The sequence below is a fragment of the Lolium perenne genome, chromosome 7, assembly GCF_019359855.2.
Source record: "Lolium perenne isolate Kyuss_39 chromosome 7, Kyuss_2.0, whole genome shotgun sequence".
Lineage (NCBI taxonomy): Eukaryota > Viridiplantae > Streptophyta > Magnoliopsida > Poales > Poaceae > Lolium > Lolium perenne.
Genome location: NC_067250.2, coordinates 12,792,711 through 12,864,799, shown reverse-complemented (window position 1 = coordinate 12,864,799; position 72,089 = coordinate 12,792,711). Strand labels below are relative to the sequence as shown.

The 72,089-nt window shown below is 45.8% G+C and overlaps 3 protein-coding genes across 3 annotated transcripts; 2 read left to right on the top strand and 1 right to left on the bottom strand.

Annotated features, from left to right (window-relative positions):
• Positions 1-16,616: 16,616 nt before the first annotated feature.
• LOC127311402 (ATP-dependent Clp protease proteolytic subunit-related protein 2, chloroplastic) lies at positions 16,617-20,082 on the bottom strand. Its single transcript, XM_051341826.2, has 9 exons — positions 19,924-20,082; positions 19,764-19,810; positions 19,591-19,663; positions 18,750-18,870; positions 18,537-18,674; positions 17,715-17,831; positions 17,555-17,623; positions 17,356-17,451; positions 16,617-17,066 (listed from the first exon to the last, which is right to left on the bottom strand). Exons 1-9 carry the CDS (start codon positions 20,001-20,003, stop codon positions 16,911-16,913), a joined length of 897 nt encoding a protein of 298 aa, XP_051197786.1. The 5' UTR covers positions 20,004-20,082; the 3' UTR covers positions 16,617-16,910.
• Positions 20,083-43,802: 23,720 nt separating this feature from the next.
• On the top strand, positions 43,803-45,050 carry LOC127316244 (protein FAR1-RELATED SEQUENCE 5-like). The gene has a single exon (XM_051346651.2). The coding sequence runs from the start codon at positions 43,803-43,805 to the stop codon at positions 45,048-45,050; it is 1,248 nt and encodes a 415-aa protein (XP_051202611.2).
• A 7,723-nt stretch (positions 45,051-52,773) lies between these two features.
• Positions 52,774-54,611, top strand: LOC127313762 (uncharacterized). Its single transcript, XM_051344231.2, has 2 exons — positions 52,774-54,108; positions 54,222-54,611. Exons 1-2 carry the CDS (start codon positions 52,960-52,962, stop codon positions 54,399-54,401), a joined length of 1,329 nt encoding a protein of 442 aa, XP_051200191.1. The 5' UTR covers positions 52,774-52,959; the 3' UTR covers positions 54,402-54,611.
• The last annotated feature ends 17,478 nt before the right edge of the window (positions 54,612-72,089 follow it).

The following is a 72,089-nucleotide window of genomic DNA, read 5'->3' as shown; positions in this document are numbered from 1 at the left end:
CTTTTGATTCATCGGGATCCAACCCTTGTTAAACATTGTAATACAGTTTTTATACTGACATAGAGTAGTACTCTACTCAGTATAATACGTATTTGTATATGCCACGTGTGGGGCTGTTCCACACTATATCAACACGTAGCCCGGCACAGGGAGAGGGTACGGTTCCAACCCTAGCAATTTGACATGGTATCAGAGCTACCTCCTCCCACCTCGTGAGAGCAGCCGCCGCATCCACAACCCACCCGCCGGTGACCTGTCGCCGGTGAAGGACTCAAGAAAATCAACACAACCAGAAAAACCTGCTCCAATCGCCTCCTGCCGTCGAGAGCTCCAGAAAAACTCGCTCCGGTCGCCGTCTGCTGTCGTGAGCCTCAAAACCCTAGATCAAACCCAAAACCACACAACTTAGCCCGGCCGCTTTCTGTCGTCGTGCTCGATCAAACATCTTGTCTTCCTCGACCTCTTCACCATCGGTGGCCGCTGCTGGAACGAGTCTGATCGCCTCCCTTGGCTCGCCCCCATCGGAGAAACTGTCGCGGGACAACCACCTCTTTTGGAAGACTCAGGTTCTTCCGGCGTTCCATTGTGCGCAGGCTATGGGGCTCCTGGATGGCTCCGATCCTGCACCACCCACAACAGAGGAGATTGAAGATACAGACAAGAAGAAGATTCAAGTTCCGATCCGGGCCTATGTCGTCTGGTTTGCTCGGGATCAAGCACTGCTGAGTTACCTGGTAAAATCCCTAAATCAAGACCTCTTGGCTCAGATGATCGGACTAGATCATGCTCATCAGATCTGGTCGACAATTCAGAGCCTCTTTGCATCACAGTCTCGAGCCCGTGTGAACTTCCTGCGCGGTGCACTGATCAATACCAAGAAACAAGACATGTTAGCTCGGCAGTACATTGCCACGATGTAGGGGTTTGTTCAAGAACTTGCTGCCGCCGGGAAAACTGTGGACCAGGATGAGCTGAAGGGTTACATTCTTGGCGGTCTGGATTATGATCGCTATACACCTTTTGTCACATCGATTAATGCAAACCCTTCTACTACTTGTGTTGATATGTGCTTGCAGCTTCAGGCCTTTGATGATCGCCAAACCTCCCTCTGGCCAAAGCAGCGCTGTTTTTCAGAGCAGTGCCAATGCAGCTGCGTGTGGTGGTGGCGGTGCACTTCAGCGCCGAGATGATAGTGCTCCTCCTCGGTGTGATGACTACCCTCACCGTGATGATTGTGGTTACCGATATGATGAAAGTGATGGCTATAATCGGCGAGATGACAGGTATGGCGGTGGTGGTGGCTACCGCCGAGATGACAGAGATGGCTATAACAGGCGAGATGACAAGCAATATCATGATCGCCGTGATGATCGGGGGTACAATCGGCGTGATGACAGAGTTATGTAGCGCTGTGATGGAGGTGGCCGTGGTGGTGGCCATGGCCGTGGCCGTGGACACACACCTACTCGCTTCATTGATACTACCTGTCAGATTTGCTCAAAGTATGGGCACCCTGCACGTGATTGTTGGTGGCGCTATTCTGACCGTGATGATGATGAGGAGGACCACCCTCGTAATGAGAAGGTTGCATATGGAGTGGACACCAACTGGTATATGGATACTGGTGCCACGGATCACATCATAGGACAACTAAACAAGCTGCATACTCATGACAACTATAAGGGTCGTGATCAAGTCCACAATGCCAGTGATACAGGTATGGCAATACAGCATATTGGTCATTCAACATTACATACCCCTCATGGTTCCTTGCATCTGAATAATATTCTCCATGTTCCTTGTGCCACTAAAAACTTGTTATCAGCTGATAGAATTACCCTAGACAATAATGCTTTTGTTGAAATTCACCCATTTTTATTTTTGATAAAGGATCATGCCACCAAGAAAATTCTCTTTAAGGGTCTCTGTCATGACGGCCTCTACCGTCTTGTTCCCATCTCCAATGTTGCCGAACCCCACAAGCACGCCTTCATCACCATCAAGCCATCTTCATCCACATGGCATCGTCTTCTAGGGCAGCCATCATCTTTTATCGTTCAACAAGTGCTTAGGAAAAATAATCTACCTTACACTCCTGAAATAAATCCATATGTGAGTGATCCTTGCCAGCAAGCAAAGAGTCATCAATTACCATATCATGTTTCCACTAGTGTGTCTACTGTTTCTTTGGAACAAGTGTTTTCTGATGTATGATGTCCTGCTCCAGCCTCTGTTGGGAAACATCAGTATTATGTAAGCTTTATTGATGACTACAGTAAGTTTACATGGATATATTTGCTGAAAAAGAGAAGTGATGTGTATCAAGTTTTTCTTAACTTTCAGCAGCTTGTTAACGAAAATTTAATAGAAAAATTGTCACTATGCAGACTAACTAGGGTGGTGAATATGAAAAGCTCCACGGTTTCTTTCAAAAAGCAGGCATTACTCATCATGTTTCTTTCCCACATGCTCACCAACAAAATATTTCTGTTGAACGCAAGCACATACATATTGTTGAGGTTGGTCTTGCTCTTCTAGCAAATGCTTCTATGCCCCTTAAGTTCTGGGATGAAGCTTTTCTTACTGCTACCTTCCTCATCAATTTACTACCTACTGAAGTCCTTGATCTCGTGTCTCTAGCTGAAAAATTACTTGATGTCAAGCCAAACTATGATGCTCTCCGTGTTTTTGGTTGTGCCTGCTGGCCCAATCTTCGTCCATACAATAGACACAAGCTTTCTTTCCGGTCAAAACAGTGTGTTTTTCTTGGCTATAGTCCTCTCCACAAGGGTGTTAAGTGTCTTGATGTCTCCACTGGTCGTATTTATATATCTCGTGATGTAGTGTTTGATGAGAATATTTTTCCTTTCAAGTCTCTTCATCCAAATGCCGGTGCACAACTTAGAGCCCAAACTCTTTTACTATCTGACACTTTGTCATCATCACATGCAAATGAGGGTGTAACTGTTGATGATCATATGCATAGTGTTCCTGTTACTGATGCTCTACAAGTTTTTGGTGCTAGTACAACAAATGCAGATTCAAATTCTGAAGATTCTGGTGAAAATTTGGCTCAAAATGATGCACAAACAAGAAATATGCATGCCAGACAAAACATCACACACTTCCAAGCTGATTCCCCCGCCAGGCCATCCTTCTTGGATCCGCAGCCTGGATCTCCTTCATCTGCCGCGCCTGGCCCTGGCCGCTCCTCGCCTGCCATGTCTCCGTCGGGTGCCGAAAGCGCGGGGGCCCGCCTACGTACACCTGCGGTGGGAGCGGGAGAACGCGCCGTCTCTTCGCTAGTGTGTGGAGCATCCGCGTCGTCCTCTGCGCGCAATAATGGCCCTGCCGATAGCGCGTGCCCCATGGAATCTTTGCCAGCCTCTCCTGGCTCACCACCTGCACAAGACAACGAAGCAGAGAATGACAATGCAGAAAACGACAACGCACAAAATGACAACGTAGAACACAATGCTGATACTGATTCAGATGCATATGACATATCTCCTGCTGGTTCTGTTGCTTCAAATACAGATTCTGATGGAGATCCCTGACCTAAACCACCGCGACCTCGTACTAGGCTTCAAAGAGGTATCCGTAAACCTTGTCAATATACTGATGGCACTATTCGGTATGGCATGTTTTCTTCTACAGGTGAACCTGATAATCTGGCGGAGGCACTTGGAGATGAAAAATGGCGACATGCAATGAATGAAGAACACACAACACTCATGCAAAAAAAACCTAGCACTTGGTACCTCCAAACTCCACTAAGAATCCCATTGATTGCAAGTGGGTTTATAGAGTCAAGAAACATGCAGATGGTACAGTTGAACGGTACAAGGCTCGCTTGGTTGCAAAATGGTTTAAACAGAGATATGGTCTTGATTATGAAGATATCTTCAGCTCTGTTGTTAAATCAGCTACTGTTCGTCTTGTTCTTTCTGTTGCAGTGTCTATGGGATGGAGCCTTAGGCAGCTAGATGTTAAGAACGCGTTTCTTCATGGCGTTCTGGAGGAGGAAGTATACATGAAGCAACCAACTGGGTATGAATATGCTCGCTTTCCGCATTACATTTGCAAACTAGATAAATCTCTTTATGGTCGAAAACAAGCTCCACGAGCATGGTATTCTCGCTTGACTTCTAAACTACAGGAACTTGGATTCACAACATCCAAAGCAGACACATCATTGTTTCAGTTCAGCAGGTCGGATGTTACTAAGTTTATCCTTGTCTATGTTGATGATATCATTGTTGCAAGTCCATCTGATGCGGCAACTACTGCTCTTTTACGAAAGTTGAATCATGATTTTTGCACTTAAAAATCTTGGTGATTTGCATTTCTTCCTGGGCATTGAGGTAAAAAAGTGTTCAAATGGTATTGTCTTAACACGAGAGAAATATGCAATGGATTTGCTCAAGAAGGTTGGCATGTTACAATGTACCACTTGTACTACACTTTTGTCAATCACATAAAAGTTATCCTTGATAGATGGAGAATCACTTGATGCAGAGGATAGTACAAATTACGAAAGTATAGTTGGAGCATTGCAGTATTTGACACTAACACGACCTGATTTAGCCTTTTCAGTGAACAAAGTATGTCAGTACCTTCATGCTCCTACCACTGTGCATTGGACAGCAGTAAAACACATATTAAGGTATATTCGGGGTACAGTGAAAGTTGGACTTACTTTTCGGAGATCTTGATCCTCTTTTCTTAGTGCTTTCTCAGATGCAGACTGGGCAGGATGTCTTGATGATAGACGATCTACTGGTGTTTTTGCCATATTCTTTGGTGCAAATTTGATATCATGGAGTGCCAGTAAACAAGCTATTGTGTCAAGGTCAAGTACTGAAGCAGAATAGAAAGTTGTGGCAAATGCAACAACTGAACTAATTTGGGTGGAAGCCCTGACTCGTGAGTTAGGGGTCATGCTACACCAGAGACCGATCCTTTGGTGTGAAAACCTTGGTGCTACTTATTTATCCGCAAATCCAATATTTCATGCCAGGACAAAACATATAGAGATCGATTATCATTTTGTTCGTGAGAGAGTCACTAATAAACTTCTTGACATCAAATTCATTTCAACCAAGGATCAAGTAGCTGATGGATTCACTAAAGCTTTAGGTGTTAAGGATCTAGATGAGTTTAAGCGTAATTTTAACCTCTCTAGAGGTTTAGATTAAGGGAGGGTGTTAAACATTGTAATACAGTTTTTATATTAGCACTCTACTCAGTATAATATGTATTTTTATATGCCATGTGTGGGGCTGTTCCACACTATATCAACACATAGCCCGGCAATTTGACAACCCTCACCTTGTCAAGTATAAACTAAACATAGGGGTTGTTTACGATGCCAAGATGTAAAATATTGTAGGATAAGACGTTACATGTACGAGAGAGAGGGGTGGGAAAATGATCCCATAATGCTAGAGTTTTGTATCAGGTAGGCGCTTCGTCCGGTATGCCTCTCCTCCGATGGCCTCTCATGCCTTGTAGGTGTGGCGGTCCCTAGCCTCTCGCTAGCTGGAGTGTTCCCACTTCTCGTTTTAGTTTCTGTTTGTGCCTTCATTGAGAAGATGATGTAGCGTCATCTTGAAGTCAAATAAGCTTCTCCGCACTCTATCCTCATTCCATTGATGAGCTTGGCGCGGCATGAGGGCACGTGGAGTTGTCTGTATTGAAGATAATGATTCTAGGGTTTAACGACATGCCCTCCAGGGCGTCGGTTTCATGTTAATATAGGATGTAAAGCCCATCAAGCATTGTACAGGGAGAGTCCTACACGTATTGGAGTACTACTCCATATACGGTAGACTAAAACAGAAATAAACAGCTAATACAAATATATGTTTAACAGTCTGTACGGTGGATTTTTGGGATCCGCTCGGTTTTCGTGTTCCTTAGTGTGATTTAAGGTTTGGCTCTTCTAATCTGTTTTTGTCACTGGCAATGGATGTTGCTCTGGTGCCCTGGTCCTTCGGGCCTTAGCACGACAACTGTTTGTGTGTTTTTACTATAATTCTACAACAAACTCTACTATGACATTTTTTGTATGATTCCTATGATGAAGGGGTGGGGATGGTGACGCTCATTTGGCTCGCTCTAGTGCTTATAGTCTTGGGTAGGTGGTCCGGAACCTATTTGTAATTTTATTACTTCTATATAGTTTTTTGTATTGATTATTAGCAGATCAGTGAATCTTTTGGCAAAAAAAAAAAACGGGTTTAGGGTTTTTGGCTTCTACCGACTTAGCAGACATCTTCTCTTTAGGGCATGTACAATGGTTATATCTTAGAGATGCCACGTAGGATAATTGTTGATGTGGAGGAGAGAGAAATAGAAAAAAAAAGGTTTGTCTTCTCTTAGCTAAGAGATGATAAAAACAATCTCTCTCACCACATATTTAGGGATGTCTTATTACTAGAGATAAAACTAAAAATGACCCATTGTATATCATGTTTTGTTGTTATATCTAGACTACGTGGCGGAGTTAAGACCACGTAGTCTAGATATAACAACAAAACATGATATACAATGGGTCATTTCTTAGTCTTATCTCTAGTAATGAGACATTCCTAAATATGTGTTGAGAGATATTGTTGCTAAGAGATCATCTCTTAGCTAAGAGAAGACAAACCTCTTTTTTCTATTTCTCTCTCCTGTGAACCGAGGCATAGCCCGGTGGTTGGGATGGGCTGATGCATCCCCGCCCGCCCAGGTTCGAGTCTCCGCACTCGCAATTTGGTGTCGTACACACAATCACTTCTAGTAAAATCACAGCGCTTTGGGTTTCTTCCCCTTAAAGCCAAACATTTCTCTCTCCTCCATGTCATCAATTATCCTACGTGGCATATTCCTAAGATATAACCATTGTACATGCCCTATATATTCCGCACAGGGTTACAAGTACAGGATCCAATAAATAGTAAATACGTTAATCTGATTTGGTTCTTCGCCGTATATATGTACTGAAGATCCTAACTGATTGGAGATAGAGAATATCTTGACATCAGGAAAGCTCACAAGACATGTAGATCGAAAGTTCGCGGAGAGTTCGAAGGCAGAGAAGGACGAGATGGACGGCGGTATCTCCGGTGAGAATCGCCTTCCCACGGCAGGGAAGAAGACCGCAAGGTGCGATCCGTTTTTCGTCCAGCAGCTGATTGCTAAACACAAACTGATTCCTCGTCCGTTCCAAGGCGTCCCCGACGAGGTCCTCAGCCTACTGGATGACCCTGAGCAGCAGAAGCTTCGCAAAATTTTGGCTCGACGTGCTTCCCAGCTTAAGGAGTCTCGCGATTGGGAGAAAGACATCATTCAGCAGTTCCACGCCAAAGGGTACGCGGAGTATGAGATCGTCGATGAGGAGGAAGAGAAATAGTACAGTACTGGAGGGCTAGAGACATACGTACACTCAAGATCGATGTCTTGTATGATGTGCTACTTTAAGGGTTTGTGAATCTATCCTATTTTACCGAGTCTGTCCTGAATCCATCCTAGCTATGGATTCATCTGTTGCTATCAGGTCTTTATGTGAACTCGTTGTCCCCTATCGATCAGGTCGTGTGTATGTAAACTGCCCTATCTCTCTCTGTTCCCATAATATGGCGAAATTATGTGTGAGCAACTAGGGATGCAAAGCGGCACCTGACTTGTACGGTTATGTTAGTTGTAACTTTTTTTATCAAACTAGTCTAGTTTAAATTAGACAATGCTTTGGCTGGCTTATGCAGGATGCCGCTTGCAACCCTATGTGAAATTGATTCATAATACTTGTCGCTGAATCACATGTATGTAGACAAATTTTAGTACGTGCGCTCACTCGTTTCAGCGACAAGCATCATGGGTTATGTGTGTGTATGTGGTGGTGGTGGTGGTTGTGTGGGTCACCCCTAGGTGTGGGGGTGATCTAACCGGGCAAATTGGGTAGCACTACCTATATAGTCATACAATCACCGCAAAGAATTATAGAATAGAGTAATTTTTATAGTGGTTTTAGTTCAAATTGAATTAAAAAAATTATAAGAATCATGAAACCGAGGGAATAGTTCTCAATGAGATTAGGGGAAAGAATTGAGTAGGCCAGCTGGCCGTCCATGGCCTGACCCCACGGTGAGTGATTGATCGACGGGGGAGCATGGATGGATGCATGAAGTGAGGCATTCCATCGGTGGCCCGGACCCCTACCTAGTACGCACGTACCCATGCATGCATGCACGCTAGCTCGTATGCACAGCAGCCGCTGCCGAGAGAGATATACGTGCGGCCATCCGAGTGCAGACAGAGCTCGGCTACAGTTTCAACTTTCGGGCGGGCGCCATAGCCGACGACGACGAAGCTCCATCGATCGCTGCGCGCGCACGCACGTACATATCCGGCCTGCTGGCTGCTGTCCGGTCGGAGCTAGTTCTATAGCTCGCTTTTGCGCTGATCGGTCGTGTCGCTCGCGCGCGCGCGGCAGGGTCGACGTCGTACGTCGTCATCAGACATCAGATATATGCCGGCCGAGACTGATCGATCAGATCAGATCAGATCGACGACGTGCGTGTCTGCGCCGCCGCCGGCTCCAGTCATCCATGCCCTGCCTGCCTCCTGCTCTCTTCGCTGCGGCTAAATAGCGTGCATGCATGCATCGCCGCGAGCCATATGTAGTTTTGTTCGGACATCGTCCATCGCCGCCGCTGACCGGCCATTAATTGTTCAAAGGAAGCTAGGCCTACATATACATTGACCATAAACCGACAGGGCTAGTCATTAATCTTGTGTGGATTGATCAGCGAGTGATCGATCGAGCACAGGGAAATGCAGGTCAAATAGGGATGCCATTCATGCCGCGGTCCGTAGTCTCGATAGATCGATCGATCGCCACTGTTGCGTAGCTACGCGCTTAGAGCATCTCCACTAGTCTCCCCGTCGAGGCCCCCGGCGAGCGTTTTTTCCATCCGGACGGCGTAATTCGGCCCAGTCGCGCCCCCGGTTCCTCGTTTTCGTCCGGATTTGGTCCTTCATCCATCCGGCGAGCCCACGCCACCCCCGCCCCCCCGGGGAGCGCTCGGGGACTCCGGACGAGTGAAAAGCGGGGAAGGGCCCGATCTGTCGGTGACTCGACGCACGAACCCCACCGCCACGTCGCTCAAAATCTCCCCCACCCCTCGTATCTCTCTCGCCGCCGGCACCACCCCGCCGGCTTGTTGCCCAGATTCCGCCGCCCCTCCTTCCCCACCTGCCTATATTCCGCCGTCTTTGGACGACGGCCTATCTGGCTGCTCTTCCGCTGGCCTGTTTTCCGGCCTGCTTGCTCCTCGTCGCTCGCGGCTCGGGTTGCCTCGACCACGCCCGTCAGGTGTTCGTCCATTTGCCTCGCCGGCCATGGACTCGGACGAAGAGGAGGAGCAGATGTTCGTCGAGCTTATGCAAGAAGAGATGGCAGCAGCCGCCCAAGACGACGAGCACACGATGATCCTTGGTTGCTTGGCAAGCATGTACGCCGGACTGGCAACTGGTCGACGTGGTGGGTCGGCACGAGGTCGCCGGAAGTGCAAGCCGAGACAGCGAATGGAGGGCTACTGCATGTTGTACGCCGACTACTTCGCCGACAATCCATTGCACGGTGAGAGTGTTTTCCGGCGTCGTTTCAGGATGAGCAGAAAGCTATTTCTGCAAATTGTGTATGCCATCCGCCACTTTGATCCCTACTTCAGATGCAAGGCGGATTGCACTGGTTTGGTTGGATTTTCGTCACTGCAGAAGTGCACAGTGGCTATGAGGATGCTGGCGTATGGAGCTCCCGGTGATACTGCAGATGACTATCTTCGGATGGCGGAGTCCACCGCCCTTGATTGTTTCTACCGGTTCTGCAGGGCCGTCATAGTAGTGTTCGGGGACTATTTCTTGAGATCACCCATCGTCGAAGACACTCGAGGATCCTTGCAACAAATGAAGCTAGGGGTTTTCCAGGGATGCTTGGAAGCATTGACTGCATGCATTGGCAATGGAAGAACTGTCCGTTTGCGTGGCAGGGAATGTACAAGGGTCACAAAAAAGGCTGCACTGTGATACTTGAAGCAGTGGCTACCCATGATCTTTGGATTTGGCACTCTTTCTTTGGTATGCCTGGATCCAACAATGACATCAACGTCCTAAACTGCTCCCCGGTCTTTTCCAAGCTTGTTGAGGGTCATGCTCCTCCGGTGGACTATGTGATCAATGGTCGGCACTACAACAAAGGATACTACCTTGCAGACGGTATCTATCCAAAGTGGGCAACATTTGTGAAGACTATCTCCAACCCTGGCACCCCCAAACTTTGCGAGTTTGTCAAGAAACAAGAAGCTTGCCGAAAAGACGTCGAGCGAGCATTTGGTGTCCTCCAACAGAGATTTGCTGTCGTCCGGTTCCCCGCTATGACTTGGTCCAAAGATCAGAGGGAGGTGATGAACTGCTGTGTGTGCCTACACAATATGATTATTGAAGATGAGCGAAAGCATCCGGTTCCTCTGGCTGAGCAAGAAGCACCATATGAGAGAGAGGGTCCTCTTGCACAGCCTAATCACCAGGTGCCTCCATCATGGGCCGCCTTCATTGCTATGCGCCAGGAGATTCGAGACTCTACAATGCATCAGGTGCTGCAAGATGATCTGGTGGAGCACATATGGAGGCTCCGAGTCAACGCCAACGTTTGAAAAATTGTGAAATTGTGTGCTTCATTTGTTTCAGCACTTGTTAAACATTGTACTGATTATCGCCGAATTTGTTTCAGTAATTTTCGTACTCTTGTTTGCCGAACTTGTTAAATTTTATGTTGAATTTGTTTGAAATATATCAAATGGTCGAGGTTGGGGGTTTCCTGCCGGGGGGACGGCTGGAACTTCGGCGCTCCCCACGCCAAATCTTCATCCAATCCGGACGAAAATTTCGCCGGATTTGGGCGTGGGGAGCGCCAACGAGTGGGGATGCTCTTAGAGACAACGAGAAGGGCTGGCGGCGATACCGGTGGGACGCCGGGAATTTACAGCACCCGCGCCGCGCCGCGCCCGGTGCCGGTGCCGGCCCCGCTACTATACTGCTGCCCTCCGTGCGGCAACGGAAAGGGATTCGGGATTTTTCTCTTAACAAGAAACAGGAGTGGCATTTCTTTCCACAATTCCACACAACCAAAACCAAGGGTGGTGTTGGGTTGTCAAGATTTCATCTTACTGGTTTGGACCATATACTCTCTCTCCGTATCACAAATTGATACCATGACATGTCTTTAAGTCAAGCATGTAAATTTGAATATAATATTGGTTTAAATAATTACTAAAATTATAACGACTATAAACATGAGAGTTTTACTGACCTTTCAATCTTTAATTGTACGGTCAATGACAGTTTTGGAAAAACAAAACGGTTTTGCTATGTCTCAGTCAACTGAGATTTTCTTAAGTCTAAGTCACTTACAAAAATGTGCCTTCAGTTGCACTTTTCTGTTAAAAAAGTGCAATTACACTTTTCTGACAGAAATGTGCAACTGAATCGAGTTGCACTTTTCTTTAAACTGTAGTTGCACTTTTCTGAGTTGACTGAGACTTAAGAAAATCTCAGTCAACTGAGACGTAGGCACACCCAAAACAAAATGCCACATGGAAGTTGCCATGGTCCACCAACTATTTTTCTCGGTAACTTAATTTCGACTTGAATTGCTACTCTTTGGGCTACTTCTATTGAGAACATGTAAATGATATGTTCTATCAAAAAGTATATTCACAATTTAGTACACTTTTTGTCGTGCTTCTAAGAGCATAGTCTGCCCTCGTAGACACCCGTCTAAGCAATTTGTATTGTATCATGGCCTAAGAGCATCTCCAACGGGACGACGCAAACGAATGTTGCGCGACCGTTTGCGTCCGCGTGGACCGGAAATGCACTTGCACCTTACTCGAGCGGGGTGACGCATAATGTCTGGGCCATCCGCGGAGACGCAAACGCGGCGCAAATATGCAGCACGATTGCGTCTCCACGGACGCTGCGCAGTCACGCCGAGCGTCTGCTCGCTTCTCCCACGGGCCCGCCTGGCAGCGACCCTGGCTCTAGCCAGCGCGAATTAAGCGCAACAACTGCCGGGGAGGGCAACCGCCGGAGTGGCAACCGCGTCGATCGACGCGTGAACCGCCGGAATAGAGCGCCGAACCGCCGCGGAAGAGCAACCGCATCCCTCTTTGTTATGCGCGCCGCCATTAATCCCCGCTCAATAAGTGCGCTAATTCATCTCCAAACGGCCTGCCATTCATCTTCATCTCCAACCGGCGTGCCATGAGCATCCTATCGTTTCCATCGGACACCGATAGCGAGGGGAAGCCACCAGGATGGCGGCATTGGTGGGATAGAGCTGCCATGCCGAGCAGCTCTAGCTCCCCACCGACGGACGGCGAGGAGGAGGGGGATGTCGTTGCGGACGACGAGCGGGATGGAGAGGGGGAGACCGTCATCGAGGAGGAGGCCGACATTGGCCACGATGGCCAGGACGAGGAGGAGGAGAAGGAAGAAGATGAAGATGCAAGGTGGGCACGGCTGGAGGCGGAGGAGGCGGCCGAGGAGGCAGCGGCAAGGAAGGAGGCAAGGGCTCGGGCGAGGGCGGAGGCTCATCATCCGTTCACGGATGACAGCGAAGACCCCAATGACAACTCGCCAGAGGGGGACTCAAGCTCGTCGGACGCGTCGACCGCCAGTACCTCTTCGCGGGAGGTGACGAGCAGGACGAAGCGCCTCTATGAGGATGACGAGGCGGGGACTTCAAAGAAGAAGTAGGTAGTTTAAAAGTGTGAACTTATTTTTTTTGTAGTCTGTATGTTTAATTTATTTGAACATGTTGCACTAATTTCAAAATAACGATTCTACCTAGAAATGTGAATATCTCAATCGTGTCTACCGCAGGAATCTATGATATCAAGCGGCATTCTAGAGGAATAGAAATCACTTCCTCTTGCTCTTCACATCTAGAGGAATAGAAATCTCTTCATCACATTCCGGCCTCACCGGACGAAATGTGTCGGGCCGCTGGGGTTACCCCGATGCAAATGAATAATCACCATTTTGACGTCTACGGGCCGATGCAAACGAACGCGCGCGAACAATTTGGACGTCCGAAATGCATTGACCCATTGAAGATGCCCTAAGGGCTAAATATTGCTCTTCTGCCTCTAACACATTGCATCATCTAGTCGCACAATACTATTTGTTCCATTACTACCGCCTGCATATGTAGATCCTTGCGTTTTTACGATCGGTCTGAGCAGGGATGGCGCTAGAGAACTGAACACCGGGGTCCACGCTGGTGCCAAAAAGTTAACTTATTTTAGGGGTAGCACACATGGTGAAATATAGCCATCTTATGAAGGATGGTGTCATGTGCACCTCCCATAGGTTTTGTCAACTGCTGTGAGCAAACCCCTTTTTCCTCTCAATTATACATTCTGAAACTTCACTCATTATAGCCTTGGAGGCCCTCTCACGTCGCCCTGCGTGGCAACGGGGAAGGAACCCTAATCCCTTGGAAATCCCTCTCGTCTATCCCGCATGTTATAAACGCGACAAGCAAATAACGAAGAACGATAAAAGAAAATACATCGAAGACATAAAATTTACCGTGCAAAACCCCTTCTAACACAGAAGGGGAAAAACCACGAGCGTCAGCCAACAAAAATTCACTATATCGGGAAGTGTTACGAATACCGGTTGTTATCTTATATTTTGATAAACCTTAGCTGGCAGCTTGTAAGAGGTATATATAGGCGGCGGCATCGATCTGTACTTTAGCCCAAGCCTACCGGCGACGGGTCTTGCTCCGCTCGTTAAAAGTTGGCCTCCCTTAAAATATGGATTTGTATCACAATATAACACCGTGCTGTCTCTATGTGTCGTCGACGGGGAAGGAAATCACTTGGAGGTCCTCTCGCCCCCGTGACATCCATCGAGCCGATTTCAGTCATGGAAGATGGTGGCGGCATCTTGTGCTTGTGGTTGGGAAATTATGTGGCTTTCTGGATTGCTTGGCGTTTGCTGGCTGTGTGACCTCCGGCTGGGTCTGGAATTGTATAGGGAATCATCGTACTCCCTCCGTCTCAGTTTACTAGTCTTTCCCGTATCTCTAGTTCGTTAATTTGATCTATATAATTTAAATTATATAATGTAAAAATTATATCATTAGAAAATAGAACATTTAATAATATAATTTTTTATAATATATAACTAATGCAAACTTGATTAAATTTGCGACTTAGGGCCTTAGGGGCACACGCATACCTAATAAACTGTGAGAGGGAGTATCATACATCAGTCGCTGGGACGGGGACGTCGTGCTGCCGACAACGACCCTGCACGTACATACTCCCTCCAGTCTTTTTTAATTGACTCAAATTTAGTATAAAGTTGTGCTAAATTCGAGTCAATTAAAAGAGACCGGAGTACGTATGAAAGTCTGTGTTAGCTAAGGCCGGGCGGCGGAGCGAGCGAATCTTTGACGTGCGTGCGTGAACAGACGGGGCGCGATCAGGATCAGGGCATGGCAATACTAACCCAGAGACAGAGACAGAAACCTGAGCCGACCCGAGTTCGTGCGTCTCCACACAAGAGTGTTGTCGCTTCGCTTCGCAGTCGATATCCCTTCCCTGCACACCGTGCATGCCTCGCGTGCTACGCGTCGACGACCGCCGATGCTCGCCTCTGGCCAGAGAGCAAGCCTCGAGGGCTTGAGGCTCCATACTCTGATCGAGCTGCGTGTGATCGTGCGTGCGTGCCTGCCCGAATGTATCTATCCACCGGCCATCTCTGCGCACACGCCGCCTCGCCATCCCCTTGCCCTCTCCCTCCGCGTCAGTGACCGGTCGGATCCCTCGCCGCCGTGCCCCGGCCATGCGCTGCCTGCCTTTGCGTACACGCCCGAGTCAGCCAGCCAGCAAGCACTAACTGCACGGTTGTATTCACTGCTGCACCCAGCAAGTGCGTCGGTGCGCGCTCAGCTGCGCTCCAAAGTCCAAACTCAAACTTGCTGCTCCAAGAAACAGCCTTCAGGCATCCATCTAAACTTTCAGGCCCTGGAGCTGCCTCAACCTGAACCTGAACCTGAACCTGAATGTAGGCGCCGTACCATAAGTACACTATACAAAAGGGCAACTAACTTCTTTTTTCTCATAATTCTAATTTTTTTTCGGAATACACGTGTTAGGATTGCTTCACCTCTGTCCTATGACTGTCGCAGTCAAAAATTTCTTTACGTCCATCACATCCTGATGTACGTCTTGATGTTTAGGGAAAGGTTTTTGTTTATGAGAATGTACTACTATTTACAATATCATATTATTCATAAGTATGTGTTGATGCTTATAATTAGCTATTGTTTATAAATTATACTAGTAACGTATTGTTGTTTAAGACTATTTATTGGTCAATTTGATAGTTGTAAACCCAGGTCTTTTTACCCACGGGTATCCAGTAACCAAAAAATTATCTATTGAAGGATATAAGTACGAATAACGGGAAAGATCGAAAAAGATGGGTATGCGTGTGGGGTGGGGTGGTTCCACTTGTACCCATACATTGCGGGTGCCATCCCTAGCCTCACCCTTTCACCCAGCTGGCACCGCCACTGCACCACAGAACTTCAGCTAGACTCTTAAATCAGACACCTGCAAAGATCAAACAGCTCGAACTTAACTTATCGGCGCAGCACTCACCCTTGAAGATTAAGGAGAAGGAAACTAGATGGCTGTTCCCTACAAAGGCATCGTCTTGCACCTGAGAGCTTCCTAGCTCGCCGTCCCGGTGGCAAAGTTGCACGTCTGTTGGGGACTCTGTCAGCGCTCTTCGTGATAACCCACGCATGTCAAGCATGCGTTTTGCAAGTAGCTAATCATGCTCGGCCTACCAACCAGCCAGCATCAATCAGTCAATCATTTCACCGTCAATAATGCACGGTGCGCCTGCGCGTTGCTCAACCACCATCAGTGTTTGCTCCGTTGAAAGCTGCTTGTTGCCCCAATGATAAACCTTCAATCTGTTGTCAAGCATTGACCAAACGTGGGCACCTGACATGATGATTGCTGCGAGATCGTTGCAGCTAAGGGTTTCTCCCCCTTCCTTAATTTGGTCTTTATCAACGCTCACTTGCCGAGCAATATGCCAATATGCATCTGGCGATGCTGTCAGTTGGCACGCAGTTGGCATATTGCAGACAACAGCAGACCCCAATCCTAAAAAAGATTCTGACAGAGCATTGCTGATTGCTCCAACCACATTCGGAAGTGGGTTTGTAAAATGTTCGCGGCGAGTTACTCGGTATGCATGAAAGTACAGACATAAAAAACTAGTACCATCCATAGCAGTTCTGAATGTTGTTTGCTGTCTTAAAGTATAGGGACACTAGAGGAAACAAAGAACAAAATCTCATAGCGCCACATAAACGGAATAATAGAAGCATCAAGATTTCAAACTAGAATCAAACGTGGATAACAGTGGCAGTCTAACAGTAACTTCTGATGCGCTAGCTAACATCTATTATTAGCCAAGCCCCAGGTTTCGCAGATTCCCTCTTTTCACAGGTGGTCTTTCAGACACAGCAAACCTTACTGAAAATATTCATATGGAATATTGCTGATTGCTCCATCCACATTCTCCAAAGTATTTTAAAAATGTATGCAGCGTTTTCTTGCTATGGAAGGAAAAAACAAATGCTGCCACGGATCACTTCTGCCTGATGTTGTTGCCTGAAGTCTAGGGGAACTGCAGACAACAAACAACTAAATCTCATGCCTCCACATGAACTGGTAAAAGGAAGCATCAAGGTTCCAAAGCAAGATCGAACGTGGAAACTAGTGGCAGTCTAACGCTAACTCTGATACACAAGATAACATCTATCTTTAACCAAGCCCCAGGTTTCGCAGATCCTTCTTTTGACCAGTGGTCGAGCCGCCCTCTTTCTTGATCCGAGATGGCCTAACGATACGGTCGATGATTCCATACTCGAGGGCTCCTTCAGCATCGAAGCGCTTCACCCTGGATAGGTCCTCATGAACCTGCCACCAGAATAATTAAAATTTTACACCATAGGAATGCTTAGGAAGTTAGGATTGCAACTGCAGAGACAGACCAACCATAGTTGCACATATAGGGAAGTACAAAGATGGTACTGACATCTTTTTTTGGATTTAATACGATATGTGAAAAAAAAAGAATCAAAGCCATAGGCACAGTGAAAGTAAGCAGGACACACCAAAAGGCTTTTAACTGAAAGCTAAACTAGAGTAGCGGCCTAGCAGATGATGACGGACAAAATAACTAGAACATCCAACACAAAATGCTTACCTGATCAACAGAATGACCTGTGTGCTCTGCTAACTTGCCATAAAGATAGTTTTTGATCCGATTAAGTTCGTTAGCTTCATTTTCTATATCATCAGCCTGTAGGGAAATATAAGCGTACAATAAGCCACTTCAATAATAACTGCACACTTAACAGACTTTTAACACAACAATGATTGGGAAGCTTCTGCTAAGCCCAGACCTGGCCTCGAGCTGCTCCAGCAGGTGATTGAAGTGAAACCCGGCAAAGAGGCATACCAGTACGTGAACCCTAAATTGTATAAAATAATACAAAAAAAATTATAGTGGGCATCAAAAAACAAACAAAGTGCAGAAAGGAGTATGTACTTAACTACCCATACCTTCTGACCAGCTGCAAGAATGAATCCTGCCAAGTTGAATGCAAAGCCCAGGCAATGAGTACCAATAGGACTTTTTAGGCTTAGCATGGTATCATATAATGCCATGCATGGTGTAAGCTGCAATATCGTTAAAGAAAAAATTAGAAAGCCTCACCTAGAAAAAATTATTAATGGCATGAGTTAGCTAGGAGTATGTGTTCGGTGAGACACTTCAATAGCTTTGTTAGCCATTCCGGAGCATCAAAATAAACATATATTAACAAGCTATATGGTACACTGAAACAACAGATTATAAAGTCTTCCTGGTGCATTTAACAGCAGTTCTCATCATCGCAATCAATATAAAGGTGCATTCACATGCCATTTTGTAATGAAGTTTAATTTCCAGTGAGCTTTCCAAACAATTAGAGCTACTACATACGGAATATTGTTATATATCATCATCACTTGATTTTGCCTCCAAGATGATCACACTACAATAAGATGCACTTTTTCCAGAATGAGTATTTTCATTTCATAGCCATACAAGTTTTCGTGCTACTTTTGTCCCATAAGAGAGTAGGACATCAAATATAACTCAGCACAAGATACAGAAGTTCAGACAATTCTGTACTTACTGAACTACCTACCCTTAGATCCAACCAGTTCATCACAATTTTATCTTTTCAAGATAAACTATGGGGACATCACCTTGGATTCCAAATTATTTAGAAGATAGTACAGCTTGCAGGACACAGGAACATGAACCAATATTTACAAAACAAGTGACATAAAAGAAGGACAACCGACAAGAACACAATGGTAGTGTCGTTAAGTTCTTACATCGCCTCCTGGACCATTGATGTATAGAAGAATCTTTTTTGAGTCATCAACACTGTCGAGATACAGCATGCTTGCCAATAGTTGGTTACTGAATTCTTCATCGATAGTGTCCCCAATGAAGATAATACGTTCACGATACTGCATAAAGAAGATGAAAATTACTCCACAGGTGTTATGGAATTAAGCATTGAATTAGGTATTGTGATCTCTTACTAAAGCATTCCATATGTCAAGCCATTGCCACGTTCCTTCACCAGGCGTTCTGTAAGGTACCCGTGGTGTACCAACAGGCATCATTGAAATACGTGCCCTGGTAGCTCTCTTGTTCGATAACCTAATAAGTGTGAATACAGGTAGGATTAGATATTTAAGGGAACAAATGTGTACAGATTTTTTTTATGATATTGGGTAATTTTTTTGAGTAATTAGCTATCACAAATATTGATCTTCATCAAGCTTGTAGGTGATGTGAAAGTTGTCGCTCGTGAGGTGGCTTTCGGTTGATCTTTGTATTTCCTTTGTAAGGCTCTGTTGAATAATCTAAATAAAAAAGGTTGTGTGCATCATTTTGATGCAGAGGCCGGGGGTTTCAGCCTCCATTTCGTAAAAAAAGCAAACTTTGAAAAATATGTGTTCTCTTGATAGAACGATCGCAAATTAAGCAATTCTTTGTTACTTGACTGATAGCTCCCATCTTGGTGTACACGCGAATCAATTGTTTTTACGAACTGGACAACATTTTATCCATATCCTCCATCCATTGCAAATAAGTATAAATGTGGCCAATGTACACAACAACTCGATGCAATCAAAACTTAAAACCATCCTTTGACATTATAAAGAAAGCCTACAAGTATTTCGACACAAACCGTGACCGCCTGATAATTACATGAACTACCTGGGCAAGCACAAGTAGCTAACTAGAACCGAAAATGGAGACTGAAGATAGCACCTGACGAACGTGCAGCGCTACATCACATATAACGACACACCAACTTCCAAATCATCAGCACAATCGTATTGTTATTGATACCAAGGATGAGAGAGCACGTACCCCAGTGAGACCCTCCGGTTGACGGCGGTGTAGAACCGGGCGTTGACATTGGGGCACGACGACTCGGACGAGCCTGCGGCAGCATTTCCAAACCCCCAAACCAAAATGAACCACCAGAAAAAGAAACTCATAGTATAGTAAATTCGAACGGTTCAGTTTGATTTCGTGCTCACCGAGCCTGGTCTGCGCCTTCAGTCCGACGAAGACCTTGGTGCCCACGCTGCGAAATGGGAAACAAAGACAGAGGAGAGAGGATGGGGATCGGGTTAGCTAGGGTTTAGGGGATGAGAGAAGGGTGCGGGTGGAGATGGGGAGGCGAAGGCGCAAGCTGACCTGAGAGAGGAGGCCGGGCTGGCGAGGGCTCGCGGGTGGAAGCAGGAGGAGTTGGCGGGCGCCGTCCGGGACAGCGCCATTGGAGCAGGTCTGCGGAGTTGGCCGTGAGCGCCTGAACGGATAACGGAAGGGGGAAGATGGTGTATTTGCGCCAAGATTGGCGCATCCCTTGATCAGATTTGCCACATTTGGAATTGATGAGATATGTATTCGAGAGCCTTTTCTTTTCTCTATATTTTTCATAGTGGCACTTCTAGAAATTTTCTCTAGGGCAGAGCAACCAAAAAAAAATGGATGTGCTACCACCTCCAATCATGTTTAATTAACGCCGGACATGTATGCATCCCCGACTTAATTAAACATGATAAGAGGGAAAATGTATGAGGTAGCTTTCTTAGTTCTTTTTTTTTTCACTATAAAAAACATACTAGGATGAAATGCTAGGGTGGGGCTAACACTTGCTGGCCCGCCACTGATCTCTCAAGTTTCGCTTGGTTATCAGCACCCTCAAGTTGAATGCTAAACATTGTTCGAAAAAAGGTACAAAGTGATGTCGCACGCGTCTCTTTTCCCTGCAGCGGCGCATCAAGATTCACGAAACGGATCTCGCGTACCACATTATCTCAACGAGCCAGTCCTTGTCGTGTTCCTTATCTCTTATCTTGTGATAATGTCTTCCTCTCCACAAATTATCTTTATCTCTCTCATATCGACACGGGAAGCAGCATCAGATGGGGAGGCTGAGGAGCAATGTGCCACATAGAGGCGCAAGAGGAGGAGGCCATTGTGCACATGGTGAGGAGGCAACCATGACAAGCGTGACGAGGAGGCTCACATCCACGCGCACGGGGATAATACCAAAGACCAAAGGTAGACATTGCTATATCAATCACATCATCTACATAATTCATGCTCGATTTTCTCATCTGTACATGCTAGGCTCGTCAAAATCACCTTAGCGCAAGTGTTGTGTAACATGGTTTACACCCACGGTACATGAACGTCAGTACATCGAGCAACCGATCGTCATAGCCTGCTTTATAATGCACGACCTTAATAATGCACGACACCCAGTTTGTGTGGTACCACCATTAGTACCTCGGGATCGCGTACAAGTCCTCTCGTACCACCATTAGTACCGCATGTGCAACACCTCGTAGTTTCGCACACATATGGTGATCAACGACGCTCCCGGTCTCAGATCCAGCTAAGGTTGTGGAAGAAGATCTTCTGGATCTGAATCCCAGCAGCGCTCCCGCGTAACGGCTGGGGTACTCCCTCCGTGAGCAGCTCTTCGAGGATCCACGGTTGGAGACAGAATGAGAGAGAGAGGATGAGCAGAGGAGGCGCCCAAAGGGGCTCTCTTTTCACCCAAACCCTAAATCTGGTTGTGTGTGTTCCTCTCCTCCAAATCCCTCCACTATATATAGGGGGAAGGGATATAGTGGGAAGGGAAGGGGTGGAGCCTTTGGCTAGGCAATGTGGGACTAAAGGAAGGGCAAGGGAGGATGCTGGCTAGCTAGGGCCCTCAAGGCCCATGCACCCCCACCTCAAACCCTAGACCCCCCTCCCCCATAAAACCCTAGGGGTGGCCGGCCATTTAGTGAACCTCTCTCAGGGAGAGGCCCATTAAGGTGCACCTTTCTTATTAAATAAATATATATAATATTAATTCATTTAATTAATATATATTACATATTATTTAACTCCGGATGATCCAAGACACCTCTCGTATCATTCCAAACATCCTTCAGATTCTCCCAGAACCCTTTCTGGTTCTCTCTTTTCTATTCTCTGGTGTTTCCAATGAATCCAAAACAATCTTATGTTTCGTTGAATCCTTAAGTGCGTTTTCCTACGGTTCAAGAATGACGCAGAATGATATCGAGACATTCTCCGATCAATGATCATCAGGGTGCTCTGGAGAACAGACCACGTGTATTCTACGAAGATGTGATCGTCATTTGAACCATTACGTTGAATACAATTCCCTTTGTTAATTTGATATCAACACTCGTTCGAGACTTGATCATCGGTATCACGATACCTAGTACCGACAAGGCTACTCGTTTCGTTCAATTCTATCCTCATTGCCTAGTCATGTGTTGCAACTTGGATGTAATCTCACCGAATGGGCCCAGAGTATCTTCCGTCATGCGGATGAACAAATCCCGCTCTTGATTCATAAGCCTCAACCCATCTCATTGGAATGCCCAACTACACATTTATGATCACCATGTTACTAAGTGACATTTGATACAGTTAGAGCAGCCTCCGGTGACGGTGATTAGATATGATCTCACGTTCTAAGGATTAGATTACTACGCTTTCATATACATCATAACATTGAACTTGATATGATTTTGATCGCGTTACAATCCTTATATTTGGGAATGTCCATCATATCATTCACTCAATGATATGACTCCATTGTCAATGACATGTGTGCCTATTGGGAAACCTCGATCATCGATTGACCTCAATGAACTAGTTTGCGAGTGCTCACTAGGGACCCTGGTTTGTTTACACTACCACATGTGTGTCAATGTTTCCAATTGATACAGTTATAGCATGACACGAAACTATTAGAACTATTGATATATAATAATAAACACTCTTTATTAATTACCTCTAGGGCACTACATCCAATGGCTCCAAGTCTTGGTCAACCATGCCTCAACTCATGAGGCATTATGAATTCGACACGGAGTAATATCTTGTATTCTTCTTTTGAAATCAAACTCTCAAGATCTTTATAATACATTGCTTAACACATAAAAACATGGCTAAATTGAGTTTCACACAATAACTCCATCTTCGCTTCTTCTTCTTGATTATATCATATTCTTCTCTTAAAATCGATGATCTTGATGTCAATATCGAAGTTATTTGTTTATCTTTATGGCATTCATACTCGAATCCAACACATGGACTACAAGTATTACCTATGGAACATCCCTTCATATAAACTCAATGAAAACATTACTCCACGGGAATTTCCATTAATTAGTTACCAAAACCACATGTATGCCCTTACAACCACAAGCTAACCGAAAATTACAACTTATAATGCATTACAAGTTCATCATTGGAGGGGTTAGTATATACCGTCTCCCAAAATATACAATCCAAAGCATCAGTTTTGATCAACTCATTTTTCGAAATGGGGGCTATACATGGACACTCATGTTGTGAGTCGGTTTTTCATGTACCAAAGGTGATTCGTCATGAAAGTGCCCCTCGCCTGCAAGATAACTCACCTCGGATCTACAATGCGGAACAACGTGTTGTTGAAGTTTTTTTTTTTTTTGCACAAGGGAGGGGTCTAGAAGACCCCAGAGGATTTTCATTCCAAACGTGGCAGGTACAATTTACATTGAGGCCCCTTTACATCACTCGTACTGAGAAACCAAGAATTTGAAGGAATGACCTCAAAATATGCAAATACCACCCTAGAACTAAAGAAATAAAAGCAATCGAGTCCAGGGTAGCCTCCGCCACCGGACGCCGGCGTCCTCAAGATATCTCCATCGAGGAACGGGGCGCAAATGCCCGAACACCCGATTCCGGCGCCAATCCGTCGCCGCCAGACACCTGGAGACCACCGGGGACGAACCACTTGATGGTGACAAGGTGCCGAGCTCCAGCAGCGAGGACGAAGAAGAGCCTCCATCCTGGAGGTTGTTGAAGATTGGCCGCCGCACCGGCCAAGGATAGCAGAGGCATAGATGCCCCTAGCTTGGATGCGCACGTCGATGACGAACCGCCGCCACCGAATCAGGAAACGCCCGGAGAAGAACGAAGCCTCCCTCTTCCGCCTCCCCTCGCCACCACGGCAGGACAGAGGCTGAGAAGATCTGCAGCTCCCCCTTCCCAGACCATCCCCAGCAAGAACACCATCGGCCTTATTAAAGGAGACGATGCTCCTCTTCCCCACGAGCAGCTCCGGCCACTGGAGCAACCACACGGCGAAGAGGAAGCCTACCTGGTGCCAGATCTGGCCGAACAGATCGAGCACCCCGCTCCAAACAACTGGCATCACGCCAAGATCCACTAGGGTAAACCTAAAACTAGAAGAGGAGAGGACCTAAACTAAACCTAGACTACCCGGCGCACCACCTCCACCGTCTCCGGCCGGCTAATCCGGCGGAGAGGCTTCGGATCGGCCCGGAGAAGAGAAGGGCTCGACCAATTACTGTAGAGAGGTGAGAGCTGATGGGGGGGAAATGACGGGTCGCTCATGCAGAGTTGTTGAAGTTGACATTGGATGCCTGCCTGGCCTACCTTTTTTTTTCTCAGCAGCTCCCATCTCATCCTTCTTTTGTTCCATCTTTCTGATGAGATATCTTGTGCCCAGGGGGCTCTCGCGACCATGGCGCACATGGGCTAATCAGCGGCGCCACCGGCCGATCTCCTCCCTCCGGCGCCCTCTCCAGCCGCTGCTACCAGATCTGGCCAGCTCCCAGCGCCTTCTTTCCGCCCATCCCCGCGGTATGTAGCGGCCTGGTCCGCCGAGGCCACGGCGACGCCGCTGCTCTCGGAGCTTCCTTCGGCGTCCCCATGGCGGACGAGCTCCCGGAGCCAGTCAGGCCTTCGCCGTCTCATCCTGCAGGTCAAGATCTGCAGTCGCCGCCGTCGCCCTCCCCGCGCCATGCCGCGTCCAGGCTTGAGGAAGCGGTCCCCAAGCTCGAGCTGCAGCACACTCCCGGTCAGGATCCGGTGAAACTGGCTCCGCCGGCGCTGGTCCATACTGTCGAGGTTGGAGAAGTGCCGGTCTCCCCTGCGCCTGTGTCATCGCTCCCAAGGCCGTTCGCTCCGGCTGCCCCGACCACCTCCGCCGCCACGCTTGCTGCGACTGTCCTAGCCTTCCGCAAGTCCGACCCTGCAGTTGGGGGCCGTTTGGCTCGTCCTCGCCGCCTCCATAGGCCATTGACGGCGACCAGACCTCCTCCCTGCTCCATCGTACAGCTGACCGAGACGGGTGCCTTTGCGGCCTCCAGTCTAGCCTCTGTTTGCTGCGAAGATATCTCCAACCCAGAGGGTCTTGAAGAGGCGCCTTCGATGACGTGCTCTTACCCTCAGTCAGCTGCATCGACGGCCTCCTTCCTCCTGCCAGAGGAAGTCCCCGCGTCACCTGCGCACTCGCCTCGTCCTCGCCACCGCCATCGGTTTGTGAAGGCGGCCGCTCCTCCAACCGGTTCTTGTCCTCCTGACGGACTGCTCTACGACCCTGCCGTGTTGGTCGAGGGGCTCGGATCCTTGTCGCTGTTGTCGGTTGCCTCGGGGGCTCCTACCGAAGTGTCCCTTCATGCCAGTGATGCTTTGTTGGCCCAAGGCTTGCTTTGGGTTGCTTCTGTGGACTCCGACGAGGAAGAGGACGACCAAGAGTTGGCTCCGCAGTCATCGTCGGCATCCTCCAAAGGCGTTGTTACCGGCTCGATTCACGACACCGCTAATGTGCGCCATGATGAGGAGGCGCCAGCGGAGCCTCTCTTTGCTGATGTTGGTACTCTTGGAGACGAGGATGACTGGATTCAAGTGGGTCGAGGCGGTCGCCCCGGCCGCGAGCCATCATCTTGTCTTCGGAAGGAAGGCCATGAGCGTAGTCTAGCCTTCAAGCGTTGGGCTTGTGGGAGATGCTTTCGGTGCCTCGAGCATGACCATCAGGTCAGCACATGCCGTGAGCCCTTCAGATGCATCCGTTGTCGTCGCCCTGGTCACCGGGAGCGATTCTGTCGTGCACGCTTTCCTGCCACTCGTTCTCGTTCTCCGGCTGCTCGTGCTCGTTCTCCAGCCGCACCTACCCCTTGCCAGTGGAGCCGCTCTCCGTCTGCACAGCCTCGTCGTCCCTCGGCGTCCCGGAATTGGGCTGAGGTCGTTCGCTCGTCGTCGCCTCCAACATCGCCGCCAAGGCCCTCTCCAAGGTGTTGCGAGAAGTTCAATGTCAACGCCAGTTTCGACTCTCGCCTTCAATGTGAGTTAGCCTTGATGCGCATGGAGCACGCTCAGTTGGTTGCTATCCGCGTCGAGGAGGTGTCTCGCCCCCTTCGTGAAGAGGTGGCAAGTCTCAAGCTCTTGTTGGCACGCGTTGATGTTTCTTTGGAGCCGACGGAGGCGTGTTCTACTGGTGGGTAGGATGTTGCCACCGTGCAGGCTTCGATTCCGTTTGGATTCGCTGAGCCAAAGTCATCGGTGGTTGAGATCACGCTAGAGCCACATGAGTTGTGTGGGGATTCTTCTGGGGTTCCTGAGCTCCTCGAGCTTAGTGGTGGTGTGGATATGGCTCGCTCTGTCAATGAAGTGAGGTCCAACTCGCACAAGATCTTGATCATGACTTCTTCGCCGTGCCAGACTTGTGGCTTTGAGAAGAGTGATATTGTCGACGCTGCCGTCGCTCCCTCGCCTGAGTCAGATGTGCCAGTTGCCTATGAGTGCGAGGACATCAATGAGATCATAGTTCCGGTGATGAAGATCATGCCCGAGCTACAGAAGTTTGTAGGATAACGTTGCATAGAAAACAAAAAATTTCCTACCGCGAACACGCAATCCAAGCCAAGATGCAATCTAGAAGACGGTAGCAACGAGGGGGTATCGAGTCTCACCCTTGAAGAGATTCCAAAGCCTACAAGATGAGGCTCTTGTTGCTGCGGTAGACGATCACTTGCCGCTTGCAAAAGCGCGTAGAAGATCTTGATCACGATCGGTTCCGGCGCCACGAACGGGCAGCACCTCCGTACTCGGTCACACGTTCGGTTGTTGATGAAGACGACGTCCACCTCCCCGTTCCAGCGGGCAGCGGAAGTAGTAGCTCCTCTTGAATCCGACAGCACGACGGCGTGATGTCGGTGGCGGTGAAGAAGTTCGGCGGAGCTTCGCTAAGCTACGCGGGCAATATGGAGGAGAGGGGGGCGGCTAGGGTTTGGGAGGGGTGGCCGGCCACTCTATGGGGGGCGGCCAGCTTGTGGTCTTGGGGTGGCCGGCCCCCTCCCTTGGCCCCTCATTATATAGGTGGATCCCAAGTGTTGGTGTCCAAGTCTTCGAATAAGACCCGAAACCAAAACCTTCCATAAGAGGGGGAAACCTAGCCCAACTAGGACTCCCACCCAAAAGTGGGATTTCCACCTCCCATGTGGGGGGTGGTCGGCCCCCTATGGTGGAGTCCACTTGGGACTCCACCCCATCTAGGGCTGGCCGGCCATGGAGGTGGAGTCCCATGTGGACTCCACCTTCCTTGGTGGTTTCTTCCTGACTTTTCTAGAACCTTCTAGAACCTTCCATAGAACCTTCCGCGACATTTTATTTCACATAAAATGACATCCTATATATGAATCTTATTCTCCGACCATTCCGGAACTCCTCGTGATGTCCGGATCTCATCCGGGACTCCGAACAAATATTCGAACTCCATTCCATATTCAAGTACTACCATTTCAACATCCAACTTTAAGTGTGTCACCCTACGGTTCGTGAACTATGCGGACATGGTTGAGTACTCACTCCGACCAATAACCAATAGCGGGATCCTGAGATCCATAATGGCTCCCACATATTCAACGATGACTTTAGTGATCGAATGAACCATTCACATATATTACCAATTCCCTTTGTCTCGCGATATTTTACTTGTCCGAGGTTTGATCTTCGGTATCACTCTATACCTTGTTCAACCTCGTCTCCTGACAAGTACTCTTTACTCGTACCGTGGTATGTGGTCTCTTATGAACTCATTCATATGCTTGCAAGACATTTAGACGACATTCCACCGAGAGGGCCCAGAGTATATCTATCCGTCATCGGGATGGACAAATCCCACTGTTGATCCATATGCCTCAACTCATACTTTCCGGATACTTAATCCCACCTTTATAGCCACCCATTTACGCAGTGGTGTTTGGTGTAATCAAAGTACCTTTCCGGTATAAGTGATTTACATGATCTCATGGTCATAAGGACTAGGTAACTATGTATCAAAAGCTTATAGCAAATAACTTAATGACGAGATCTTATGCTACGCTTAATTGGGTGTGTCCATTACATCATTCACACAATGACATAACCTTGTTATTAATAACATCCAATGTTCATGATTATGAAACTAATCATCCATTAATCAACAAGCTAGTTTAAGAGGCATACTAGGGACTTCTTGTTTGTCTACATATCACACATGTACTAATGTTTTGGTTAATACAATTCTAGCATGATATATAAACATTTATCATAAACATTAAGATATAAATAATAACCACTTTATTATTGCCTCTAGGGCATATCTCCTTCAGTCTCCCACTTGCACTAGAGTCAATAATCTAGATCACATTGTAATATACCTAACACCCATGGCATTCTGGTGTTGGTCATGCTTTGCCCTAGGGAGAGCTTTAGTCAACGGATCTGCTACATTCAGATCAGTGTGTACTTTGCAAATCTTTACTTCTCCATCTTCGATGTACTCGCGAATCGAGTGGTAACGCAGCTTGATATGCTTCAGCCTCTTGTGTGACCTAGGCTCTTGTGCATTGGCGATGGCACCCATGTTATCACAGTAAATGATTAATGGGTCCAATGCACTAGGAACCACACCGAGCTCTACAATGAACCTCTTCATCCATACCGCTTCTGATGAAGCCTCTGAAGCCGCTATGTACTCGATTCTGTTGAAGACTTCGCCACCGTGCAATCGCTTCGAGCTTGCCCACCATCGCAGCACCATTCAATATAAACACGTACCCAGATTGTGACTTAGAGTCATCAGGATCAGTGTTCCAACTTGCATCGGTGTAACCGTTTACAACGAGCTCTTGGTCACCTCCATAACAAAGAAACATATCCTTAGTTCTTTTCAAGTACTTCAGGATATTCTTGACCGCTGTCCAGTGTTCCATTCCTGGATCACTTTGATATCTGCTAGTCAAACTAACAGCATGTGCTATATCCGGTCTAGTACATAGCATGGCATACATGATAGATCCTATCGCCGAGGCATAGGGGATGTTACTCATCCTTTCTCTTTCTTCTCGCCGTAGTCCGGTCCTTGAGTCTTACTCAATACCTTGCCTGGTAACATAGGTAAGAACCCTTTCTTACTTTCGTCCATTCTAAACTTCTTTAGAATCTTGTCCAGATATGTACTCTGTGATAGCCCTATTAGGCGTCTTGATCTATCTCTATAAATCTTGATGCCTAATATATATGATGCTTCACCAAGGTCTTTCATTGAAAAACTATTATTCAAATAACCCTTAACATCGCTTAATAGTTCTATATCATTCCCGATCAATAATATGTCATCTACATATAATATCGGGAATGCTACAGAGCTCCCACTCACTTTCTTGTAAATACAGGCCTCTCCATGACATCGTATAAACCCGAAGTCTTTGATCACCTTATCAAAGCGTCGGTTCCAACTTCTTGATGCTTGCTTCGGTCCATAGATTGAACGCTGAAGTTTGCATACTTTGTCGCATTTTTAGGATCGACAAAACCTTTGGGTTGTACCATATACAACTCTTCCTCAATGTCTCCATTAAGGAACGCCGTTTTGACATCCATCTCGCCAAATCTCATAATCGAAAAATGCAGCTATTGCTAACAAAATCCTCACAGATTTTAGCTTCGCTACAGTGAGAAAGTCTCATCGTAGTCAACTCCTTGAATTTGTCGGAAACCCTTTGCGACAAGTCGAGCTTTATAGACAGTAATATTACCATCAAGACATCTGTTTTTCTCTTGAAGATCCATTTATTCTCGACAGCCTTTCGGCTATCGTAAGTCTACCAAAGTCCATACTTTGTTATCATACATGGATCCCATTTCGGATTTCATGGCTTCTTGCCATTTGTTGGAATCTGGGCTCATCATCGCTTCTTCATACGTCGCAGGATCCTCATCATTGTTATCCACAATCATGACATTTAGACAAGGATCATACCAATCAGGAGTGGCACGTTCCCTTGTCGATCTGCGAGGTTCAGATAGTTTCCTCGTTCGAAGTTTCATGATCATTATCATTAGCTTCCTCTCGTTGCCGGTGTAGGCGATGCAGTACAACTTGCAAGATCGCGCTACTCGATCAACGAGTATAGATTCATCAATCTCATCGAGTTCTACTTTTCTTCCAGTCACTTCTTTAGTGAGAAATTCTTTCTCAAGAAAGGTTCCGTTCTTAGCAACAAAGATTTTGCCTTCGGATCTGTGATAGAAAGTGTACCCTATAGTTTCCTTAGGGTATCCTATGAAGACGCATTTCTCCGCTTTGGGTTCTAGCTTGTCCGGTTGTAACTTCTTTACATAGGCTTCGCAACCCCAAACTTTCAGAACGACAGACTTAGGTTTCTTATTAAACCATAATTCATACGGTGTCGCTTTCTACGGATTTTGATGGTGCTCTATTTAAAGTGAATGCGGCTGTCTCTAATGCATAACTCCAAAATGATAACGGCAAATCAGTAAGAGACATCATAGAACGAACCATATCTAAGAGAGTTCGATTACGACGTTCGGACACACCGTTACGTTGAGGTGTTCCCGGCGGTGTCAATTGTAAAAGTATTCCGCATTTCTTTAAATGCATGCCAAACTCATAACTCAGATATTCACCTCCACGATCAGATCGTAGAAATTTAATCTTCTTGTTACGTTGATTTTCTACTTCACTTTGAAATTCCTTAAACTTCTCAAAAGTTTCGGATTTATGTTTCATGAAATAGATATACCCATATCTACTCAGATCATCTGTGAAGGTTAGAACATAACGATAACCACCGCGCGATGCTACGCTCATTGGTCCACATACATCGGTATGTATGATTTCCAATAAGTCGTAGCTCGCTCCATTATACCGTAAAATGGAGTCTTTGTCATTTTTCCCATTAGACATGCTTCGCATCTATCAAGTGACTCAAAGTCAAGTGATTCAAGTAATCCATCAGTATGGAGTTTCTTCATGCGTTTCACTCCAATATGACCAAGACGAGTGCCACATATAAGTAGAATTATCATTAAGTTTAATTCGCTTAGCATCAATGTTATGTATATGCGTATCGATACTATCGAGATCTAACAGAAATAAGCCATTCTTTTGTGGTGCTCGACCATAAAAGATATTATTCATAAAAATAGAACAACCATTATTCTCAGACTTGAATGAATAACCGTCTTGCATTAAACAAGATCCAGATATAATGTTCATGCTCAACGCAGGTACATAATAGCAATTATTTAGGCTTAAAACTAATCCCGAAGGTAGATGTAGAGGAAGTGTGCCGACTGCGATCACATTGACCTTGGATCCGTTTCCAACGCGCATCGTCACTTCATCTTTCAGCGGTTGTCGTTTATTCTTTAGTTCTGTTTCGAGTTACAAATATGAGCAACCTAACCAAAGTATCAAATACCAGTACTAGAACGAGAACCGATGAAATGAACATCTATAACATGTATATCAGATATACCTTCTTTCTTCTTCTTGACAAGGCCGCTCTTCAGATCAGCCGAGATACTTGGAGCAATTACGCTTCCAGTGTCCCTTCTCCTTGCGATAATAGCACTCGGCATCGTGCTTAGGGCCGTTCTTAGGTTTCATAGGAGGCGTGGCAGCTTTCTTGCCACCCTTCTTGAATTTTCCCTTAGACTTGCCCCTGTTTCTTGAAACTGGTGGTCTTGTTGACCATCAACACTTGGTGCTCTTTCTTGATCTCAATCTCAGCAGCTTTTAGCATGCCAAAGAGTTCAGGTAACTCCTTGTTCATGTTCGCATATTGTAGTTCATCACAAAGTTCTTGTAACTTGGTGGCGGTGATTGAAGGACACGATTAATCCCAAATTAGGAATCACTATTCCCAAGTCAACGAGTTTCTTCGCATGCCCGGTCATGGCGAGCATGTGCTCACTAACGGAGCTGCCTTCTTCCATCATGCAAGCGAAGAATTGTTTCGATGCGTCATAGCATTCCACGGCCGCATGAGTCTCAAAAATAGCTTTCAGCTCTTTCATCAACTCATGAGGATCGTGGTGCTCAAAACGTTTTTGAAGATCGGATTCCAGATCGCATAGGATGGCACACCGAACTTGAGAGTACCTAATTTTCCGAGTCTCGTAAACAGCTTTTACTTCATCGGTTTCAGTTTCTGCGGGAGGGTCACCTAGCGGTGCATCAAGCACATATTGCAGATTTCCGCCGAGAGGAAGATCCTCACATGACGGAACCAATCGGTGAAGTTGCTACCGTTGCTCTTAAGTTTCTCTTTCTCTAGGAACTGATTAAAATTGATTGGGGACGCCATCTCTACAACATATATTTGCAATAGTTTAGACTAAGTTTATGACAAATTGAGTTCAAATTTTAATTCAACATAATTAAAAACCTAAGTGAACTCCCACTCAAAACAATATCCCTCGCATTGTCTTAGTGATCACACGAACCAAATCCACCGCACCTAAACCCGATCATCACGAGAAAAGGTGTGATTTCAATGGCGAACACTCAAAATGTTCATCATATCAACCATATGATTCATGCTCTACCTTTCGGTATCTCGTGTTCCGAGACCATGTCTGTACATGCTAGGCTCGTCAAGGCCACCTTAGTATCCGCATGTGCAAAGCTGTCTTGCACCCGTCATATGTACTTATTGAATCTATCACACCCGATCATCACGAGGTGCTTCAAACGACAAGACTTGGTAACGGTGCTACTAAGGTTGAACACTTTATTATCTTGAGATTTTAGTGAGGGATCATCTTATAATGCTACCATCGCGATCTAAGCAAAATAAGATGCATAAAAAGGATTAACATCACATGCAGTTCATATGTGATATGATATGGCCCTTTTGTTCTTGCGCCTTTGATCTTCATCTCCAAAGCACGGACATGATCTCCATCATCTTCGGGCATGATCTCCATCATCGTCGGCGTAGCGTCAAGGTCAATGGCGTCGTCTTCATGATTGTCCTCCATGTAGCAACTATTACAACTACTTTGAAATACTACTCAACATGAAATTTAAAGACAACCATAAGGCTCCTGCCGGTTGCCACAATACAATAATGATCATCTCATACATATTCATCATCACATTATGGCCATATCACATCACCAAACCCTGCAAAAACAAGTTAGACGTCTCTAATTTGGTTTGCATATTTTACGTGGTTTAGGGTTTTCGAGAGAGATCTAATCTACCTACGAACATGAACCACAACGTTGATACTAATGTTTTCAATAGAAGAGTAAATTGAATCTTCACTATAGTAGGAGAGACAGACACCGCAAAGCCTCTTATGAAATACATGTTGCATGTCGAACGAGGAACAAGTCTCATGAACGCGGTCATGTAAAGTTAGTCCGAGCCGCTTCATCCCACTATGCCACAAAGATGCAAAGTACTCAAACTAAAGATAACAAGAGCATCAACGCCCACAAACCATTGTGTTCTACTCGTGCAACCATCTATGCATAGACACGGCTCGATACCACAGTACGATAACGTCGCATAGAAAACAAAAATTTTCCTACCGCGAACACGCAATCCAAGCCAAGATGCAATCTAGAAGACGGTAGCAACGAGGGGGTATCGAGTCTCACCCTTGAAGAGATTCCAAAGCCTACAAGATGAGGCTCTTGTTGCTGCGGTAGACGATCACTTGCCGCTTGCAAAAGCGCGTAGAAGATCTTGATCACGATCGGTTCCGGCGCCACGAACGGGCAGCACCTCCGTACTCGGTCACACGTTCGGTTGTTGATGAAGACGACGTCCACCTCCCGTTCCAGCGGGCAGCGGAAGTAGTAGCTCCTCTTGAATCCGACCGGCACGACAGCGTGATGTCGGTGGCGGTGAAGAAGTCCGGCGGAGCTTCGCTAAGCTACGCGGGCAATATGGAGGAGAGGGGGGCGGCTAGGGTTTGGGAGGGGTGGCCGGCCACTCTATGGGGGGCGGCCAGCTTGTGGTCTTGGGGTGGCCGGCCCCCTCCCTTGGCCCCTCATTATATAGGTGGATCCCAAGTGTTGGTGCCCAAGTCTTCGACTAAGACCCGAAACCACAACCTTCCATAAGAGGGGAAACCTAGCCCAACTAGGACTCCCACCCAAAAGTGGGATTTCCACCTCCCATGTGGGGGTGGCCGGCCCCTATGGTGGAGTCCACTTGGGACTCCACCCCATCTAGGGCTGGCCGGCCATGGAGGTGGAGTCCCATGTGGACTCCACCTTCCTTGGTGGTTTCTTCCGGACTTTTCTAGAACCTTCTAGAACCTTCCATAGAACCTTCCGCGACATTTTATTTCACATAAAATGACATCCTATATATGAATCTTATTCTCCGGACCATTCCGGAACTCCTCGTGATGTCCGGGATCTCATCCGGGACTCCGAACAAATATTCGAACTCCATTCCATATTCAAGTACTACCATTTCAACATCCAACTTTAAGTGTGTCACCCTACGGTTCGTGAACTATGCGGACATGGTTGAGTACTCACTCCGACCAATAACCAATAGCGGGATCTGGAGATCCATAATGGCTCCCACATATTCAACGATGACTTTAGTGATCGAATGAACCATTCACATATATTACCAATTCCCTTTGTCTCGCGATATTTTACTTGTCCGAGGTTTGATCTTCGGTATCACTCTATACCTTGTTCAACCTCGTCTCCTGACAAGTACTCTTTACTCGTACCGTGGTATGTGGTCTCTTATGAACTCATTCATATGCTTGCAAGACATTTAGACGACATTCCACCGAGAGGGCCCAGAGTATATCTATCCGTCATCGGGATGGACAAATCCCACTGTTGATCCATATGCCTCAACTCATACTTTCCGGATACTTAATCCCACCTTTATAGCCACCCATTTACGCAGTGGTGTTTGGTGTAATCAAAGTACCTTTCCGGTATAAGTGATTTACATGATCTCATGGTCATAAGGACTAGGTAACTATGTATCAAAAGCTTATAGCAAATAACTTAATGACGAGATCTTATGCTACGCTTAATTGGGTGTGTCCATTACATCATTCACACAATGACATAACCTTGTTATTAATAACATCCAATGTTCATGATTATGAAACTAATCATCCATTAATCAACAAGCTAGTTTAAGAGGCATACTAGGGACTTCTTGTTTGTCTACATATCACACATGTACTAATGTTTCGGTTAATACAATTCTAGCATGATATATAAACATTTATCATAAACATTAAGATATAAATAATAACCACTTTATTATTGCCTCTAGGGCATATCTCCTTCAAAGTTGTCTAGGGAGCCCTCTCCTCCTCCGTCAATGGCGCATCTGCAGGTGGTCTCGCTTGGGACCTCGATGGTGGCTTCCGCATCACCTTCTATGGAGCCTAGCCACCTTGGCGACAAGGTCGACGAGACAAGTGCATTGGCCCTGAATTCTGAGGCCATCTCTAGAGAGCTTCGTGACTTAGTTGCTGGTTTGGAAGCGGCTATCTCTGGCTCTAGCAAGGAGATTGCTTGCCTCCTGGCGGAAAAAACTTCAAGTGGCAAAATTCAGAAGGTGAAAGAGTATCTAAGAAACAAGAGAAAGAAGAGTGGCGTCACAATGATGGAGTCTACCGTTGCTTGATGGATGGTTTCTACCTTCTCAGGTTGTCCTTTTGGACCGTCGTTTTTCACTTGGTGTTTTCTTTTGCGGTGTTGTGATCGATGGGTCGAGAGTTTGCGTTTGTAAGAGTTGTATGTTTTGGCGCGGCGCTGGAGTGGCGTGTTCAAGTGTTAGCTACTGTCGCTTTGTGGTCTATGTGGGTGTGTTGCTTGTGTGGTTTTGGCCCGGTTATTGTAGGTTTTCGCCCGGTTTTCTCCTAAAAACCGGACAACTTCTTCTTAATTAATGGATGAGGCAAAGCTTTTGCCTCCGTTTCAAAAAATCTTTCTGATGAAAATGCAACTCCAGACTACGTTCCTTTGGTGAGCTCATCAGGTGGATGGATCAACAAAGACTTTCAACCTATCTAATATACTGATTAATAAATTATTTTCCACCATTCTCCGTACTTCCCTTTCTCTTTCTAATCACAGGTCACTGCTATCTTGCATTTTAGAATTTCTGTAACCTTCTATGCTTTACCTAGCTCATTGGTAAACATGTTCATGATTTGTAATATCAAGTAGTGATATGCTTGTATGACGAAGATGGTAGTGAGGAGAGGAAGTACCATATTTGTGTATTTGTAGTTATGTTATTAACACTAGTTGAATGCCCGTGCGTTGCTACGGTTCCTTAAATTAATTTTATGGCTGCTCTTGTAAACATAATTCGCATGAAAATTGTGGTGGCGCGGTACATACTAAGACAATCAACATTTTAACGGCAACACCAACCAATTAAGGAGGACATTATTGTCACTTTGGGTTACTCAAACTTCCAAAAAATGCTCTCTTTTTTGAAAAAAATTGAATACGGTAGGAAAAGCTCCTGCAATGATTTTAAATACGTAATAAAAACTAAACATGCACATGGTAAGAATTTAAACATGGCCGACTGAGTTATACATCCACTTTGCTAACCATGTAGGGTAGACACTTTTTTCGGAGCATGGTATCTTCTTCATCACTGCAATCAGAAAGTTATAAAATTTCTTTTTGTAACATTTGATGTTAATTGTTGGTTCCTAAGTGAAGAAAATATAATAAAAATAATATTTTTGATTGTCATGAAATTATATTTTCTCATATTTTATTCTCTTTATTTTGTTAGCATTTTTTGGTAGGTGGGACGATTGGGAACTTTGATATCTATTTTAGTTCATAGCTTCTGATATTGCTTTCTGATTTAGTTTCGTTGGTTCTTGTATCATTCCTATTTTGATGCGGAAATGCACTTTTGATCCTAGGTGTAGATGCTCCCTTTATTCAAAAAACAAATTTTGAAATTTTAGAAAATTTGGTAACAAAATTGTACTCATATATGTCCACATTCTAAATGCTCACTTACAGTTTCATAACAAATTGATATTTTTCGTGGCCTGTGCAAAAAAGAAGACAAACAAATGCCTCTCAAAATGCCTTATTTTAGTATCAAATTTTGTCTTTTTTGCACAAGACACATAACAATTCGTTTTTTCATGAAACGACTTTGTGAACACGTAACATGTAGAGATGTATGCTCAACATTTTCTTTTGAAATATTTTAACATTATTTAATATGTTTAAAATGCATTTTAAATATAGGGAGCATATGTTCCAAGGAGCAAAAACACCATGTCCATTTTGATGTGCACTCAAAATAACTTCAAGGGACCAAAAGCTGCATAAACAATTATATGAAGATAAATTACTCAAATAGTTGACTGCTTTACAACTATGAATGCCAAACATGACGCACCTACCATTTCCCACTATGTGACCACAAAAAAATTCCTCAAATCTCAAGTGACATATGTGCTGCTAAGATACATACAGATTTTGATTAAAATGTACCACGTCGTGTATCCTTGTGTCAACGTATGTGTGTTGCTACAAAAGTCTGCACCTCGGTAAGGTATCTTGACATCAAGCCCCCCCTGCACGTGGCAAGAAGATGACCAGATTATATGCTTGACCATGACACATCATCCTTCTCCCGAGCTCCAATGAACCCAATTCCTCTTCATGCAGTGCATTTTCCTCTCATCTCCGGCTGCTTGTACATATAACACTCTACAAAACTGCACATGTAATTGATCTCTATAAGTATAATATCCACCCAAAAACGTGGAGTACATACATCCTTTTAGTGCAAACTAAATGACCATTAAATGAAAATTGTAAGCACATAGCATTGTTTTGTTCCTTTCAATACATCAATAAGGACCAGGAGAAAAAGATAAGATATATTACGGTGGTACACATAAAAGATTCCTGATTCTAGAACAGTTATTATCCACTGCAGAAAATATTGGCAAATTCTAGTTCTGAAAAAATGAGGATTGCTGCTACATTGTTGCCACATGCATACACTTTGGGAAGATGAAATAATCATACGCATGTTCTCTTAGTCATGACCACCATCTACTACCAGATGGACATCGTATTGCCAATCAAGAAAATTAATTACTCAGGTCGTTCGACAACTCCAAGTAGTGGTTCATGGTAAATCACTAAATCAATAAGGCACATACATATATTATAAATTTACATATTTTTAAATGTTATAATTGGTTCTCAGATCTCATTTCCCAGTATATATTCATGTTCTTATGGCTGAAGTTTTAACCCCAACCAGAATTTTCTCCTTTAAGATCTCTTGAGGGCTTCTTATGTGACCTCATTCTATGATGATACCAACGAGAAGAAATTGACCCTCATTCAGATTTTTGATATAAATTAATTACTAATATTCTGGACACAAAAACTATAGGGTGCCATAAAAACACACCTCGAAGCAATTACAAGTGTGAGCTTTAACTTCAGGCATTATTGCTGATCTACCAGCTTTAAATGGCACAACCTCAGCTTTCTTAATGCTTGAATCGTCATCAATTTCTAGCAGCCCAAAAGGGATTAAAAAGTAAAATTGTAAAATCAACCATGCTTCCCAAATGAAGAACTACGTGCATCAAATAACTTGGATTTCATCACCATTCATCTTTATACTTATGCAAAGGAGGATAGCTCATTCAAGTTTCAGAAAATAACCTCAATTTTGCGAATAAGTTTAAATGCTTATACCTACGATGGAGGCGGTGACACTGTCGGAGAATCTCGTTGCAACAATCCACACAACATGAAAGTTCAGCGAAGAAACTACGGTTGGAAACCTTTAAGGGTTTGTCAATGAAAGAGTACACCTAAAATAAAGGTTTTTAATGATAACACATGTCGTGGATAAGCTATACACCGAGAATGACAACGACAATCAAAAATCACACATAAAAGATGGAAATGACCAATGATGTATCATGATGCCTCCATATTCGGTGCCTGGCATCTTCTCTCGTTTTATATTTATTTCTCGCTCAAGGGCCATGATTTGGTAGAATACGAAACCCATTGTAGGTTATTCTGAATGAAGTCAAGAAACAAGATGTTAGCAAATTAAAATTGTGCGGTTAGTGTCAGGTAAAGAAATGTAACTGAAATTGCAGAGATAAAGTCCAACAAAACATGATCTGACCCATGAATGCACATATATATGAACGGTGGGAATCCATGATCGACCTATGCTTTCACTTGATCGCATGCAAATGGAAGTAGTAGAATAAGTACAGTCCAATCTTTTAAAAACGGCATCTTATACTAAATATGTCTAGGCTGTTCATAGGGAAAATCTATAAATAATACTCTTGATGATAATGGGATGAAAAAAATGAGGCACGGTTCTAGATGACAATACTGAAAATGAATACTGATAGGTGATTACCAGTTTAGAATTCGATCTTTGCAACTGAAATAAAAGTAGTTCTCAGTTGTTCAGCTACAGAAAACTCACCTGAACGTGATATGAATGTATGAAACCATCTAAATAGTTGCAATATTAAATAATTTAAGAATATACATCCCACCTCTCACCTGATGTGCTTGAACGATCTGTGTGGCTAGCACCTCAGTGTCACCGTCGTCCAGATGCAAAGCGATCCTAGTTCCTTTGATTGCTGAAGCCTAGCCAAACACCACCAGGATGAAGGGTAGGGTCCTTGCCATACAACGAGATTTCATCTTGACGGGAGGAAGCTGGAAGCCCAAGAAATTCAGAAAACCATGTAATCTGCAATGTCAAATTTCAGAAGTAACACTGATAGCTTCAGATTTGGAAACCGAGCAACATGGCAATTGATCAACATCACTTGGATGGAGGTGTTCACTACCTTAAAGAAGTAAAATTACTTATTTTGGCTACATGATGATATTGATTACAATACCCTGCGAGATAAATGACCGATGGAGGTGATCCAATCTACATTATGACATGTATTGTTGGGGTATCCAGACCTCTACCGACCTGTCCGATTTCGGCGACCGTGGCTACGTGCCAGATCGAGGTTCCGGAGCTGCTGCGCCCAGGAGGAGGAGGTAAGCATCGACGGCAGCTTGATCCTACATCCCTCCTCATCACTGTCGTACATCATCCTCGTCGGTCGCCACCCCCGTGTAGGGGAAGTTGGAGGTGATCCTGCATCGGTGGCATGGCCAGAGTGCATGTTATTACCAGCATAGAGTTAGCGGAAGATGGAGAGGAAGAGGAGGTTGAGAGAGACGAAGAGCTCCTGGACGGACGGGAAGTTCCCGTCGGGAAGCAGCAGGAGGCGGCGGGGCTATCCACTATTCGGGCGGCCGATGGTGAAGATCATAATGTTCGTTGATGCATTGGGCCAGACGTGTGATGATTTGGTGGATTTTTCTGGTGAGATCCGATTTGGTGCTCGATTAGCGTTTACAAGGAAGTACGTAGCAGCCCAAGAGAGAATAGCTTTCCATGTTATTGTCGTTATTATTTGTGATTTCTTTCCAAATGATTTGTTGCGATTAATATTCGCATAATTGATGGTATTCCGTGATTGATGGATAGCTTTTCATCAGATTATAATCTCTCTTTTTCTGACAATATATCTCCTACTTAATTTGCATTGATTATTTATATCTTGATTAGCGGCAACAAAGGGAAAGAGGGGCAACTTACAGTGGAAAGTTGATCGAACGGATGAATTTTAAGCGGAGACTTTGACTTAGATTGAACGGCCAGGATCTTTTCAATGACGACCACCAAAGTGCGTTGAGTGTCAAACGACCAACTCCTATTTAATAGTAAAGATACTATTTTCTTTTCACTCCTGACTTCCACCCACAAATGTAAGTTCAGTAGTGTGTTTCGTCATAAATCTTCCTCATCCTTTTTTTTTCTTCCTCCGTTACACTTGACTAAATAAGGACTGGAATCATGCATGGCATGCATCCAAAATCGAAAGTACACAATCCAGTATGTGGGCTGCGCGATGTCTTTCTAGTATTGGACGCGACTACGTTCAGGTCAACCTAGTTTTAAGTTACAGCCAGGTCAACCAAAACTTTCCTTTTTTGAATGGTAATGATTTCCTGAAAAAGAAAAAACGTGGACCACCACGTGCTGTCCTGTGTGAACACAGGTTGGCACCAGCCAATCGTCAAAAAAGGGGGACCAACTCGTCCCGAAAACAACCACAGCACCAAAAACGTGAAAGTTTCCCCTCTCTGCCGTACGTTCTTCTTCCTCCCTGCTCCATGAAACCAGATCCAGTTACATCTACCACCCAAATCCAAATCTGAAGAGTAGAATCAACATCCTCCAGGATTAGAACAAACATCCCGTCAGGGATCTCGATCTGGCGACTGTTTCAAGCATTTGAACCAGAAACTTCACAGCAAAACTCACCAGAACACTGTCCAGCAATCTTGATCTGGCTACTCTTTCAGGGATTTCAACAACATCCCGTCAGCCAGCAAGAAAATCAGGTACCAGCTAACCTCTACATGAGAAAGAAATAACATCTACCCCGAGAAATTTTGCTTACCTTTCCTGATCCATGTTGCTTTCATGTACTAAACACTTGCTACATCTAATGGAATTGTTTACATCCTGCTTACATGCACTGAACCATTACATATACTCGCACTGTTTACATCTATGAAAAGGTTCAGGCAGTATAATCCAGTTATGCACATGATTTTGTGCATATGTCAAAAGAAAGTATCAGGGGAAAATGAGTATTAAAAAGACATCTTCACTACATATGCTAAACATCTCAGGAAAATTACTTTTCTGCAATCTTTTCTATGTTTTCTTGACAATGATGAAATAACACACATCTCAGGAAAAGTATCCAGTAGTTTGCTCAAAAAAGATAGTTTCCTATCCTGAGCAGCATGATGAAAAAAATAGCAATGTAATTGACACTGAAGTTTCTGTATTAGTTGGTGTTCATAAGAATTGGTAATATTCAGTAGATACATCAAAAACAGTAGAAGTAACATCATTTTTCTCTTTAAAGCATCATGCCAATCTTAAAACATGACAAACATCCAGTTATATTTCAGTTATGATGTTGCATATGGAGAAAATCTAGAAGCAACAACAGAAATTCAGTTATGCATATGGAGAAAACTCATCAGCTGATTCAGTTCATGCATTAGGTTCAAAAAGTAATTTGGTGAAGATGTATCAAACAGGAACATCATCTAGATAGTAACAGCTGATGGATGTATTTCGATCCAAAAGTAATGGCATTTGCAACAGTTTTCGGATGATACCGGACGATACTACTTAAGATACTAGGTAGTAGCATGCATGCCTTACTACTTACATCACCATGTTCCACATATAATGCACAAAAGCTGCGGGTACAGCAGTAATAACATCTGAGGCGCATTGTTCAGGTCCTACTTGATCCTTGTTTTTGGTGTTAACTATTCTCAGTACCTGCACCTGGATGTTTTCATGATCTTCAGCCATAAAAATTGTCTTTTCAAGATCTTGAACCAATCACTTCAGTACCCTAGGCCAAAAAAAAATGTAGTTAGTTAGTACATGAAGTGAAATTATGTTGAACAACATCCATAAAAACAGCAAATAAATTGCGATGTGAAACAAGAAATTCTTGTTCATTTAGTTATTCAACTGTATAATTTTCTTCTTATAACTCTGTGCAACTGTTGCAGATGACGAGAGGTTTCGATTTCTGGTTCGGAATTGATCTGAATGAGCCAGCTGACCAAGATTTTGTTCCTGGAAGCAATGACAATGAAGCTGGATCATCTCATGCTCCTCCGGTTTGGGAAGGCACTCCTGACCAAGGTTTTGTTCCTGGTAATAATAGCAATGCTGCAGGAACATCTCATGGTGGTCCTAATTGGGAAAATGTTGATGCAACTGGGCCATTTGGACCTTATTCGGCTGGTCAGAGTAGCGATGCACAAGTCGACCCGAAGGACACTTCGGACAGAGGCACTAACGCCGGATCAGGTTTCCAGACAGGTGTGACTTTACCAAGTGAGGACAGTGGTGAGGAAGGTGAAGTTCAGTCAACACCAGAAGGGTTTTCCCCCAAGACACCATTTCTTGGCATGAAATTTGACACCTGGGAAGCTGCTCTGTCACATTACAATAGGTATGCGCATCATGTTGGCTTCTCCGTTAGGATTGAATCATCTAGGAAGTCTACAAGAGATGGAGAGAAAGACAAATGCTTGTTTGTTTGCAACAAAACGGGGAACAATTCATTACCACCTACTCCTGTCAAGATTAGAAACCGAGCTATCACAAAATTGGCAGATTGCAAGGCGAAAATGAGGATTAAAAGATCTGGTGCCAGATGGGAAGTTACTCAGTTTGTCGAGGAGCATACGCATGAATTTGTTGAGAAATTTGCTCTGAAAAAATTCTTGAGGTCACACAACAAAATTCCAAAAGAAGAGAAGAAGTTCATTGATTTGCTAAGTAATGTAAATCTCAGTTCGGGAAGGATTATGCAAATCATGGCGGAATTATATGGGAGCAAGCAGAATGTACCTTACAGTACTAAAACAATTAGCAATTACAGAGCCCAACATAGTGAAGAACGGAAAATCAAAGACATCCCTGAGTTGTTGAAATACTTTGAGAAGCTAAAAGAGGATGATCCTAGGTTTTATTATGACTACAAGCTAGACGATGACAATAGGGTTGAGAACATCTTTTGGGTTGATGGTGCAGCCAGAGATGTGTACAAGCTGTACAATGATTGCATATCGTTTGACACAACCTTCATGACTAATCAGTACAACATGCCTTGCGCACCATTCATTGGGATCAATAGATATGGTCAGTCCATACAGCTTGGTTGTGGTTTCCTGAGGAATGAGAGGGTTGCGAACTTTGAGTGGCTATTAGGACATTCTTAGTAGCAATGGATGGTCTGCACCCTACGAACATTATTATCGACCAGGATGTAGCTATGAGGACTGCAATTGAAATGGTGTTCCCTGACACCATTCACCGGAACTGCAGATGGCATATCATGCAGAAGGTTCAGGAAAAAATTGGTCCTATGGCAGCCAAAAGAGAAGACTTGAGAAGAGATTTCAATGATGTTATTGACTATAGTGTTACTGAAGAAGAATTTGAAACTAGGTGGGCTGAGATGATCCAAAAACATGATGTTGTTGATAATGATCATTTCAATGACATATATGGACTAAGGAAATGTTTTGTTCCTGCTTATTTCATGAAGCGCTTTTTCCCATTCTTGCAAACAACAGCTCGCAGTGAAGGGTTTAATGCTGTTTTGAAGCAGTACATAAGCCCACGTGAAAGCCTACTTAATTTCTTCAAGCAGTATATGAAATTACAAGAGAAGATTGATTGTGCTGAGGATGGGCATGATTTCATGGGAATGGACAAAGTTGTTAGGTTGTGGGGAGATTTTCCAATGGAGGATCAAATTTTGCAGACCTACACTCTACCCATCTACAACATTTTCCAGCTGGAGTTGCGGAAGATAACATCCTACAATGCTAGGGACTGTGGTGGTGGTGTGTTTGAGGTTTTCCCAGTGCAAGGCACTGTATATGGTTATGGCAGAAGAACCTATGTGGTTGACGTTGATCTTGAAAATCTCATGTACAACTGCCAGTGCTGCAAGTTTTACAAGGATGGAATTCTTTGTTGCCACATTATGAAAGTAATGTCTTACATTGGTGAAGTGCGAGAGATACCTGAGCACTACATTCTACCTAGGTGGTCCCTACCCCCTCCTGATATTGTTCCATCCATTGTCGAGCCAGTACAGAGAAAAACAGAGAAAATGTCTAGAAAAGACATGAGGTTACTACGGTATGGGAATCTTTGCAATGATTTTTCAAAACTCGCGGTTGGATTGGCAGTTTCTGAGAAAACAAAAGAAATAGCAGACAAGCACATGATTGCAATGAGCAAAGAACTAGCTGCTTTGAAGAAAGCTAATGCAGATGCACTGAAGAGGAGGAAAAACAAATTAGTTGCAACTGAAGATATTTCAGATTCTTCTCCCTTTGAGGGAAGAATGGATGAAGATGTTTCTCAATCTAGAAACAGAAACAAGAAAGCAAAGGACCCCCTGTTACTGCAGCTAAAGGAAGACCATGCAGTAAAAGGAAGAAAAGTGGACTCCAGCTAAAGAAGCCTAACCCAACTACTTGTAGTGTTTGTGGTGAAATAGATCATGATGCAAGGAATTGTCCAGTAAGATTGGCAAATCCAGAAAAATTCCTTTTTCATCAATTTTTCCAGTGATAGGAAACAGAAAGTGGCTTGGTGGTAATTAAGTTTTAGACATGTAGACATGGATTCAGAGTTTGTTTCTTATGTTAACATGGATACATGGTTTCAGAGTCCATTTGAATATATTATTTATCAATGTTGCAAATTACGTTCTGAGTTTATGTAAGATTTTATCTTCTTTGAATTGAAGTGTTAAGTTGCATGTTAATTTGTGTAAAAAATGAGAACAAAAATTCCAGAGAAACTACAGATGTAATTGCTTGACTCAATTATCCTTTATCAGTAAAATTTCTCTGTTAGAAAAAATGATGAGAAGCAGCTTCATTACCTTAACATCAAGAAGAAATAGCTAGATATATAAGCCCCAAGGTGCTTTGTTCTCCGTGCGTAGCCATTTGTCAGTGTATAGTTTCCTGATGTTTGGCAAGTCCTTCTGTGTGAATGATGAAACCATCCTTCCATGTTTTTCCTCAAGGTTCTTCAACATAAAGAAACCGCAATCGTACCTAGGAGATCATATGGATCAGCAACATAGTTAACATATATTGAGATATCCAAAAAACCTGATGTAGCAGTGTACTTTTTTGTCTTTGTCAAGTGCCAAAAAACAAAGAAAATCTTACGTGTTTGTTTGACGAGGACTGTCAATAACTTTTATTGGCCAATTCGCGATTTGCACTTTTGATTTTGCATACTCTCTTTTCCACATAACCTTGATTCCCGCTATGAGCATGTGACATGCTTCCATCATAAGAGCTTCCCCCTTTTTCCTTGATGATAACGAGTCAATTATCTCAAATCTTTCTGCACTTACATTAAGAACAACCAACCAATAGTGTCCAGAACCATTTGTAGGTGTTCGTGCCCACTTCTCGAGTGTCGGGAAACAAACCTGTTAGATGAAGGATGTTATTGTCTGTATGTTTGTTTAAAAAAATCAGTTTATTGTGGAGGCACATCTGGTGTATAAAAAATTCAGTTAACAAAATCAGTTTAGAAAGTTAGCAAACTTACAATATCTTTGTGATCAAGTCTGTTCGATGGGCTGTTCTCGAAACACCTTGTAACATCTTTTAAATCATATCGGGAATCAATGAGATATTTCTGTAGAAGAGATGCAGGAATTACATGCTGCTTGATTAATGTGGACAAAAAAAAGTGCATGAACAAATGTAAAAGTACAAAAAGAACCGATGATTGTTTACTTACAGCAACACGTAGTGGCATTATGTATTTCTTAGGATTTTTGTTCTCCAATGTCATTATGTGAATTCCAATCTCAGCTACTGTATTTATCAACATCTTCCCTGGTGCAACTGAATCTGCCAACTGCCCGAGGTTGCAATAGTAATTTGTTGTATCAATGACTATTTCTTTATTCGACGTTGAACTAGTCTTCCATCCATGCTCACACACCATGTTGTACAAAGTTTCCACTGACTTGGAAACACTGTAGTTTTTCTTGGATTCTAGGTTGACGAATGGAGATTTTGCTAAGTGTCCTATCTTGACATTTCTCTTTTGATATTCATGAACCACAGGTGTAGTGCTCCTTGATGCATCTGTTTTTTTCTTGGTGGTTGGTGCTGCAACAATAGCTTCTGCTTCTTGTATCTCCACTTCTTTGTTAGCTTCGTTGACGACTAATTCATCTTGATCAGTGGTTTCTGGTGGTGTGCTCAGATCAAAAGGTGGTGGGTCCGGAGCCATCCTTATTGCGTGCATTCTCCTTTCAGATTCTGTGCTGTCGAAGTTTAGTTTCCTACCCATTGGGTCGAAATTTGCTGAACTTGGGATGCTACTGGTTGTAGTTTTGATTCCAGATGAACTTGGACTTACATCTTTCTTGTTTTCAGTTTTTGCTGTTGCCATAGTGCTCAGTGTTGAAAGTCTTGTTTGTCTCCGAGAATTGCTGTCACTTGGACTTGATACTTGGCGATGAGTTGTCTTTCTTGGCGTCAATGTTTTTCCTTTTGCTGCTGTTTTTACTTGGGCTTCACCTATATCCTGCTTTCTCTGTGGGCTTGAAGCCATTTCTTCGCGAGAAGCAGATCTTGTTCTATATCTTGATGGAGATGGAACTACAGAAACTGATTCCTCCTTCATTTTCTTGCTTGGTCCATCTGCGAACGAGACCTTTTTCCGTTTGTTTGCTTCTACTTTTGGCACCATGTCTAACAATAATTTTTCCATCTCATCTTTTTTGCTTCCATCAATTAGTGATTCCAATCCAGAAGTTACTTCTGGAGCTGGCTTGTTTGTCAGTTGCTGCAACATCTGGCTCCTTAGTTGAGATGTATTTTCTTGAATCCCACTGTCAGATATCTCTGGAACTTGCAGGATTGGTATGCTTAACTTGTGAATGTGTGAGAACCCCACATAGTGCATGAAGTCTATCCTTTTTTTCTCTTCACTGCTTACTGAGCTATCTTCATCATCAAAAATCACACCGGATAGTTGATTGTAAGTTACATTTTTGTGCTCCAAGATTCCAGTATCCACAGCTTGATTTGATGCCAGCTTCTCTGAATTGGTGGCACTGTCGTTATTCTTCACGGTTGGTGTCTCGGTCTTACTAACATCTTCTTGATTATCCCCCTTTTTCTGCTTATGTTCTGCCACAAGTGCATCCAGAGAATATACATTTCCTTTATCTTCATTGCTGCATCCTACATGGTTGACATGATCCACTTTGCTCTTGTACACACTGTTTGGTATTTCAACTTCCAGCAGAATGCTTGCATCATCTTGAGCAGTAACTGTGGGTGGAATGCCTTGGTCTTCGTTGATTTCTTGTTCAACATCTTTCACTGAAATGGCATCAGGATGTTCTTTCTCCTCAATAACTGCATCATCTTCAGCAGGACTCATAGTTGGAATGGCATCATCTTTCAGCACGATTACTGGTTGTGGACTGGCTAGTTTGGTAATGCCATCAGCATGATCCATATGTTGTTTCAACTCTTCTTCAAATCCTTCTATGTGTCCATCTGGTACTGACTTGCTGGCACAACCCTCGTCTGTACCCATAGAAACAGAATTGTTGTTCTGATTGATATCTGAATGAGTCCTGAAGGTCTTGTCATCATGTGTTGTTGATGGTTGGTTCTTGGGAAAACCCCTTGTGGTTGTCTGCTTGAACTGTGTGTTGGCTTTTGAATCTTTATTTTTTGTCAGTGTTTCTTGCGAGCTGATTTGGTGACCTGTGAATTCTGGATTGTTTTTACTCTCTACAGTGTGAACTAAATTTCGAACTAGCATCTGCAAGCTTGCTTCAAAACCATGACAAGCGTACTCAATTGCTTCTTTGAATTTATAGGTTTCCTGCAAAATGACAGTAAGTTTGTAAGTAGTTTTGTCAGCAAAGAAATTTTGTACAGAAGTAATAAATTTGCAGGTAATGCTACATCCTATAAGAATTTTGAACCAATGTTTGCAAAAATAAATTTGTTAAAATTAGTTCAGATGTTTTTTATCATGAAAAGTTGGTTCAAATTGGTGTCACTCTTGTATAATAGGGAAAAAATGTATGTCTTATTCTACTAGTGGTGTTTGAAAACATGGAACATTGGAAAAAGCAGAAAAAAGCTATGGTAAAAAATAATTACAGAAATTAATCCTATGATGGTAACATTCGATTATCAATGAGTAAATGTTATTTTTCAGATGGAAGTTGTATTCCACTATAATCAGGGTGACATCCTTCTGGGTGAGATGTAAAAAGAGTAAGAAATTTTTTGTTTCATGCTTACTTGCGCTGTGCATGTAGATGGCACATTATGTCTGATGAACCTATCAATAACATCCGGGTCTGCAAAAAGTATGGTCTACCCCCCTGTATACGCTTCTGGTTTGACATCTTCAAACTCTTCTTCATTCATGTCACCATACTTCCATTCATCATCGACACGTTCTTCAAAATGTGTGTTGTCGCTTTGCTCTTGATGGTTTGTGTTGTCTTCATCATGTCCGAGTGTACGTGACTGCTCCATAGATTCATCCATATCAGTGGACCTATTGCTTAGGTTGTTGAGTTTATCCTGCCCATGAGCTGCTGAATTTTCGACAGATACATCTCTTTCAGTTGATTCAGATGCACTTATGTACGCATATTCAGGTTTCAACTACAGATTCATAGACAGAGAGGAACATATATCAGAGAACAAAATCATATGGTTTGGTTGAAAAGGCAAAAAAAACTACAGTTAAACTACATATGCTATTTCTGTAAGTTTTTACCGGTGCATTGCCGAACGAACCATCAGGTCGTGTGTCCTGCATAATAGCTTTCCTGACCATTGCATTTGTCCAAACTGAAACACGTGTCCCTTCATCACTGATATCCATATCATTTAGTTGCAATGAATCTAGGTATTTAACCTGTAAGAGATGCAAAAGGGAAATCTGTAAGGACAAGAGGACATTGTTTCACATGAAAAAAAAATATGATCAATGAAAATCAAATTAGGAGTAGAAAAAAAAGTTACCATGATGTACAGCATGCATGACTTTAGGATGGCCTTTTCTGAACTTGACTGAGTTGCTTTCTGGATCATAGTTATCACAAACTTGCACACATTGAGATTTTTTGCTTGTTTGATGTGAATAAACGAAGAGTATATCCTCGGACTAATGCGTACACCTGTAGTAGGAGCTAGCACGGAGCACATCCCATAAATTATGAACAATCTGAGGTACCGGCTGTCAGCTTTCTTCATTGTGAGAAGTTTCTTTTCCAAAGCTTTGATAGTTGGTTGCTGCTTTCCTACAACTCCAATTTCTTCCCGCATGAATTTTATTGCATCTGAATTCAGATCGTACGACACTTGTAACTTGCCACGCGGGACACCTATAACCTTTTGTACGGAATCTTTAGTGATAGGGATTGAACCTCTCCCAGGGAAGACCAAACTGCATGATGCTGAATCAAAGCTCTCCATCAGAAACTTGCACAGATCAGGTTGCAGTTTCGAACATTTTATATCCAATAATCCACCATAATCTGCATTCCTAATCATTGTCATCTGATCATCTGTAATGCTAGGATATAACCTCACTAGCTTCATTGGGGATGCACGCTGTAGTAATTTCTTCCTCTTCACCTAGACCAATTGCAAAAAAAAACCTATAAGTAAAACTGGGAAAGAAGATTATATACTGTATATGTTTCAATTGGTAAATTTAATGATATATTTATTTTCATGATTTTGTTTCAAGAGACAACTTGTTCCTGAATTTGCAGAAAATGCCAACTACCGCGGTAAAAGCCCACTGTCTTCAGTATGAATGTTGTAGATTCATGCACATTTTGATGCGGATGCAAAAAGCAAAACAAGAATATATTATAACTTACTGATAAACATACACGAGAGGGAAAAAACATCTAGCAAAAAAAATGAAGATGTACTACGAAGTTGTAGATTCTTTAACTCACCTTCACAGGTTCTACTTCTTCCTCAACAACATTTGCTTCATTTTGTTTTTCAGTTTCTTGAACAACATTTCCTTCATCGCGGACAGGTTCAACAGATACATCTACTTCACGTGGTAGCTCACAATGAATTGCTGAAACCTTGTGCTTCAATGTAAGCTTCTTGCGCATAAGGCTTAGCTTACTGTGTTTTCTGCCGGACTTGTTTTTCCTATGACTACTTGACTTTGTCATTGATGCCTGTTGAAAAATAAGCAAGGTGGGAGTTATTATGGAAAGACAAATAAACAAAAATGTCCACACAGGTGTAGATGTCATTTAGCAAAAAAATGTTACTGAGACAATGGTGCACTGATGTCACATATATGGCAGAAAAGGTTTGAAAAACATGTTTCTGATTCAGATGTGATGTTACTGGGACACAACATTTGCTACAAAGCGTTGCAAAAACAACACATTATTGTATCGGACAAAAAAACTAACTAACCAGATAAAATTGCTACTACATGTTATAATATCAAAAATTCTATCAGATGCTGCACACCAACCACATGATGATCACAAAAAAACCAAGTGACCAGGTAGCAAAAACATCCTAAAAACTTCAATGCACAAGGATGTTATATATCACATTTTTGTACCAGGTGTTGCACACACACAAACAAACTTGCACTAGGATGTTGTAGTACCATAAAAATCCTGTACATCATTGCTCATACCTCAGCCACAGACACAGTAAAACATCCTCAAAAAATTTCCTGCACTAGGATATCATAGCACGCCAATTGCTACCATATGTTGCACAGAAACCACTAGAGGACATCAAAAAAAAATCCTAAGTGACCACACAGTAACATCCTCAAAAATTCCCTGGACTACGATGTCATATCACTAAAATTGCTACCATATGCTGCACACAAACCTCATTAAAAGGCCATCACATAAAAATCCTAAAAATCTACCACATAGTAACATCCTCAAAAAATAAATATATCCTCAAAAACCAACCTAGGACGAAATCACAAAAAAAATCATAGGTGACCACACAGTAACATCCTCAAATAATTATATGCGCAAAAATGATGTCATAGCACTAAAATTACTGCCATACGATGCACAAAATCCTTAGGAAAAGTCTACAAAAAATAACATCCTCAACAAATCCCCTGCACATCATTGCTCATACCTCAGTGACCACCTAGTCTAGTGCATTGGGATGTCATAGCACGAAAATTGATATCATATGATGCACAAAAAACACATGAAAAACATCACACAATCCTAACTGCCCACACAGTAACATCCTAAAAAATCAAATGCACTAGGATGTTGCCCAGAAAATCAGAAGTACCTTACTGTGACGGAGACAGAGGAAATCGTGTCGAGCGTGTTGTCGGAGACCAGACCACTGGCGGAAGCACGAAGAGTAGATCCCACGGAGAAGGATGTCACCTGACAAAACCAGAAGTGAAAAACCGTCCACGGCGACTCCGGCGAGTAACAAAAACAACGGAGATGCACTGATGCGGGATGAGAAACATTGAGTGAAGCGCAAAACCAACCTAGGACGAAATCAGACTACGGCGAGTAGTAAACCGTCCACGGCGACTCCGGCGACCACTCCTATCAGCCAGAAACAAGAACCACGGCGAAGGATGGCACCCCCCCCTGAGAACCCGAGGAGAGAAATTAGAAGCAAGGAGAAGGTGCGCGACGGTGCAGAAGAGCAATCGAAGTGGGCGAACCGAACCTGATGCGAAAAATCGTCTCCGGCGAGTAAGATCCGTCGCCGGCGACCGCAATCGACGGATTTGGCGATGAGGCGGAGCACCAGGGCGACCGCATCCGAGGACGAAGGGAGACGAAATGAAGCCGCTCGCCGACAACCCCAATTAATTTCGAAAAAAAAATTTTAATGCTACGCGCACGCGACGACAGAGACTGCACGTGGGTCCCCACCAGGTCCGCGATGCAGGAAGCTCTGGACCATCGGATGCGAATCGCGCGGCCAGGAGCGCGAACTGACGTTAAGACACAGTCAGATCAGCTTATAGATAGATTTCTCGTTCTAGTATTTCAAGTGTAATACGGAGTGGATACTTTCATATGGCAACAATCTCGAAGTAAATAAAGGGTTAAAGATTACAAAACCACTGTTTGGATAACACCAGTCGCAAACTGAAGTTCTAAATCAAGTAGTGAAGTGAGTCTGAAATTAGTTTAGTGGGTAACTGAAAAATAGACACTCCTTTGGAGCGGAGAACAAATTGCTTCACCCGTACACGGTACACCACACCACTTCCTTGCCATCTCGTTAGACGTTAGGTACCATCTTACCACAGCGAAACAGCAGCAGAGCAACCACCGCCGCGCCATGGCATCCGCCTCCTGGACCCCGTCTTCCTGGACGTCAGATGACCACTTCCGAGCTCCCCGCGCTAGAGCCGACGAGGACTACGACGTCTCGCCCTGGCGGGTCGCCTCGCGGGTGCGCAGCGAAGAAACCCTGAGAGCCATCTGCAGGAAGTACTCCATCCCCGACGGCTTCACCCCGGTCCTGGCCGGCGACCGGTCACCACGCGCGCCACCGCCACCAGGGTCCGTCTGCGTGTTCGTCGACTCGCTGGAGGCCGGGATGCGCCTGCCCATGCACCCCTTCTTCGGCGCGGTGCTCGACCACTTCGGGATCGCCCCGGGCCAACTCGCGCCCAACGGCTGGCGCGCCCTGGCGGGGTTCGTCGTGCTCTCCCACTTCGCCGCCGTGCCGCCGTCTCTGCCCGTGTTCCGGCACTTCTTCGCGCTGTGCGCGTTCCAGCAAAAGCTCTACTCCTTCCGCGGCAAGGACGCGGCCGGCGCGGGCTTGCTCTTCAGCCCGATGAAGGCCACGAACGCGGGATGGAAGAAGGAGTTCTTCTTCCTGTCGTCGTCGGCGCCGTGGCCGTGCCCAGTGCAATGGGGGAAGGCTTTCAGGTCCGCCAACTCCGATCCTGCACTCACCGGCCAGGAGAAGGCCGTGGCGTCGAGCCTGCTGCGCGCGCGGGGCGGGTCCCCGATCGATCTTACCACGTATCTCCACGGCAGCAGCATGGCCGAAGCCAAGATCATCAGGGCACCATCGCCGCCGACTGATCGAGGTGCACTTCTGAACACCCCAGAGCGCTTCACGGCTGGGTCTGGGCAGGTGACGGTGAAGAGCGATCCGGACTCCGATGTGTCGCCTCGTGTGCCGTCGTCGTTTGGGAAGAATAAGCGTAAGCTGCCGGAGCACCGTACGAACGGCGAGAGCTCGGTGTATCTCTCCTGCCCGCCGGGCTTCTCCCCCCATCTCCGGAAGGCACGGACCTCCACAAGCAAACATGGGAAGTCAGCGAAGCAGGAGCGCCAGGACGACGGGGAGACGGCGGACGGCTGGAAGGCGGCGAGGGAGCGTTTGCAGGGCATCGTCACGCCGGCGCGGCAGCGCGAGCACGCGGCGTCCAGGCCGGCCGACGTCGTCGCCTCGACCTACGTGTCGCTGCTCCAGGTGAATTCAGCTACCTATCTACGATCCGTTCAATCATGCGAGTCCAGATTCGAACGTGATTGATAATCTGAATTGACACGGCGGTTGTCTCGATACATGAATGCGTCGCACAGACGGCGGACGAGGTGGTGTTCTCTCTGGGCTACGCTCTGGAGCTCGAGGACAGGCTGAGGGAGGCGGACGCGCTGCGGGCGGAGCTACGCAAGGTGAAAGCCGAGCTCGCGGAGACGAAGGCGACAGCCGCGCGCGGTGCGGGAGTCCGAAGGATCAAGTCTCCAGGGCGCCATAGGTAAAGAGGCTTAAAGCTCGTTTCGACGCCATGCCCTCTCCCGGTGTCTCCAACGGTGCATTGCTTTCTTTTCTTCAGACATTTAGGGGTGTCTGCAGCATTTCATTAGACATTTTCGAAGTGAAATGTTACATCATACGAACTATATACGTACGGTCGTATGGAGAGTCTGTATCTAGGAGTATTATTCACATCATGCACATTAAAATACTTTGTGGGCTTGTGTTCGAACTCGAGACCTTCACCTTAATTACTCGCACAAGGCACAGCCATCAGCAAGTCTTTTTCATTTGTATTTGTATTTGTACGAGTTTGGATTATATATATGTCCTTTTCGCTCATATATATGTGGTGTTTATTAGTTAGCGCTGGTCATGTGTATTTGCACTTCTTTTGGGTGGATTTTCTTTTAATGTGCCTAGTATGTTTTAAAACAAAATTTCAGGTCTTATAGACAATTAGACATTCATCTTATACGATTGTCAAAATCGTGATACTATAGGCTATAGCCATCACAAATGTTATGTTAAATTGACTATCGCCTGGATGCATCAAAAACATCATAAATTTGGAGACTTGTGACTATTGAACCATTTGCAAAAAATACCATATCGATGGTGGCTTCCGTTTGATTATTTGCAATTTATTTTACTTTTGGTGTTCTTTATATTGTGGTTGATGATTGTTAATAGATTATTTAGATGATGTTTCTTTGTTGTGAAAAGACACAATACATTATCCAAAACCAGCCCTTACAAGAACATCCTTACAAGCAAAAGAAATAAAATGTAAGCCCTTGAAGATTTCAACACCATCCTCCTTCTACATCCCTCGACGACGCACTGTGAGCAAAGCTTGATGCCGCCTCTAGGCCTCCGACATAACAAATCTCGTGTCGGAGAAAGCTTGAAAAAAAACCCTAGGTGCTTGTAGAAGCAACGACCAGGAAGTCAGCGGCGTACACCAGAAGATGTCTGCCACCACGATCTCGAAAGATCGGTGCCACAAAGAAGCTAGTACTGAGAAGGGCCAGGACCTCTAATTGTATTAAGGCTCTATACATGGAGTTCGCGTATAATTTACCATTCTCAAATAGATTTCACGAAATTCATCCGTCCCTTCCATCAGAAGAACCAAAGCCAAATGTTGTATCAAAACATCTCATGACGCAAGCCTACGACCAACTAAATCTCTTCCGAATGTCACATTTGATTAGGAAGACTCCAATACCTTAATGACGCTTTTGAGACAAACAATGTTTAGCACCAAAAACCTATGGCCAAAACACCTGTCCTCTTACAGACACCGCATAAATTACTAGGGGATTCAGCCCTAGTGGCACATGGTGCAGGAGCATGTCAAGAGGAAGCGCCATGCTCGAACTCTATTCCAGTTTTGGCGAATGGAGGAGGAAAATATAGCATTCTAAAGAAGAGTGCAATAATTAGGAGAATATGTTCTTGAACGACAAGCTAAAAGCATTAATATGGTTTGGATATTCATCTACTTTATCATCGTACCCTAATGTACTTCTACCAAAAGGATCACAAAGAAGAGTACACCGATTTTCTGATTGGTTTGTCTATGCACCGGACTGACCATATTGTGATGTTACATTGATATATGCTTCGTTGATGTAACAAATAATACTAACTGTGGGAAAATATATAGCGGCGAATCCACATAGAGAAAGATGGGACAAGAGTGCAATAAGGAGGAACTGGCAATTTCTCGGTTTTTTGAACAAATTTGATCCACGAAACAATTGATCCAGGTCCACAATTGATAGGAATCCTGCGGAAGGCGTGGGACAAGCAAGCAAAAGGAGATTTGTTGAAGATAACATGCTCTCGCCATCCTAAAAAGAATAATGCCACGGATTTGTCTAAATTTAGAGGTGTCATGTGGAGCGAGTACGTACTATATATGGTTACAACGTTGCATTACACATCAATATACACGGTATGACAACTCTTTTTTTTTGAGATGCACGGTATGACAACTTGACAATGCACGATATATAATCCATACATGAACACTTGTAATTACATCAACCAAAAAAAAAGACGACCGGGCGGACGATCGGACTGCCAATGCAACTGCATCAGCGCAGCATATACAACTACCTTTACCAAGGGTCCAAGGCAAAGCCGACCGACCGCTCTTCTTAGTATGGTCAATGTCCTGCATCTGATAAGGAACTCACCACAACACATGCACATCGTAGATTATCCGCTTATAAACGTATTGCAAATTTGCAATTAATCCAGAACCACGTGGACGGTGCATTGGTGCAGGCCGAGATCCCGGAGCGACGTCGACGAGCTGACGCGTACTTCGTGGGACGCCCCGCCGGCGAGTCTCACGAGCCGGAACGCCGTCCCCCGAGCGGAGGCGCCGCCTGCGAGCAGCACCGAGCGGCAGTACTGATACATCTCCGTGGTCGGACGTCCGGCGCCGAAGCTCTCGCAGAGGACCCGGCCGTCCGGGAACCGCATCCGCAGGACGCACGGCTCCTGATCAGCGGCGCCGCCGGGATGGGCGGCGTGGTTGTCCTTGCCGGACATGGTAAGGGAGGCGGAGAAGGCGGCGACGAGCTGCTCCATCACCATGCTTGTCGCGCTCCGTGTAAGGATCGATCGACCAGCGACTTCGCCTTGCGCGATCTTAGGTTTACTGATTAGGTAGTCACAGATCAAAGTGGTGGACGGGTAGTCGGGTACGTGATCGGTCTCCTATTTGTAGAGTAGGACATGCACGCCCTGTGGCGATCGATCGTATGATCCGATCGAGTCCGAGTTCCACCCGGTGTCGGTGTCGAGTTCCAGATGGAGTCGGCGGCGGGCTGGGCACACGTGATTAACACGGGCTTTGTCTTGTGGATTCAGTTCAAATGTAATTCAGTTTTGTTCCGGAGATAGCCTATAGCTACCAGACGCTCAGGTCGGAGGGATCTCCTATACACTAATCTTAGCGGTGCCGAATGTAGTAATGATAAGAATTACCTTACTATCTTAGTTAAAGAATATGGAGCCTTTTAAGAAGAACACCGTCATTTCTTTGGCACTAATCCTTCACCATAACATAAAAACACTTGTAAACCAAATTATTCAGTGCTTCGAGAATCAGAAAAGGACAACAACATCAAATGTTCAAATCATTTTCAGTCGAAAGTAAGGTAGCTCTGATCTTGCATTTGTGAGCCATTAGGTTCTTTTAGTGCGGTCATTTTGTTTATCACTTTTTAGATGGTTGATACACGTATCGACTTTAAGCGATCCGTGAATTGTAATAAGGTTGTAATAAGGTAACTTGGAGAATTTTTGAAATAAATTAATAAAGGCCGTATGCATCGCTTTGATGCAGATGCTGGGGCTTCACTTCCCCATTTAAAAAAAGTATGTTCTTTTAGATGACACACTCTTTTAAGGACACGAAGAATCACGTCAGCATAGTTGGAATACAAGACTAAACCCAACCCTAAATACCAACAAAGAGCTCATCCCCATAGATACATGAAGCATGTCTCTACCGAGGAGCGACAATAAAATCCGAGCACCCTAACCGCACTCTCAGCCAATCAATTTCAAAAAATAGCACGCAGAACAAAGCCAAAGATGGAGATGCAAGCACGGACCACCTATGGCCACAACAACCGTCCACAGGCAGACACCGCATAAACCTCTAGGTTATTCGGCACTACCAGCACATTGAGGTAGCTGCAGGAGCATGTGCAAGAGGAGGCACTGTGCTCGAACACTATCTCAGCTCTGCCGAATGGAGGAGGAGCCTAGGGGATTATAAAAGAATAGTACTCCTTCCATCTCATGAAACATGTCAGAGGTTTGTTAAACTTCGGATGTATCTATATAATATTTGGTGTCTAGATACATTTAGATTATATCAAGATACAAGTTTTATGAGGTGGAGGGAGTACAATTAATAATTATGAGAATCTGCTCCTGAACGATAAGCTAATTAACATCTCATTAATTTGGTTCACATTTTCATCTATTTTATCACCGTGCCCTACTGCTAGCAAAATTTGATCCATGAGACAATTTATGCAAGTCCACAATTGATAAGAATCCTGCAAAAAAGAACGTGGGAACAGCAAGCAAAAGGAGATATGTTGAAGATAACATACTGTGAGTATTGCGCGGCATTACACACCAATATACACGGTAAGATAACTTTTTTTTTTGAGATCACGGTAAGATAACTGGACATGCATAAGCACCATCATATAGCAATGCACCATACATGAACACGTACTTGTATTTACATTAGACAAAAAAAAAAAGCCAGACTACCGGGCGGACGATCGGGCTGCCGACTGCGTTATCGCAGCATATACTACAAACTACAAAAGCTAAAACTGAGATCGATCTTGTTATTATGTTCGATGATCAATTTCATCCTGAATCAGATAATAAGGAAGAAACCCACCACACGCGCGCATCGTTGATTCGATCCATTCAGTGAAGCAATTAAACCGGAACGACGTGTACGGTGCAGCGGTGCATCCCGAGATCCCGGAACGACGTGGACGAGCTGGCGCGTACCTCGCCGGACGCCCCGCCGGCGAGCCTGACGATACGGAACGCCCGCCCCCGCGCGGCGGCGCCGCCTGCGAGCAGCACCGAGCGGCAATACCGGAACAGCACCGCCGTCGAACGCCCGGCGCCGAAGCTCTTGCAGAGGACGCGGCCGTCCGGGAACCGCACCCGCAGGACGCACGCCTCCTCGCCCTTGGCCGGCTCGCGGTCTTCGTCATCGTCTTCTTCAGAGGCTTCAGTGGACGTCGTCTCTGGATTGTCGCAGCACTGGTCGGGAACGGCGGCGGCAGGAGGCGGGGCGGCTTGGTTGTCGTTGCCGGACATGGTGAGGGATGCGGCGAAGGCGGCGACGAGCTCCTCCATCTGGACCGGGATCGCGGCAGGGGGCGGGTTGGTGTTGCCGGACATGGCGGCGAAGGCGGCGACGAGCTGCTCCATATCCATGCTTTTCGCCATATGTTCCGATCGATTAATCGCCGACTTGATCTTGCTCTCTTGTCTGAATTAGGGCAGGCTGCTTGCAGTGGAGATCAACGTGCGTGGCTGGGTGCATCGTGTGGTGGTGTCCTATTTGTATGCAGCATTCACGCGTGTGGCGGTCGACTGTGCCAGTCCGAGTCGGGATTCGAGTGCGAGGTCCACCCGCTTACGGTTTTCGAGTTCGAAGTGGACTCGGCGTCCACGTACTTGTGCCTTGTGGATTGATCAGTTAAAGCGCAACTAATCGTTTACTCGAAAATAAACTACAGTAACAGACGGCTAAGTAATCAAGTCGGTTCCAATAAATATGTTACTATTTTTTAAGTTAGGGAGTGCCTAGAGATCAGTCGCCCAAGTCTCAGTCGATGACATCAGTTCTTAGTACTAATTTATGTGTAACTACATTTCCCCCCTCCCACACTCTCCTCAAGCTACAGTAGTTGAGGGTCGACTTCTGAAGGCCGGGCCGCTCCTTGGCCCTCTCCGCCGGAATAGCCGGTCGGAGTTGGTCGGAGATGGGCGCCGGAGTAGATAGGACTAGCTGTAGGACTAGATCTAGGCTTTTATGCTGCTTTACCCATGTGGAGTTTGGCGATATGCCTATGGGGGTTGGACCACGGTGGAGATGGAGCTGCTCCTGGTGGCTGGTGGTGGCGGTGCTGCTCACCGCGGCGCTCCGATGGTCGGAGCCGAAGGCGGAGGGCGGCGGAGCTCCTACGACCCCTTCAATAAAGCTCGGTGGCTCTCTCGATCTGGATGATGTCGGCCTGGATCTCTTCCCTCCTGGCCACCATGGAGGTGGAGAAGAGGGCAAGATCCTCGATGGCGTCATCTTTTGCAGATCGACGGAGATATGGTCGCGGTGGTGCTGCTGGAAGATGCAGTCTTCTCTCTGGCGAGCTCTTCATTGGGGGACCAAAGCCGGCTTCGTTGCCCTGCCCCCAAATTCCATGGTCGACAGGCGACCCTCGTCCAGGAGTTCAACCTCCTCAGGAGGCCCTCTTCAACCTCGCGCTGGAGCTCGCCATAGACCCTTCTCCAAGTGGTTCGTCCCCGGAGAAGCTGAGATGGCCAGCGCGGTTGATTTCTCGTCGGAAAGGAGAGCACATCGAGCTAATTTCTCTCCGATCTCGGCGCTCTGCGCTTGGAGGTCGCCGGCGCACGGTGGAGATGGTTCCCAGGCACTGGATTGCTTTTCTTTTTTAGTTGCTAGGGGCCTTTATGCATATTTCGTTGCCTATACTTCAAATTCTAGGTTTTTCAGGGCAGTAGATGATAAAGGGCAACGTTGTAATTTTTATACCCACCGACAGTAATGAATCTTCCAGGCCTCTCGGGGCCATCTTTGTGCAAAAAAAAAGACTCAGTTGCAACTCAACTATGTAAGTGAAAATTCTTAGTTGCGACGCATGCGTAACTGGAAAAATCTCAGTTGCAATCCACATGTATGTGAAAATTCTTAGTTGCAACATATGCGCAACAGGAAAAATCTCAGTTACAACGCTCATGCAATTGGAAAAAAATATCAGTTGCAACCCACATGTAAGTGAAAATTCTTTGTGGCGACGTAGGCGTAACTGGAAAAATCTCAGTTGCAACCCACATGTATGTGCAAATTCTTAGTTGCAACATATACGCAACTGGAAATATCTGAGTTGCAATGCTCATGCAATTGGAAAAATATATGAGTTACAACCTACATGTAACTGAAAAAATCTCAGCTGCAACCCACATGCAACTGGAAATATGTTGTTTGCAACACACACGCAACTAGAATGCGTGGCGTAAGCGCTTCCATGGAAGAGAGAAAGACGCCTTGTAGATAGGAACCGTCACCACGAGCCCACTCCCCCTAGGCGAGGACTGCAAAAAAAAGTCAGCCCGCTTACGCGTCGAGCCAATAACAACACAAACACACATAAACAACCCAAAAGTTAGAGCACGAATCTATAAGCACAAAATACGAATCTCCGAGCGCTCGATTTAAACTTATTAAGTATCAGGCGTCTGATTTCCAGCAAATCCGTTTATGTTAAGTTACGTTACCTTGATCAAATTTTAAGAAATTCTATTAACAACTATAATATTATATGTTATATGAAAATACATTTTATGATGTATCTGACAATATTGATTTTGTATTGTAATTGTGTTATCACCAGAATTTGACCGAGTCAGAGGTGGGCCGCGATCAAGATGGGCTTGAAGAATATACGTGGAAAAATATGCGAACCGGCCTTGTACACGAAGTTTGGGCTAGTTTACCCTTGTATCTGTAAATATGATAGGATACGTGTCGGTTAGTTAGAGTTTGGCTCGTGCACGGTTGGGATTATTCCCACGTTAGAAAGTCTACGGACTATAAATATGTATCTAGGGTTTATGAAATAAAAAACAATCACGTTCACCACAAACCAATCTAGGCGCATCGCCAACTCTCTTGTCTCGAGGGTTTCTTCCGGGTAAGCATCATGCTGCCTAGATCGCATCTTGCGATCTAGGCAGTACATGTTTATTCGCTGATCATGCGTTGCTCGTACTGAAGCCTTTTTGATGGCGAGCAACGTAGTTATCTTAGACGTGTTAGGGTTAGCATTGTTCATCGTATCATATGCTGTCGTCGTGCAACCCTGAGACGTCTAGCCGCCCTTACACCTATCTTAGGTGTAAGGGCGGCACCCCGCTTGATCATTATTTAGTAGATCCGATCCGTTATGATTGCTCCTTGTTCTCCAAGGATTAGTTTAATATCTGCATAGTTAGGCCTTACAAACGGGTTGAAGGATCCAGTGGCGCGTAGGGTGTAGTTTGCTAGCCCTAGACAGGATGTTCCGGGGATCAACCTCGTGTTGGGTTTTAGGCCTTGTCTAGGGTCGGTTTACGATCACCGTGCGTGGCCGCCAGGCTCAATCACGAGTAGGATGTTCCGATTATGTGGTGAAAACCCTAAATCGTAGTAGGTCGTTTTAGCTTTATTTTGATCAAGCAGGACCACCATATATTCGTACACCTCGTACGGATCATGGGTGGATCGGCTCTTTGAGCCGATTCACAGGACAACCTGAGAGCCGATCGAGGCTCGTATTTAATGTTTACGTGTATGCCATGCAGGAAACTAAGCGAGGCACATCCATCACCTTCCTGACCAGGTATAGGTCAGGTGGCACGCCCTTGCACCAGCATCGGATGTGCGTGCCGAGTCTTTGCGGGCCGTCGCTCGGAGGGACCAGGGCCAGCCGCAGTCCTGGGAGCCTCCCGGCTCTACTGTGTTGCCCGTCGCTGCTCGCCGGTGGGTTTCTGATCGCAACACATTCTGGCACGCCCGGTGGGACACTCTTCGACATCAACCGCATCGCCATCTACATCTGAGATGGCGGAAGGCACCCCAGTCACGTACGAGGATCTGACCGAGGAGCTCAAGAAGAAGTATGACGAGGTCAAAGAAATCTTCGAAGCCGACCTCATCGGCTCTTTTCACAGAACCCGCTCACATGGCATCAGGTGGAAAGGGTTCTCACCTGAAGACGCGCTCGATGGAGTGGACCTGTCCGCCCCGCCATAAGAACGCACCAGGTCTCTGCGTCAGGAAATTAACTTCATGGTAGCTTATTCGCTACACCGCCATTCTGAGAGCCTGGTGAACACTTTGGAGCGTGTCGCTCTTCGGGTGATCCAGGAAATCATGAGGCATCAGTACTCTCCGTCAGGACCAGCTCTAGGGACTTACCCAGGAGGGATGCCACTCCAGTCCCGTCCACCGCTGCCATTCGCGTTGGCAGCACCAGAAGTGCCGAATTCACCGGCATACGCCGTTGACATGGTGGAATGCACGTACCCTGGGAGGTGCCAGCCAAGATTCTCGTTCAACATCAACATGGTAGGACTTGGGCGCCACCCTGGTAAGGACAGAGACGAGGGCAGCTGCTCTCATAGCGAGGACAAGGAGGAAACCGTTCCACGCGATCGGCTCCGACACTTCCAAAAAATCCTGGTTACAATCAAGATGAAGGCCGATTCCAGCAATCGGCCCGTATTATCCTTACCACACGTTCCCCCTGTATTTAGTGTCGACCTCACAGGTGACGGAAAGCTAGGGTATGGGTTTACATCGGCTGATGAGCTAGAAGAAGTCGACATCGGACCTGGGGATAAGCCGCGACCAACTTTTATCAGCAAAAAGTTAGATCCACATCTTAGGAGTCAGATGATAGCTCTGTTAAAAGAATACCCAGATTGCTTTGCATGGGATTACACAGAGATGCCTGGGTTAGACAGGAGCATCATTGAACATCGGCTCCCCCTTAAGAAGGGATTTCGGCCGTTCCAACAACGAGCACGTCAGATGAAGGCCGAAATTCTGGAAGAGGTCAAGAAAGAGATCGAGAAGATGTTGGCCGCCGGATTCATCAGGCCATGCAGGTATGCTGAATGGATCTCCAGTATCGTTCCTGTAGAAAAGAAGGACGGCCGATGGCGTGTGGCCATCGATTTTCGAGATCTCAACAGAGCCACTCCAAAAGATGAATATCCGATGCCTGTGGCAGAAACGTTGATCAATGCAGCTGCTGGCCACAAGGTGTTGAGCTTCATGGATGGCAACACCGGCTATAACCAAATCTTCATGGCTCCAGATGATATACACAAGACCGCATTCAGAGTACCAGGGGCAGTAGGCTTGTTTGAATATGTAGTCATGACCTTTGGGTTGAAGAATGCTGGTGCAACGTACCAAAGAGCCATGAATTATATATTTCACGATCTGATCGGCAAGTTGGTGAAAATCTACATCGATGACGTGGTAGTCAAATCTGTCTCCATGGAGGGACACTTGGATGATTTGCGACTCATCCTAGACCGAACTCGGAAGTTTGGACTGAGAATGAATCCAAAGAAGTGTGCTTTTGGTGTGACGGCTGGTCAGTTCCTAGGTTTTCTGGTTCATGAACGGGGAATTGAGATCGGCCTGAAAAGTCAAGAGGCAGTGCGTACCATGCAGCCGCCCACCACGAAGAAGGAGCTCCAACGTCTTATCGGCAAGATCAACTTTGTCCGACGATTCATCTCTAACCTGTCAGGACGAATCGAGCCGTTCATAGCACTGGTGAAAATTAAATCTGATGACGAGTTTCACTGGGGGGCAGAACAGCAGCAGGCGTTTGATGAGATTAAGCGGTATCTGACAACGCCGCCTGTGCTAGTTCCGCCCCAACAAGACAGGCCGTTCTATATCTACTTATCAGTAGCTGACACGTCCATCGCTTCGGTGGTGGTGCAACTCTATGAGGGTGTTGAAAAGGTCGTTTTCTACCTCAGCATAAGGATGTTGGACGCGGAGACAAGGTATCCTGAGGTCGAGAAGCTTTGCCTTTGCCTGTTCTTCACCTGCACCAAGCTTCATCACATCCTTTTGACGGCAGAGATCATCGTCATATGCAAGTCAGACGTTGTTAAGCACATGCTGTCGGCCCCTGTTTTGAAAGGCCGACTTGGTAAGTGGATGTTTGCGTTGTCGGAGTTCGATCTTCGGTATCAGCCTGCGAAAGCAGTCAAGGGACAAGCATTGGCCGATCTTATAGCTGAACGGATCAATACCAATATAGCAGCACTATCTATACGTGCATGGTCTATGTTCTTCGATGGATCGGCTTGTGACGATGGTTGTGGCATCGGCATTCTGCTCGTGTCGCCTCGGGGGGCAACGTACTCCTTCTCCATCAGACTATCTACCCCTTGCACCAACAATGTCGCTGAGTATGAGGCAGTACGTAAGGGAATGGAGTTGCTCTTTGGAAGCCGGCGTAAGCGGTAGAGCTTTTTGGAGACTCGAAGTTGGTGATTAACCAGCTCACGGATGAATATAAGTGCGAGAGTGAATCGCTTTTCCCATATTGGATGGAATGCCGTGAGTTGATGACACAGTTTTGGTACATCAACTTTAATTGGGTCCCAAGATCCCAAAATACCGGGGCCAATGATCTCGCACAAATGGCGTCAGGCTATAAGGACATATCAGACGGGTCAGAAGTTCAGGTGCAGTTCCTGGAACAGGATGATTGGAGAGCCGAAATCTTCAATTACTTAAAAGATTCGGCTCGGGGGCACCTAAACGGATAAGATACAAGGCCATGAAGTATGTCCTCATAGGAGACGGCATGTTATACAGGACGTTGGAAGGGTTACTACTCAAGTGTCTGGGACCAACTGAGTCTAATCGGCTCTTACATGAGGTGCATGAAGGCGCCTGTGGAACTCACCAGTCGGCTCATAAGATGAAGTGGCTAATTAGGCGATCAGGGTTTTATTGGCCCACCATGCTTGAGGATTGCTTCAAGTACTACAAGGGGTGCCAAGCGTGCCAGATGTTCGGGAAGATTCAGATGGTACCCGCATCAGCAATGAACCCTATCATCAAGCCTTGGCCGTTTCGAGGGTGGGGCATGGATATGATCGGCAAAATCCATCTGGCGTCGAGTAAAAAACATGAATGGATTTTGGTCATTACAGATTACTTCACCAAGTGGGTGGAGGCCGTCCCTATGAAGAAGGTGAAATCAGAAGATGTGATCAAGTTTGTGAAAGAACACGTCATTCATAGGTTCGGGATTCCCCAAACCATCACGACCGATGGAGGTTCGGTCTTTATTTCTAAAGAATTCAGAAAGTTCTGTGATGACATGGGGATTAAGCTGATCCGATCATCTCCATACTATGCTCAAGCCAACGGGCAAGCTGAAGCGTTCAATCAGAGCCTGATCAAGCTGATCAAGAGAAAAATTGACGAGAAACCTAGGGATTGGCATGAAACGTTATCAGAAGCTTTGTGGGCCTACCGCATGTCATGCCATGGAGCTATAAAAACTTCGCCATACCAGCTCGTCTATGGACAGGAAGCCGTATTACCTTGGGAAATTACGGCTGGATCAAGACGTGTCACGTTTCAGAATGATCTAACAGCTGAAGAATATGCAGCTTTGATGAGTGACACTATTGAGGATGCAACGGAACTTAGACTTTGGTCGTTGGAGAAGATTAAAGAGAACAAAGCCAGGGTAGCTCGTGCATACAATAAGAAGGTTAGACCAAAGGAGTTTCAAGTTGGTGATCTAGTATGGGAAGCTGTGTTGCCATTAGGAACCAAGGACAAAGCATATGGCAAATGGTCTCCTAATTGGCACGGTCCGTACAAAGTCGTCCAGCCCTTGAAGGGTAATGCATACATGCTGGAGCAGTTGGACGGCGTTAAGTTCCCAGTAGCCGTCAATGGTCAACACCTCAAGAAGTATTTCCCAAGCATGTGGGATGACCAGTAAATGAAGTATGAGGGGGGGCCGATTGGAAATCGGCCAGTAAAAAATATTTTTTATATACAAATCATAGCCGATGCGCAGACATTGACTTGAGAAATATGGATACCAGTATAGCCGGAACAAAGCTCAATGGAGCAGGTTAACAGATCGGTTTCATGCCAGAGTTCACGGCATCTGAGATAATTCTGTTATTAGATTTGCTGTATCTGTGCGTTTGAGATCGGAGGATGGTGTGGACACGAATTGGATCTGTTGACCGTATGAATAGGCAACTGTTATGGCCTTAAAGCATGTTTATGGCATAAGCCGATGCCCTGCCATCGGCTCTTTGTACATCAACTTCGTTTGACAATCGGCAAAATCGATAAAGGATTTCTTACAAAGAAAGAGCCGATTGCTCGAGAAAGGAAGAACAAAAGAAAGGCCTACTGGCCGATCTATTACTACTACTAGGCCTATGCTACTAGGTCCTAGTCTACGGGCCGTTGTTGCCCTCGTCATCGTCGGAGCTCTCGTCGGCGCTGCTGCCGGCGGGCTCCTCGTCGCTGCTCCAGCGGCCCCCAGTGGGGGCCTCCTCATCTTCATCATCGTCGTCGTCGTCGTCATCATCGTCTGACCCGGCACGGAACCGCTTCGCCGGCGGGTAATCCTCGAGGGAGTCGTCGTCGTCGACTTCCTCCTCCTCTGCTTCGGAGGAGGTGTAATCGTCCCAGGAGAACGAGTCATCCTCGCTCCATGGCTCCAGTTCCCCATCAGCGAGGAACTGGAGATCTTCATCTCCGCTGGTCAAGGACTTGTCGTCCTCGGACCAGACGGAGGAGGCGTGGTCCTCCTGGTCCCACTCCTCTGGGGCGCGCTCGTTGTACGCCGCCATCTGAGCCGCTACCGGATCCCATTCTGGTGTGGGCTCGCGGGAGGAGGAGGATGAGGAGGAGTAGGACTGGGAGGAGAGGTCCGATGAGGAGGAAGAGGAGGAAGACATTGCTCTGAGATTGGGGGTTTTCTTGGTGCCGATGGCCAGAACAAATAAAAGGGATATAGTGGAGGTTCAATGCCACAGCAGTTTCCGAGGAGGTGGTGCCCAAAGAGAAAAAACAAAAACTGCCAAGTCACGCGGAGAAGTTGAGAAGGCAAGGCATCATGATGAAGGATACTGCGACGGTTCTGCCACGACATGACCCGACGAAGAAAAAGCAGAGTGATTTTGGAATTATCAATTCCAAAACCAGGGGGGGCATGTGTTATCACCAGAATTTGACCGAGTCAGAGGTGCGCCGCGATCAAGATGGGCTTGAAGAATATACGTGGAAGAATATGCGAACCGGCCTTGTACACGAAGTTTGGGCTAGTTTGCCCTTGTATCTGTAAATATGATAGGATACGTGTCGGTTAGTTAGAGTTTGATACTAACCGACACGTATCCTATCATATTTACAGATACAAGGGCAAACTAGCCCAAACTTCGTGTACAAGGCCGGTTCGCATATTCTTCCATGTATATTCTTCAAGCCCATCTTGATCGCGGCCCACCTCTGACTCGGTCAAATTCTGGTGATAACACATGCCCCCCTGGTTTTGGAATTGATAATTCCAAATTCACTCTGCTTTTTCTTCGTCGGGTCATGTCGTGGCAGAACCGTCGCAGTATCCTTCATCATGATGCCTTGCCTCTTCCACTTCTGCGTGCCCTGGCAATTTTTTTCGTTGGGCACCACTTCCTCGGAAACTGCTATGGCATTGAATTTCCACTATATCCCCTTTTATTTAACCGCTCCAAACAGTTTGCTTCTTCATCCCCTTCGCATTAGCACTCCAAAAGCCCTCCTGCGCCACCATGTCTTCTTCCTCCTCTGCCTCATCGGGTCTTTCCACCCAATCCTCCTCCTCCCGCGAGCCGACGCCGGAGTGGAACCCGGAGGAGGCCCATGCGGCCAACATCCTCCGCGCCATCGAAGCCGGGGAGGAATCCAGTCACGATTTCTCCGTCTGGTCTGAGGACGACAAGTCCTCGATCGACGGGGAAAGTGACCTCCGCTTCCTCGCCGACGGGGAAACGGAGGAGGAGAGCGATGACGATCGCTTCTCCTGTGATGACTCGACCTCCCCCGAGGAGGAGGAGGAGGAGGAGAATGAGGAGGAGGATGACACCTCCTCCGACGAACCGCCGGCCAAGCGCTTCTGCCCCTGGCCGGGGAACCTCAGCGACTTTGACAGCGACGACGATGACGCTGACGAGGAGGACGAGGACAACGAGGGCCCGGCCGGCGGCCGCAGCAGCAGCGACGACGAGCCCGCCGGGAGTAGCGCCGACAGCGGCGACGACGGCGACGACGAGGGCAGCGACGGCCCGTAGATAGGACCCTTAGCATAGGATCAGCAGTAGTAGATGGGGCAATGTACCCACTAGTATTTCCTTTTGAGAGCAATCAGCTCTTTATGTAAGAAATCCTATTTATCAATGAAGAATTTCCCCCAGTTTGATTTTGCCGATTTCCTTTAAGCTAATTTAGCCGATTCCCCCTCATACTGACTTTGCCGATTGTTCACTTAGCCAATGCTCAATGAGCCGATAGCAACGCATCGGTTCTTCACAATCTATCCTTCAACTCTTCAACTGATGACTTTGAGATCTGGTGGATAATGTGGAAGACCCTTGCCTTCAAGAGAGCCCTTAAATTCCTCCCACCAGCTCCAGTGATCCTCTTCTGCGTGAACTCCCATTTTTGAAGAAGGTTGCGACGAAGGACTAGCCGATGAGACCCCAATCGGCTTCTAAAACAGAGCATCTACTAGGCCAGCTGCCCCCCGAGCCTCAGTCAAGGCGAGAATAGCGGTGAGGATGCACAGATCAGACAAAGGGTTTTGAACTCAGGTAATTCTGAGACAGCCACCATGCCGAGCCAGCCAAACTTGCCCCCATCGATCGCCTCTTCTTCCGTTGAAAGCCGATATTGTAGACGAAACACCAACGGCTTAATGAGCAAAAGGCTGCCTTGCATGCCAAAACTGACGCTTCCGACAGTACTGCTGAACTGGCGTAAAGGGTTGGAAGTCCTCGAAGAGAAAGTTCGGGCACCAAAATCGGCTCATTGCAGCTGAGGAAGCTCTCATTGTTCACTCCCTCAAGGAAGCAGAAGGCCTTGAAGCTGAACTGAAGACCGACTTGGTGAAAATCCGCGTCTTGAACACGCAGCGGGTAGATCCTGTGTAATTGTACTAGAGTCGACGGCTGTGCATCGGCTTCGTTTTTTAGCTCTAAAGTCGATGTCCGTGCATCGGCTGTATACCATGAGAAAATTTTTTACTGGCCGATTTTTCTATCGGCCCCCAATATTTCACTGCACATGTATCGCACATGTTCATCTGATTAGGTGCCCCCCCGAGCCGAATCACGTCGTGGTAATCGCGGATATCGGCTCTGTAGTTAGCCAAGGCACTTTATTTGAACGTCGGCTCCGTTAGGACTAATGTTGACTCTCATCAGCCGACGTAAAACCGCTGCTCATTAGATCGACGTTGAACACAGGCAGAACGTGTGGTGAAGATAATTTTGGCCGATTGCTGGAATCGGCCTCCACGTTGATTGAATCGCTCAATGAAGGTTTTGCAATGTTCCTCCATAGATCTTTGGGGCCGATCCCAAGGATCGGCCTTGCCATGTTTGTCCATAGGTTTGTTCTTGCTATACGGTCAGGCCGGTGGATAAGACCAGCCTAACCCCGTCCTTCGTCACGTCGATGCGCTCGTAGTCGTCCAAATTGATGCCTGAGAGTGGCTCTTGGCCAGTTGTCTCCCAAGCGTTCATGCCAGCCGTTGAAATCTCGGCTGAGTCATCTGCATGGACGACCTCTACTTCATCTCCATCCCACTGTATTACGCATTGGTGCATCGTGGATGGAATGCAATAGTTGGCGTGGATCCAATCTCTTCCTAGCAGGACAGCATAGGTGCTCTTGCTATCGACAATAAAAAACGTCGTAGGGATGGTTTTCCTTCCTACGGTCAGATCCACATTCAGAACACCTTGTGCGTCAGACGCTTGGCCGTTGAAATTGCTCAATGTCACGTTGGTCTTGATCAGATCCGAGCTAGAGCGTCCCAACCGACGTAGCATGGAGTATGGCATAATGTTGACTGCCGCTCCGGTGTCCACCAGCATCTTGTTGACAGGCTGCCCATCGATATAACCTCGCAAGTACAGGGCCTTCAGATGTCTGTAGCTTCTTTCTCGTGGCTTCTCAAAGATAACTGGCCGTGGGCCGCAGTCAAGTTGTGCCACACGTGCTTCGTCTAATCCTGGAGCGCTAAACTCCGTCGGAAGGATGAACACCATGTTTGTGCCAGCCGATGTTTCATCATCGGCTTTCTTTTGTCTGGGGCGCCACTCTTTCCTTTGTGGCCGACCTTCTTCGTCCAGGGTTCGCTGAATTTTAGCGGCCAGATCAGGCCGCGCCTTCCTCAACGTGTGCAGGTATAACCTTTCGGCTTCCTCCAAACCACGTAGTCGCTGAACCCTACGCTTTTGGGAACGGCTGAGTCCATCAGGGCACCACCTTGGTCGGTGGTACTTATCTTCTTCTTCTTCATCGTCTTCCAATTCCTTGAGATCTTCCACCCGAGAGGACTCAGCGTGCTTGTTCCGAGGCGGGAGAGGCCCTAGATGTTTGAACACGGACACGTTAGCTGCATCCTTCCTCTTCTGTCTACATTCTGGGCAGTTGCCGATTGTAGGCAATCGGCTCATTCCTGAATCCCAGCAGTGTCTGAAGAAGGGACAGTCCCAGTGCCTATCCTCGTCGTCTCGCTCTCTTGACTTTTCCTTGGCATGGCGCTCATATCTGTCCTCGTCGCGGTCATGCCGACGATGTCTCCTGGCGTCCCCAGCCAGACGATCTCTTTCACCATCGTCGTTGGGTCGTCGGCGTTGGTCATATTGACTAGGAGGTGATCAGAGAGAGGTCGCTGATATCTCACATTCCTCACTTCTCCCTCTGTGATGTAGCGCTTGCCATCGTGCCGGAGCCGATCCCGTGAAACGGCTTCCTCTGTGTCCTTGCTACGAGAGCAGCTGCCCTCGTCTCCGTCCTTACCAGAGTGGTGTCCAGGTCCTACCATGTTGATATTGAACGAGAATCCTGGCTGGCACCCTCCAGGGTAAGTGCACTCCACCATGTTAACGGCGGGGAAAGGGTGTGTGTCGACTTTCATGGCGTACTGGCTGAAAATTAGACGCCCTTGTTCTATCGCCATTTGGACTTGCTGCCGCCACACCCTGCAGTCGTTGGTGGCATGGGTGAACGTGTTATGCCACTTGCAGTATGGCTTTCCATTCAGCTCCTGCGCCAT

Excerpts from the sequence above, each read along its gene's own strand:
- LOC127313762 (XM_051344231.2), top strand. The coding sequence starts at position 52,960 with ATGGCATCCGCCTCCTGGACCCCGTCTTCCTGGACGTCAGATGACCAC. Across the intron at positions 54,109-54,221 it reads CCTACGTGTCGCTGCTCCAG|ACGGCGGACGAGGTGGTGTT; the intron begins GTGAATTCAGCT and ends TGCGTCGCACAG.
- LOC127316244 (XM_051346651.2), top strand. The coding sequence starts at position 43,803 with ATGGATGGTCTGCACCCTACGAACATTATTATCGACCAGGATGTAGCT.
- LOC127311402 (XM_051341826.2), bottom strand. The coding sequence starts at position 20,003 with ATGGCGCTGTCCCGGACGGCGCCCGCCAACTCCTCCTGCTTCCACCCG. Across the intron at positions 19,811-19,923 it reads AGCCCGGCCTCCTCTCTCAG|CGTGGGCACCAAGGTCTTCG; the intron begins GTCAGCTTGCGC and ends CCCATTTCGCAG. Across the intron at positions 19,664-19,763 it reads GAAGGCGCAGACCAGGCTCG|GCTCGTCCGAGTCGTCGTGC; the intron begins GTGAGCACGAAA and ends ATGCTGCCGCAG.